This window comes from Phalaenopsis equestris, unplaced genomic scaffold (genome assembly GCF_001263595.1).
Source record: "Phalaenopsis equestris unplaced genomic scaffold, ASM126359v1 Scaffold000411, whole genome shotgun sequence".
NCBI classification, from domain to species: domain Eukaryota; kingdom Viridiplantae; phylum Streptophyta; class Magnoliopsida; order Asparagales; family Orchidaceae; genus Phalaenopsis; species Phalaenopsis equestris.
Genome location: NW_018164852.1, coordinates 87342 through 145907, shown reverse-complemented (window position 1 = coordinate 145907; position 58566 = coordinate 87342). Strand labels below are relative to the sequence as shown.

The 58566-nt window shown below is 32.2% G+C and overlaps 2 protein-coding genes across 2 annotated transcripts; both read right to left on the bottom strand.

Annotated features, from left to right (window-relative positions):
• Positions 1–753: 753 nt before the first annotated feature.
• Positions 754–28465, bottom strand: LOC110026992 (suppressor of mec-8 and unc-52 protein homolog 2). Its single transcript, XM_020728240.1, has 12 exons — positions 28250–28465; positions 26253–26308; positions 23477–23617; positions 23304–23353; positions 19648–19762; positions 12683–12731; positions 12517–12606; positions 5401–5466; positions 5197–5320; positions 2610–2923; positions 1628–2011; positions 754–1219 (listed from the first exon to the last, which is right to left on the bottom strand). The coding sequence occupies exons 2-12, from the start codon at positions 26294–26296 to the stop codon at positions 938–940; spliced, it is 1659 nt and encodes a 552-aa protein (XP_020583899.1). The 5' UTR covers positions 26297–26308; positions 28250–28465; the 3' UTR covers positions 754–937.
• A 4613-nt stretch (positions 28466–33078) lies between these two features.
• Positions 33079–46706, bottom strand: LOC110027011 (small nuclear ribonucleoprotein Sm D1-like). The gene is made up of 4 exons (XM_020728269.1): positions 46548–46706; positions 46380–46456; positions 33475–33666; positions 33079–33219 (listed from the first exon to the last, which is right to left on the bottom strand). The coding sequence occupies exons 1-4, from the start codon at positions 46559–46561 to the stop codon at positions 33155–33157; spliced, it is 348 nt and encodes a 115-aa protein (XP_020583928.1). The 5' UTR covers positions 46562–46706; the 3' UTR covers positions 33079–33154.
• Positions 46707–58566: the final 11860 nt, after the last annotated feature.

The window sequence follows — 58566 nt, the reverse complement described above, 5'->3', positions numbered from 1 at the left end:
CTCCCTGCAACTGCCCTACACGCCGCAATCAACAGCACTCCGGATTCCAGCCATCGATGACTTCTCCACTTCCTCCAGTTGTAGTTTGACTCCTCTACAGTAGCCTGATACTTCTCCGGCCTTCACGACAGTTGTTTGCCTTGCACCACCACCCCGGAGTTTCTCCTCGTCAAGATTGTGTCTTGTTGTTGTGTCATTTGTTTGCAAACATTTCTGCACTTTTTGCTTTGTAAGATTATTTTCCTTTATATTAAGTCTCCATAGTATCCTAGCTCTAAATTTAATAATAATATTTGTTGCGTCTTGGTTTGGGTTAACTCCGGGTATCAAGGCTTGGGGGTAATTCGGGTTGAGATCGCCAAATGAAAATACATGCTGCGGCATGACAGCTGAGTTGGTAAAACAGAGTTTTTAACTCCTTTTCTGCACAATGGAGTTCAAACACACACCACAAATAGTATTGTAGGTTCGGTTCGAATCACATCGAAGCCAGAATGCTGCCCCAAACAGACCCTATATCTATTCCTAATCCAAAATAGAATATAAATACGTAAAACTCATATGTAAACAAAGTATCTATTCAAACATGCTCGAATAACCCCGCTTCTCATAATACACCTGTAAATAACCCTAATCTAGCCTGATTCAATTTGAAATGAAAATATAATCCAATGATCCAAGTTGATTTAGTGATTACGTTCATAATTATAACCCATCCTCAAAATATAACCTTTTTTTTTTTAACAAGGAACAAAGATGAGAAATTGAGGCACTCATATTGCAGCTGGCAGGACAGCCTTTTGTTATGCTACATCTTACATAATGAGAATTTATGCAAACAACTTTTAGAGGCATAAACTGCACCGAAGATCACACAAGAATAATTACAAATGCCCTCTATTTTCACTTGGAACTTTTACTCAGCACAATATATAATTCAAATCCTGAGCTTCTTACCCGGCTGCACATCGTCATCATCATCATCAAAATGTTTGCCATCGTCCTGAACCTCATCTGCCTTCTTCCGCGCAAGAATTTTGTTGATTTTATGCAGCTCGTTATTGAGCTTCTGATCCTTATTCTGCTTCCTCGTCTTCCTTCCATCCTGCATCTTCACTCCAAATTGGAAGGCTGCCTTGGGCATGGCTTCCTTCTGTTCATTGTACTTAGCCCACTCCTCTTCTGTCTCAAAATCCCATCGATGAAGACGTCCCTTGGCCTACATGGAACAAAAGCAAATATCAGGCCAAAATTATGCGAGAGGTTGCATTCCGACCCTTTCTGCATATTGCAGTGTAATATAAGATAAACATATCATGCCAAACCTATGCATCCAATCATATATGTTGGTTGTTCCAAAGCACCTCCGGAATGAGAGGTGTCGAAATAATCCCTTGATTTTTAAAAGGGGTTCATTTTAGTCCCAGAGTCCATAACACTTTTAATATGGACTAAAATAATCCCCATGAATTACAATTATAGCATCAATTTAAAAGAGGCTAATTTGATACTTTTATAGACTGTTGGACCAAAATGACCTTATTAAATAGTCAGGAGACTAATTCGGCACTTTACTCCAACAAGTAATTTATATTAACTATAATTTAGAAAGAATGAGTAACCATACCCGGCCACCCATGTCCATTTTTGACAAGTCATCTTCATCATCACTATCCACAACCTCACGGTGGTATTCCTGATATCCAGGATAGCACTCGGAGTAACTTTCAGATATAAAATTTGGGTCTTTCTCTCTAGCGTCCTTTTCTCTCAGCTGTTGAAGCCTCTGGTCATCACGCTTGAAAACGGATCCCAGTCCTCGGTCCTTATCTTCTTGGGTCATAAAACGTGGATCCTGCAGTAACTGTGTTCCTGCAAGTGCGTCATATGCCTGAGCATTCTGCTGAAGATAATGTTCAGAATAAGCCAATTGCTCAGCATACTGATAATTATGCCAATCTTCTGGATAATTAGCAGCCACCATTGGAGCCTGCATGACATCATATCCATTCTGGAAAAGGGAAAATAATAAAAATAGAGGCCAACTGAAACAGAAATTAGTAAAAGCCCAAAACTGGCCTGAATGAGAGATTCAAGGCTACGAGCAGAAACAAGTTTGCATAGCTTAACACAATGACGAATATCACAAGGAATATACTGAACTGAATTTTAAGTAGAGTCATAGATGAAAGTACAACAGTTCACGATTATAAAAACAATTATCAAAAATGAAATTTTAAAAATTGAAATGTGAAGTTAAAGAAAAGAAATGTAGCAGATGACCGTCTACCAGCATAGGCACATGATGTTCGTAATAAGTTTTAAGGAAATCTACATAGACACCACACAATTCATACGTATATACATGTTTAACACATAAATTTTGATATTTACCTTTAGAACAATTTGGTGTCTTAAACCTATGCAATAAAAGGTGTATTTCAATTTTAAAAAGGTTAATAATAGTGACGTTTTTTAATGTAATATTAAAGATTTGAGTGTTGCACATGTAAATATGAAAATTTAGGAGTTAGATATATAAATCATAAGACTTATGTGATATGCATATAAATGCCCCTATGTTTTAACATAATATGCAGATAACACACCATTTGTTGCCAAGCTTGAGCAGATTCAGAAGGTGGGACAGGACCATAAACAGGCTCATTAAAATAAGGTTGCCTCTCCCGATTCCGTGGAGACTCCACCATGTCCTCCGAAACAGGACTATGGCTAATGTCTTTGCTAGGAACACTATAGTCGATGCCATCCCCAACAAATATATCATCTTCCTCTACTCTTGCAATAGTAGGGGGTTGCTTTTCTTTTGCATTAACATGGCGGGGAGGAGGGAGAGGAAGGGATTCCTTCCCAGGATGATGCTTTGAGACAGCACCATTAGATTGAATAGGTTTCTCATCTCCTGCAAGTCATGCCAAGAAAAAATTCTCCCGTTACTACAATTATTTAAATCATTTTAAAAAAGCAAACAAGATTGAAATAAATTAACTGGTTTTTACATACCTACCTCCTAAAATATATCAATTTACAACCTTAACACCCAAGCTTAAAATATTTACATATTAACCACCCCAAACATCCTCTTACCCTAAAACAAACACTCTCTGTTACACCTTACCCTCGCCTACATCTTCAACCCATCCGTCATTAATGTCATCATAAAAGCATCCGCCCGAGTCATCCACAATTGACGCCCCCAGCTCGTCTTCTTCGATTATTGAAATCTTCGCTTTTTATTCATTTACTTGGTAGAGAGGCGTATGACAAGGCTTGCTTTGAGAGCAATTCTTGAAGTCGGCTGCAGAAGCGGACCCATCTCAAGTAATCACCCCAAGCACTACAGTATATATACCAGTAAGCTGCACAACTAATGCTATTTCCTGTTTTTCTTTCTTCTCAACCTCTGCATCTAAAATTTTACAAGACTCAAAAAGAATATTTCCACAACCAATTCCGGGTATACCAAAAATGCCAAAAGAAAAATATGCAAATCTTCTCAGCTATAGGAAGCATAAACATTCACATTAAGTTTCGCCATTGAACACTCCTAAAGTGAATCTCCGGAAACGGAAAAAAGAAATTGTACCATTTAAAATCGATATAAAAGCAACATTTGAAAAATCAAAGCCAAAGACAACCCATAGACAACAACTTTGGATGACTCTGAGGCCGATGTTGCGGAAGATGGAGGCAAGGGGATAGGCGTAACGAAGAGTGATTATTTCGGGGCAATGGGATGTTTGGGGTGGTTAATATGTAAATATTTAAATTTGGGTGTTAAGGATGTAAATTGATATGTTTTAGGTGATAGGTATGTAAAAACCCCATAAATGAAATAAAAATGAAAAAAAAAATTAAGAATTGGAAAAGAAACAATAGAGCATCTTAATGATGGATAAAAAAAATCACATAAATGGAAGTACAGATTCCTCCTCTCTGAAACTGATTGTAAAGATTGCAAAGATCAAACAACGTGTAGTACACATGGAAGGGCCAGGCAGATGATTTCAAGGATGCACAAATTTAAACAAGATAGCAAAATATAAACTCAATAATGAAATAGTGTACTTTTGTTTTACTTTAATAAAATGGCAAAAGAAGCCAACACAAAAAACACGGAAGAATTTTCCCTCATGCATTTATCAGTTATAAAAATAGTCGTCAGATGAAAAACTGAATCCGTGTCTTTGATTGACAAGGAAATTCTTGAACAGGCCTCTTTAGACCTTGTTAAGTTTATCTTATGTGTTTCACCAAACTATAAATAGCATCTTCTACACATGTTATTGGCCAATAAGATTTCATCAGCGATTGAACAACAAACGTTGACCTTATTCATTAGATACATACATCACAAAGTTTCATCCATAAAATCTGAAATGTTAAGGGTTTAAACCAAACATAAGTGCAGATTTTCTTACATCAACTTTTCACCATACATTTCATAGAAGATTTTCAATAAATTATTTCTATATAATTACTAACCGGAGCTTTAACAACGAGTTTACTTAACGAGATTCCAAAATATTCATATAAATTTAATATTGTTTAGCCACTTAACTCGCATGATCATTACTAAGCATCTTGGGATTCAGACAATCAAATTAGGGATTAAAAGTTGTCCTTCATAACTTTTTTCCAAAACAATAACAGCAATAACAAGCCTTTATCCCATTAAGCGGGGTCGGCTACATGAATCCATTTTCTCCATTGTGTCCTATTGAGTGTCATATTTTCATTTATTTTGAATAAATTAAGATCACTTTTTATACAACATGCCAATGGCTTTTTAGATCTACCTCTACTTTTCTTAAAACATAAGTCGAATATAAACATCTACTATAAGAACTAAATCATCAGATAGTCGACCTCTAATGTGACCAAATCATCTAAAACGATTTTCTCTAATCTTGTCTGCCACTAGAGTTATACCAAACCTTTAACCGATAATATTTGTTTCGAAGTTTGATAAATTTTCTTTCATTTAAAATATTTTTAGTGTCACTCCTGGTAATGTCTTCCAAATTAACAAAAAAAATACACCCAATTATTTCTTTCACTGATGATGTCAAGCCCATTACACAATTCCAACGTCAAATAGAAGATTAAACTCGACTACACTGCGAAAGCCTTAAATTTCTCAAAGCATTTTGGGTTAGCAAAAGAAATACCGACCTTTCATTTCCTTATCTTTCTTCTTTTTCTTCAGAACCTTTCCTGACGAGCCAAGACGGAGATAAGACATGATTTTAGAAATTCGCTCAAGGACAGAACTATCCACGCTAACAGTAACCATTTCCTGATAATCATATCATTAGATTGATTTGAGTAAGTTTCCAACATGAATGTGATATCACAGAGAAATTCGAATATACAAACCTCAGGAACTGGACAGTCAGCTTTACTTCTGTGCAGAGTAGTAGGTATATCATGAAAGTTATCTTCCTATTATAATTACATAAGAATAAGAAAATTCACAAGTTAAAGAAATGAAATATTATCATCACCGGCATCATCATCAGTATTAGAAGCACAAAAAGTCGATTTACACAAGGATTAGCTCATAGCATTGCAGATCAACCAGATATTCAAGAAAAATGATGAAAGAAAAGTTTGACCTTTGCAGTGGGAACAATCTGAAAGCAAAGGCTGCATAGCCAGCAGCATAAAAATTAACTTACTAATTCATATATGATTATATACAATAAAAACCAATAAAAATTCTACAGGAAAATTTTTCAAGGTTGCTTATGGCAATCGTATAATTCAAGGTTATTGAAAACCGCAGATATCATGCAAAGATCAAAAAGATTGCCGGTAATGAACCACATGTATTATTTCAATTCTGCTATTTTTAATTGCTGGCTTGCAAATTCTTTTTTCTTTAACTTTGGTTTAGCTTATTTTATTTTCATTTATGACACGGCCAACTTTGTCAATAAGTTGCAAGGCCTCAAGCCCTACAAAATCAAGGGTAATTCCACTTCCTACTAATCTCCTTCTAAGAAGAGATAAGTCCTCTGTGAACCTCCACTTTCTACAAGGCATCTGGATGCATTTCCAACTGGAGAGTGTAAATCCTCAAGTCAATCATGGATGTAGGGCCAAGAGATTGACCATCAAAATAGCTTGAAAATTAGAAATCCTGCAATGCTAAGAAAAAAATGTATATATTTGTAAGTTTTAGTGCTCGATATAGAAAAAATTGGTTAAATTATTTTTAAAAGATGCAAATATCATGCAGGTCCCTCACACTTGGGATATGCTTTATATAGGTCCATGTTTTAAAAAAATCCTCCGCTTTGGTCCCCCAACATTTGAGTTATTTTGCACGTGGGTTATGACATTAATATAGGCATCAACTGAGGAAAAAAAAGACATTGATACAGGTCCATGTTTTTAATGTCTTTGTAAAAGTAGACATTTACGGACTAAAAACTAAATGGGGGGCCAAGAAAAATCTCTAAAAGGGCCAAGGACCAAGTTGAAAGTTTTCAAAAAATGTGAACTTAACGACACAAGAGAACTGCACAATATTTACCCTTTGAAGATATACTATTTACTTTCCATAACATATGATCAATTTAAATCCAAATATAAAGTGAGTTTTAAGTCCTACAAGGACTAAAATTAATAATATTGACCCAACAATTGGAATGGGAGCATTTCAAAACCACCCAAAATCCACAGAAATGCGTACCATATGCATGAATAATATATATTTTCTCATTAACAGGTTTTCGAGGTGCACTATAGTTTCCTTGTTCAATACTTGTCATACAAAAGATCTAATCAGCTAGCAAGCTTCTTCCCTCTATAGGGTGAGGCATGCTAATAAATATTCAAAATGGTGGAAGGCCGCCAAGAAGTAGACTATTATGTTCCACGTTACTTAGTTATTTCAGCAAAATAAGTTCTACAACAATAACTTGAGTATGGATCAAAACAACAAATGTGCCAAATGCCCATATACCTACAAAAACAAATGGTTTAGTTTGGCTTGAGCCGTCTTAAACAAGAATGAATTTTCTTAATCAACAATCATAACTTTATGTAGAAATTAACTTCAGAATTTGCTAAATACTAATTATATAATACTTTAGTGTCAGCAAAAGAATATTTAAGAAAAGATATAGCCCAACACTTGCAGAACGTTTTATGCATACTCAACCATTCTTGTAAAATGTTGCAATTGGTATTAGCGTTAGTAGTATTATCTCTATTTTTTGAATATCTTCCATATTGTAAAAAATGAAAGAGGGAGATAAAAACAAATAATGTTCAGAATAGGATAAAATGAGGTACATTGGGAGGATGAAGTTAAGAACAATGACTTAATGGGCCTACCCTAAACCCAGTGAACAGAAGATGAAAAGAGCACATGTATCACTATCACATGCACTAAAATCAAGCTAAGTGTAAAGTTTAAATCTTCTGATAAGAACCGCATAAATGAAAAGGGGACTATCAACAGTAACACAAATCTCAAGCAGCAAGAGTCTATGAGGGATTGGTAAATGCATTTTTGCCTCGACAAGCAGAAAGATTGTTTACATTGTACGAGTAAGTTAATTCTAGGTCACAAAGAAAGCAACAAATGCTCTAAAATTGCCCAATAATAATAATACAAATCTTTTAAAAGCTAAATGGAATCCCATCCACTCTTCTTCTAAATAACCATAATTGTCTGCTTTGCTTGCTGCCCCCCAGTGCAAGAAGAACACGTACTAAAGCATTGCAAGTTAAATGCTTTCTTCTTACCCCTTCCTCTTTTTTTACCCTCATTTTTTTCTCCTTTCCGTTCTGTTTCCCTATGATACCATAACACAATTGTTTCAGCATCAAAACTTCCATTTTTTGCAATTTTCCTTTGGGTGTCATTTTAAATTTCATACAAGAAAGCATGAGCTCCTTTCAAAGTGAAGGTTCCCCTACCTCGAATAGATGCAAAGATGAAAATCAAAACTGAAATACTGGAATTTTAATATAAACTAAAATCTCTCTCATTAACCCCTGTTTTTCTCCATTGCATCCTATTTAGTGTCATATTTTCATTTAGTTCTAATAACTTAACATAAATTTTTATACAATAAGCCCAAGTCTTCCTAGGTTTTCTTATTGTATAAAAAATTATGTTAATTTATTAGAACTAAATGAAAATATGACACTAAATAGGAGGCAATGGAGAAAAAGGATTCATGTAGCCGACCCCACGTAATGGGATTAAGGCTTGTTGTTGTTGTATGCAAAAAACCTAAAAAAATAACATAAAGCAAAGCATAAATAACTAGAACTACTAACAAAAATCAAATTATAAATTTATCATAAGATTGCATAATAATGTACAAAACTATTGCCAAGTGGTACCTATATTAAAAAGAATATATATAGATAAAAAGGAAGAAAGAAAATCTAAAAAATGATTTAAAGTAGATAAATAAAGTGAGTGAAGTAAATTGTCTTCAATTTGATGGCAAATCCCCACCCCCCCAACAAACAAAAATGTCAAATGGGCAATTCTTTGAAAAGGAACCTTCATGATCTAATTGAGAGGCAGAAGATAATGCCACATGAACAACTACTAATGGCCTAAGTCGACAATTTAGCAACACTTTGAATGAAACAAAATAAGATGATTGTTATGCCACATGAACAACTACCGATGGCCTAAGTCAACAATTTAGCAACAGTTTGAATGAAACAATTAAAAAGATTTCCAAGGGATCCAATGATGAAAATATGAAAGTTTATATTCACTGAAAACAAGGGCTTTTGGCATTCTATTTAGAATGCAATTTGGTTCTAGTCAACTATCATTGGATTCCCCAATCAATCTTCTTTGCTTCCTTGTTTTAAAAGGTGCTTTATTTCTATGTTTTGTTTAAAAGGTGCTTTATTCCCCAATTCATCTGCAAATAAAAAAATCTATTAGATATAAAAGCTCGTCTGCAAATAAAATACGAATAATCATATAATCTTTTTGAATTGGAAAACATATCTATTTATAATGCATTCATGAGCCTGAAACTAAAAATGAGCAATACTCAAAATCCAAATTTGTAATTGATAGCATGAAATCATATATGAATTTAAACTAGTAATAGAATCTTAATCTTTAACTTCTAATAAAAACTGAGCCTATTATTGAATTTATCACTGCATGTGAGTTTGCACCGACCATTTTTTCATATATTGAAAAAATAGTTGGAAAATCTTGTAATTTAAGTCCTTGTGAAACTTTTTAACAAGGTTATCAGTTATCACTATAAATGAAACTGAAATTGATTTTGTTTTTTTTTATAACTCACTAATTCATAAAAAGAAAACTTTTGGAAGGAACTAAAATTGAGTCAACATTTCAATGAGTTTTTCACAATTAATTCCTCAAAGAAATTTGAACTCCACTTATCCAGTCAAATCTAAAAAAACTCAATTCATTACGACTGATCTTCAAGCTATTTGAGTTAGTTTTCTTTAAAGATGTTATTCCTCCATATAAGCAAAATAAAATTTGGGCAGTTTCTTTGCTTCCAATTTTCTTTAGCAACTCTTCTTCTAGGAAATGGTTGAAGATCATATTAATCTCCCTTAGTGTATGTATTAACATTTTATTATTTTCACCGCTTTCTTTATTTCAACCATATGACTTTCATGCTTTAACTGATTTCAAAGGCTACTCACAACTGTTAGTCGTGGATGTTATAAGTTTATTGTTCGCATGTATAGAGGATGTATAGAATTCAAATAAAATAATAAGATAAGGGCATGTTCGGATCATGAAGCATTTCAAATTAGAGCTTTTAAAAAAATTAACTGTAAGATAGACAGGAGAGAAAATCATAAAATACACAGACATTATAAATAAAAAAAGAGTAAAGTGCCAAAACAGTCTCTTGACCATTTACAAGGGATAATTTTAGTCCCATAATCTATAAAAGTGTTAAATTAGTCTTTACACTTTTTAAATTGGGCTGAAATAGAGGACTATTTCAGCCCATATTAAAATTGACTGAGGACTAAACTAGCATTTTTATAAACTGAGATTAAAATGACCTCCTAACAAATTTTGGGAGGGGTTATTTCGACACTTTTCAACTTAAAAATTTTAAGAAGTTCTAGTATTAATTCAATCTTCAGTATATCTCATTTGATTTTTTTTTTCATAAAACTATTGCTAATGTTTCGAGTTTTCTCTCTTTCCATTTCTCTTTTATTAATTCACATTTAGTACTACACCAAATAGCTTTATTCATCTTGTTCTTGAAGTTATTATAAATAAGAAGATCGTGCTCATTAATGATGATCAATTTCAGATGATCTTAGTGTGAAACAATTCAAAGATCACTTTGTCAGAAGCACAGAAATCATGCTGAAATTGCTTAATGAATATCAACTGCTCATCGGAAATAAATGCTTTCGAGGAGGTCAAATTTGATGAAATTTTGAAGGCTTATGCAGGTTGAGAAATTAGACAGCCACTTTCTCATAAATTCACCAATTTAATTATTTCTAATTCTTTTTGTCAGCACATATATGATTCCAATGTCATTTCCAGCTGGTTATTTGGAAGATTTTTTTTTGCTCTTTCTTCCTTCTACTCCCAATTTTGGCACTAAGACATGGTGTCAATATCTGTTGGCGTGTGGCTACCAACACCACAAAATTAAGCAATTCCATTTTGGGATGCCACTGATTGTTCAATTTCCTATTATTAACAAATTTCTATAGTACTTGAGAAAAAGAATCTCCTAACTGAAGCTGATTATTGTTCAAAGTATTGGTGCCTTGTGATTCTCGTCTTTTTGTGAAGTTGCTAATAGTTGGTTGTTTTTCTTATATCTTATTGGGCTCCTCTTCATGACTTCATGCCATAGCTAGATGTAGAATTTATCTAATTCATTCTATTTAAGTTCCCAGCATTGTGGATTGCGATTTGATTTCTATGTTTCATCATGCACGAGATTGTGATAGTGTAACAAAGATAAAAAAACTAAATGTTTTGACGAAATTAATATTGGAACCGTTTTTTGTTCTTTGCAATTCTAAGCTAGATTTTAAGATTTAAGAAACATCCAATTTTCGGTACATTAAAATAAAATATTTTGGTTATTTATTTTAGAGGCAGACAAAGGTGGGGATTGGGTAGCTGCTACCACAAGTGGGAGACACTGACTATGTTCAATAAAAGTCTGGTGGCCATGTCAAGGCAAAAATGGCTAGATCAACTAGGTCTATTGTGGCTAAGATAGAAAATAGTATAAGGATAAATGAGTTATTCAGCATTACTATTTTTAGAACTTCATATTTCTAACAAATGATAAATATTTCGTAATAATTCATAATTTTATATTATATTTCATTTACTTTGAATGAAAAGTAATCAAATATAAAAATATTATATCACCTCAACAGTAGGCACGTTCAAACAACAATTGACGACAGATAGAGGACAGCTACTAGCAATGGTCAGATTATTACGACAGCAGGCTTTGCTTGCAGCAGTAATAGTTGTTTATAAAAACCCTCAAAATAACTAAAGATTTTCTAAGAGATTTTAAAATAAGTTGATTTATTTTTAAAAATAAAAATAAAGTATGTAAAAATGCACTAACCAATCATGTTTTTAAAAATAAAAGGAAACTACAAAAATGATAAACATCCTTAGTGAAATTTAGATTCCTCTCAAATGTGTATTGTTGGATGCCAATTCATAAAATACGGTGTATATATGGGCAATAATTTCCAAGAAAGTTGCTTTTTTACACCAGTGTGTTGCCTGGACCTTCTATTTAGTAACTTCTATCATTTCTTTTTCATCTACAGCTATCTGACTTTAACATTGCATACGGCTACATAGTTTTATTTTTATCTCAAATTACGTTGCAATTTTAGAGCTAGATGGTCTTTAAATTATCATTTAAAGCAAGTTTTCTGTTTTACATTAAAAAAGACAATTGCTATGTATGAGTTGGTGAGATCAAATTTTTAAAATTTGGTGGAATTGTGCATCACATCCAAGGTTTACATTAAGAAAACTTTGGACCCTAAGACAACTTGCATTATTAAACAAACAGAAACAGCTTTTTGATTCAAATGGTAGTTTACAGAGTACTAAGGCCTAACTTGATGGTATATTTCAATTTCTATACCCCATAAAGGGTAGAAATGAGAAAAAAAAATGTCATTATTCTCCAATATTCATTAGGCTGACAAGCGTTACATGTGAAAGCTTTACATGATTCTTTCTACTCTGTCATCATGTAATTAAATTGTGTTATGATTTTTACATTTTAATAAAAAATTTCATTGTAGTTTCCTCTAATTTGCTCATTTCTTATCTAGTTATAAAATTATGATCAATAATATATGCATATATATATATATATATAGAATCCACATGATTTGCAAGGGAGATGAAAAGTAAAACAAAATATTTAACTTAGCAACTTAATAATCAGATGAAAAGCAAAAAAACATGATAATGACTGCCTTTACCATATTGTAAATAAAAGTCATCCGGCCTGGAAGGAACATCTCATTTGCTTTGTTTATGGTTTGTGGCTTTACAATCCACTGGTATACTGACTGTATCACGACAGTTATTCAGGAACCCAAAACAGATTGTAAAGGAAATTAAAGTTAGCTTAAAAGGAATGTCCACCTTAGCAGTTGCTGTACGAAAAGTAACTGGCTGATCATCTTTAGATACTCTGTTAAATAGGATGAACTATCAGAAACATATTAAAAAGAATAATATCTCAAGTTAATGGTGCGTCTCGCAGCCAAAAGATTCATACCACACCCACGAGGAAAATAAATCCAGGGATATAGAGTTATTTCAATAGGGATCATAAGCTATTAAATTAGAATCTTCAAGCAATTCCATTAACCAATGTGGAAGAGAAAACTCATGGAAAAGTAATCTGAATGCTTAGATGTCCAACTGAGAATCTCACAAATATGGGGGATTTATGTGAAAAAAATAATCCGCCAGATAATCTTTCCATGGATACAAAATCAAATGACATTTTTACAAGGATGAGTTTAAATACAAATACCTGAAGTTTTCATGAAATGCATTTTTATCTAAGCAGGCCCATTGTGGGTTACCACAGAAACTGTGAGGTTTGTAAAGAAAAGTTCAACAAATACATAACTGCAGCGAAGCATGAAAGAGTTCTGCACATTAAGGAAAAATGATTCAAGCCTAGCCTTGTTTACACACGACGTGGCCCCTTCATCTCCAGTCCTTCCCGACCCTACTTCTGAAAATGTTCCAATGATTCAACATCAACTCAGCACATTCATCCTTTGAATAGATAAGGCTATTCTGTGATTTTAACCAATACTATAGTTCCTACATCCTATTCTCAAGCTGCTAAAGAGAGTTGTTGGATAAAAATTATGCAAGAGAAATTTCAGGCACTTCAAGACAATCACACTTGGGATATTGTTTCAAGTCCTGCAGGCGTTAAATCCATTCGTTGTAAATGGGTTTATTCTCTTAAGCTCCAATTTAATGACTCCCTTGACAAATATAAGGTAAGATTGATAGTTCTTAGCAATCGACAGAAATATGGAATTGATTATGAAGAGACCTTTGCACCTGTGGCTAAAATGGCAATTGTTCGACTTGTTCTATCTATTGCTGCATCTAAAAGTAGGTCCTTACGACAGATGGACGTTAAGAATGCATTTTTGCATGGAGAGCTAAAGGAAGATATCTATAAGACTCCTCCTCCAGGCTTGTTTCCTACACCATCACATGATGTTTGTAAGCTCAAACAATCTCTATACGGTTTGAAACATGCTCTACGGGCCTGATTTAAAAAGTTTCGCAATTCTCTTCTTATCAACTCTTTTATTCAAAGTCAGTATGATTCGTCATTATTTCTTCGCAAGGCTGACAAGAGAATTGTGTTGTTATTAGTCTATGTTAATGATATTGTCATCACAGGATCTGATACTCAATTGATGTCTCAGTCACAAAAGCGTCTTCAAGGTTCTCTTCTCCCGCTGGTATTTTTCTTCATCGGCATAACTATACTAAGGAACTCATTGCTTTGGTTGGGCTCCAAGACGGTAGTCTTGCTGATACTCCTTTGGAGGTGAATGTTAAATATCAACAGAATGATGATGACTTCCTATCTGATTCATCTCTGTATCAACAATTTATTGGGAGTCTCAATTATCTAACCATCACACGTCCTGATATTTCATTTGTCGTGCAACAAGTTAGTCAAGTCATGCAAGCACCAACACATCTTCATTTAGTTGTAGTTTGACGTATCATTAAGTATTTGAAAGATATTTTTCATCGTGGCTTATTTTTTCTGCGGAATCTCCTATTCGTTTAACAACCTATAGTGATGCTGATTGGGTTGGTTGTTATGATACACATTGAACTATTACTAGCTAGTGTATGTTTCTCGGCAACTCTTTAATTTCTTGGAAGAGTAAGAAACAAGTTCGAGTTTCTAAGTCATCTATTGAGTTTGAATATCATGAAATATGCTCTGCTTGTTCTGAGACCACTTCGCTTCAGGGTTTGTTGGTTGAGCTTGGTTTTCCTCAACTTAAGTTTATTTCTCTTTATGCAGATAATACTAGTGCTATCCAGATTACTGCTAATCATGTCTTTCATGATCGCACAAAACATATTGAAAGTGGACTGTCATTTTGTTCAAAAAGCTTATGATAATGGTGTTATTTCTCTTTCTCATATCTCATCTAATCTTCAAACGAATGATATATTTACTAAGGCTCTCTCTCAGCAGCATTATAAGTTTCTTGTTGACAAATTGATGCTTCTTCATCAATCAGCAACAATTTGAGAAGGGATATCAATCAAGAATAATTGAAATCGGGCAAAATTAAAAGTTTGCTTCTTTAAATTGCTGCATTAAATCTCTTATTTTAATTGTACATATTTTTTCCTTATAGTTGAATATTTAGATTAGAAATATATATTATTAAGCTACCCAAAAAAGATTGTACACATTATTATATATTATTAGGCTACCTAAAAAAGATTGTACAACTATTATTTATTGGAATGAAAGCAAAGGAAAAATGCATTCAACATATTTTCTCAAAAGTTGTCAGGCTACATGAATCCTTTTCTCCATTGCGTTATATTGTCATATTTTCATTTAATTATAATATATTAAGATCATTTTTTATACAATAAGCTCAAGTCTTTTTAGGTCTACTTAAAAAGTCTTAACGGGCTAAAGAGCAGTACTTCCTTTGTTCAAGCTAAAGCAGCAGGAGATGGATGGCCTTTTCCTTACTTAGCTAAAGCTGCAGAAGAGGAGTACTTCCTCTGGTTTTCATAATATAAGTCGAATCTTAAACATTTGCTCTCCTAACAGGATCATCAGATAGTCGACGATTAATTTGACCAAACCATCTAAGACGACTCTCTCCAATCTTGTTCGCCAATGGAGCTACACCAACCCTATCACAGATATAATCATTTTGCATTTTGTCTCTAAGTGTCAAGCCACTCATCTACCTAAGCATTCTCATCTCAGCAACACTTAACTTTGTTTTATGCTTCTCTTTTAAAGGCCAACATTCTGCGCCATAGAGCATTGCAGTTCTCACCACCATCTTATAAAATTTTCCTTTCATTCTACGCGGTACTTTTCTATCACACAGTAGGCCCGATGCACTCCTCCACTTCAACCAACCCAACTTAAATTCTACTAATAACATCTCCATCTATGTCACAATCACTTTGAACTATAGACCCAAGATATCTAAAACGATCACACTTTTTAATGATTTGATCACCCATGTTACAACTCTCCCATTATAGCTAATACTACTAAAATTACATTTCATATATTCAATTTTAGATCTACTCAAACAAAGGCTTTTAGACTCCAATTTAGACCTCAATTTAGACCTCCATAATTCAAGATTTAGACCTCCATAATTCAAGCTTTTCCTTGACACTTTTTCTAGGCTTATTCGAAAAGCAAACAAAGAAACAACAAAACAACACTCTTTTGAAAATTAATCAACCCACAAAAATTAAAAGTTTGAAAACAAGAGTTTCCATAACTAAAGAAAAAAGATATGAGCTTAAAGCCAAACTCTAATGTGATCAAACTGAAACAGGAAAATACTTGTTCAATTCTCCTTTTGTTCAAACACAGGTAACAACTTTAGTATACATATCTTTAATCACTTGGATATAAGTCATATCAACACCTTTCCTCTCTAGAACTCTCTGAAGAACTTCTCTTGTAACCTTATCGTAAGCTTTTTCTAAAACAAAAAATATTAATATTTAGATACTCCTTATTCTCTCTGTATTTCTCCATCAAACTCTCAATAAATGAATAGCTTCCATAGTTGACCCCCCGGCATAAATCCAAACTGATTATGAGAAATCCTTGTATCACGTCTTAACCAATGTTCAATTACCTTTTCCAATAATTTTAAAGTATGGCACATCAACTTAACTCCTCTAGAATTTGCAAACTCTTGTGCATCCCTTTTATTCTTAAAAATGGGACTTTAAGTACCTTTCTAGTTTTTAAAATAATATTAAAGAGTTTAGTAAGCCAAAAAACTCTCAAATCTCCTAAATATTTTCACAATTCAATTGGCACAATTCAATTGGGATATCATATATCATTAGGTCCTACTGATTTTCCATCCTTTTTTTTTGTTAAAGCTTCAACTTTTTTTTTACTAATATGAAGGTCAAAATAAAATGTTTTATTATTATTAACGATATTAATATTACAATATCGTATTTTCAGAAATTTCATTAAAAAGTTTATGAAAATAGTTATAGCGCCTATGTTAAATATCTTCATCTAAGAAAATTACTTTTTGATGTTCATCTTTAATAAACTTTACTTGAATTACGGGTCACCTTATATTTTTTTTAGTTCTCTAAGCATTTACATTTAAACTAATTTTTTTATCACAAAACTTCTTATATTTATCATTCTTGCATATTATTATTCCGCCACCAACTATTTTTATTTAAAAAAATTATTCCTTTTGACTCTCCAAGTACATCTTTTGTCGCTCATTTAATAATATTTGTTATTTTATCTCACATAAAATTCACTTCTTTATGAACATTTCAAATCTTAAAATCTTGAATTTTACTCATAAAAATAATTTTATGTCATTTAAGTCACCTCATCTAATTCTATGAAAATATTTTCTAGTATTCTTCATCTTGCAATTTTTCATCTTAAAATTTAGAACTAATAATCTAAGTTGAGCACTTAAATTTTTACTTGGAATGACCTTACAAATTTTACACTCTCGACGAGATCTATTTTTTATTATAAGAAAATAATCAATTTGTGTTTTATTTGGTCTATTCTTATAAGTAATAAGATGTTCATCTTTTTTCTTAAAAAATGTATTAACAGTAAAAAAATCATACGTTAAAGCAAAATCTAATATGGTTCTACATTCTTTATTATTACTCCAAAACTGTGGTCATCGTGAATATTTCTAACATTATTCACCACTCTACCAACATGTTCATTTAAATCCCCTCCAATAAAAATTCTTTCTTCAAGAGGTATCATTTCTATTAATTCTTCTAGGTCATTCAAAATTAATCTTTTGAACCTATATCTTAACCTACATGAGGAGCATAAGCACTCATAACATTAAAAATCTTAATATAAAATATAATATTTAGGGCAATAAATATATCTCTAATTTTATTAAGTTTTATAATATTATCTTACAAGCTCTTTTCTATAATTACACCTATACCATTTCTAGTATGACTCTTACTAGAATATCAAAGTTCAAAACCTAAGCTATCAATCTTCTCAGATTCTCCATTCCATTTAGTTTCTTGAATGCATAAAATATTAATCTTCCTATGAACTATAATATCAACTAATTTCATTAATTTACCTGTGAGAGTACTTATATTCCAAAATCTTCTACTAATATGTGTTTCATGAACTAACGTCTTTGCCCGCAAATCTTTGCCGACATTTAAGCAATCGTTAGCCATTAAGAAAAAATATAGTTAATCCATAAATTTAGGAAACTTAGTAGATTTTCATTATTATCTAATTTGGTTTCCATGTAATATGGAAGTTATTTCCACATTTCATGCATTTAATATATGAATAGTGGTTTGAATTTAGAAATAAAAGTTATTTTAACATTTGATTATTATTTTTTCAATAGAAATCTAACTTGTATAATTTGCTTTATTGGTGGTTTAAATTTAGAAATAAAAGTTATTTTGACGTTTGATTATTTTTTTTCAATAGAAATCTAACTTTTATAATTTGGTTTCCAGTAAACGATATTAAGAAAAATTACAAAAAGAATAAATCCTTATTATGAGATTCAAACAAAATGCATCCCTCAATATTTTTCCTAGGGGGTAGTGAAGAGAGTGAGTTGAACCCATAACCTCATGTTTGGGAGATGAGATATGAACTACTAGGCCGATACTCATTTCATGCTTGCTCTCTATACCACTCCTATAAATAGAAAACTAGTAGGGTGCTTTCTAATTCAACTAATTTTAGCTTGAATCAAATTTACAATTTAAATTATTTCTTCCAATTTCTCTAGTAGTCAACCTGTACTTCCCCCTTTATTTTTTTTGCCAAAAACTTACATTCTCCTATTCTTTCTAAAAAGAGGAGCCACAACCTCTCAGATTTTTCCGTCAGCCTATGATCTCCAAGATCAAGCACCAACATGAGTACGCCTCACCTATAATGGAAAATCTGCAACAGTGGAGCTGTTTTTCTTCTCCATCAGCAATAGAAGCACGCATTCAAGGAAGAAAATCAAAGTTTTCGTTGTTATGCACCTCCTATAAGCAAGAAAAATATGATACATTACTTGATTTGGGAAATATCAATGAAGAATTAGATATACTTGTAAGAAAAAGATCAAAAAGAAAGAAAAAGAGTTCTATGTAGAAGAAGTTTGGAGATTTTTCCGACCAAAACTCTAGTTTTATATGTGCAATGCTCTTCCAATTTTAGTTTATATTATAGTATAGAACTCTCTAAGATATTTTTCTCCCATATAATAATTTAAACACTAGTTCATTGCCTTGGCCTAAATCCTAGAACATCCACTCTTTTCCTCCTAAATCCTAGAACATCCACTTGGAAGAAATACCCAATGAGATTATGGGAAATCTGTAAGATTTTCAATGCCTTGGGTGGTTTGGTTGGAAAATCTAGCCACCAACCATGAATAGGTGTGACAGTGACGCACCTTTGCACACTACAGCACCTAATGAAAAAATCCAAATCCACTAACAACTTCTTGGACACCAATCCTACCTTAAAAAGGATATGGTTCACAGCTTGTGTGGACGGAAAAATAAACACAAAAAAGAGCAGAATAACAAAATTGTAAAGCTAACGAATACTAAATTTACTTTTCACCAAAATCTTAAATAAATATATACAAATAAACATGACAAAATTGCAAAATAGGGGGTAACAAACACATATTAAAAATCCAATGCAAGCAAATGTTCAGGTGTGTGTATATATATATATATATATATATATATTGTTCAGACCATCAAGAAAACAAGCTCGAATTGCTTAAGAAAATTAAGAATGAAGATCAGTTGAAAACTCTAACCTTGAATTGCCATCATTTCCATCTTCATCATCTGCTTTCTTGTCCATTTCACTCCTAACTTTGTTAAGTAAAGCATAATCCAAGCCTTTGACCAAATGAGTGTGTTCAATGTCTCCTGTAAACGTGCAAAATAAAATATATTAAGTGAATATCATACCAACCATTTTTTACCACTAAGAAATCACAATATATATCAAACATAAACAAAAACCAACTTCAAGTCGAAGATTTTTTTTTTCAACTGCAAGTCAAAAATAATGACATCAGTTTAGGAGCAAAATTAGAATCTAATTTAAATTTTTTTAAGGCTTCCATTCTCCAAAATTTTCTGGATAGTTAAGATCATTTAAAATTGATTGTAAGGATTCTTAAAATTTTTACTAGTTCCTAGATGATTTTGATCAATTTGCAACACCAAATCCACTACTGGAAGGGGTGGTCAATCCATAACGAGAAAATTAAGGGATTTTGTAATCCCTTGTTAGCATTGAGGAATTATCTTATTTTGCCTGCATAATCGAAGATTTAAGAATTTTTTGCTTCCCCACCTGTCTCCATTTTCTGATATCAGATCCAGCAAAGAAACCAAGTGCTCAGCTGTCTTTTGATCTCTATTTTGCTAAAATCAGTTAACTGCCTCACTATTAAAAGATAAAATCATAGAATAGCAAAGGTAGGCAGAAATTTAAGAAGGAAAAGTCAGAAGCACTGATTAGAGGAGACTAAAGAGAGAGTTTCTAAAGAGGCTAGAACTTTATTATAGTAACATTTTTTTAAGTTTGTATAATATATCAAGCATCAATTCTGAGCGAGTTGTTAATCTGCATTGCATAAAATCCTAATCATTCAAATTGGGCCATTTATCACTATATTGAGCGACTTGGTAGAGTAACCAGGGACTTTGGAAGCATTCTGAGATTTCAATTATTCTATTCGGTAGTTAGGTTGGGAAGAACTAATCCCAAAATCCTAAAATATAAGCAAGTGACACACTCACAAACACCCAAGAACTTTCTCCGAACTACTTAAAAGGTTTTGGACATGAACCATTTCCAAGGAGATCATGAATAATCCAAGGAAATCTAAACTGATTCTGAACGGCCTAGAACTACTTAAAAGGTTTTGGACATGAACCATAAATCCAAGGAAATCTAAACTGATTCTGAACGGCCTATTTCCAAACCAACCAGTCCATGAATTAAAATGATTGACAATATTCCAACTTGCAGTCTTACCTTGGCAAGGTAAATGTTCCAATACAAATGCCACTGAAATGTGTATCAAGCAAACCACCATCAATAACTCGTCATCGATTAAGGTAAGGATGGTGTGTTGTTTCTATAGCAACACTTTTTCTCTTTATTTAAATTACTTTGCCAACCACTTGCTAGATTACTTCTTTAATGTCATTCTAGTTGATGCCAAACACACTTAAAGCTAGCCCACTTTTGCAAATAATTGTTCCACATATGGATCATTTTTATCTATCTATCACACAAGAGAGAGAGAGAGAGAGAGAGAGAGAGAGAGAGAATGAAACCGAGATTCCCAACAAATAAACCTGAACCAAAGAGATTGCCCAAGCCTTGAGTTTAGATCACTAGAGATATCAATAAAAACAGCCTTTTTTCCTACATAACTTAAAATAAATGGAGCGCATTTTCTGTTCGGACTCCTGACGTAGCTCTACGTGCCGCGGAGGTTATTCCTGAGTTATTTTCTGGGTTATTTTCAATAATCCCGAAATTCAATAATCCCGAAATAACCCCGAAATAACCCAGAAATAACCCAAAAATAAAGACCACGGGTTATTTCTGGATTATTGAAAATAACCCAGAAATAACCTCCGCGGCACGTAAAGCTACGTCAGGAGTCCGCACAGAAAAATTAGGCAAATAAATGAGCATACCATCATGGAAATGTTGAATTTGCAATAATAACGGGAAGCACTCATGATTCAAAAGTGCAATTAACTTGTAATAACTCATGTTGTCAATAAATACACGTCTGTGCACTTGATATTTGGCACTATGCCCTAGGGAAATCACGCTCATGCCCATTATATTAATGTCACCTTAAAAACCTAATAAAAGGGGATAAGGTAAGAAAAATATGGTGAATTAGAGAGACAACATAGTTAGTTGAATTCTTCTCCATAAAATATAGTAACCCACTTCATCATACTAACAATGCCTCGAAACCTAAAGGAGCTTTAGTGGATTGAGGGAAAAAAATAAGCTATGGATCAGTATATCAACAAGGTTAATAGCTAAAAAAAATTAAGAAGTTGGTAAATGGAATAGAAAACCATTCAGACAAAGCATCAATTGTTCTAATCACATCGTCATCATCAGTCTTATCCAATCTGGTTAAGGTCATCAATATGAATCCTAATTTTGCATCCAATCATGTTGAAAGATGTGCATGTTGTTAAACATAATCTTTGCAAATCATTTTAAACAACTTCTACGTCATGAAAAGTATATCTCTTATCCTTCTTAACCCCATAAAACTAATTTCATCTACTCATCTAATGGGTGTACCTTTTATCCTTCATTACCCATAGCCAAACCATCCAAGTCTATTTTCAATCACCCCATTTTAAATAGATGTCATTCCAATTGTCATCTAATATATAATCATTTCATAATTTATCATTCATAAATTTGCACACATTCATTTAAAATTTCTTATTTTTCTCATGCTCAACTTATGAATATTTTCCAAACGAACATTTAGATCCATGCATCATCGACCTAATTACGGTTCAATAAAATTTTCCTTCGTTTCTCCATAATCCCCTTATCGCATATACTATAGGACACTTTTCTATTTTAACCACTTAGCCTTAACACAAAAAAAAATATATATCCACATTTATATCTCAATTCTTTTTGTATAATGCATCAAAAATACCTAAAACTAACACACCTCCACATTACTTAATTTCTAGTAATTTCATAGATAATTGTTAATATTACATCCATTAATACTGTATTTCATATATTCAATCTTTGTTCTACTAACGCTATCATTTATATTCTAAGAACTCTCTCCATCATTTTGATTATGCATTCATTACAATGGGTGTCTCATTGATCATAAGTATGTCATCAATAAACAATATGTATCAAGTCACCTCAATATTCTGAATAAGCTCCAAAACCAATACAAAACAATGTAAACTTCATATGAAAGTTCATATATAGCACAACAAAAGAATTCATGACTACCTTGACAATAAAATATAAACGTTTCAAGTCCTTAACACAATGTAGATAATATCACACTATAAAAATTTCTAAAGATAAAAACCAAAATATATTTGCGGTGCCTCGGCCCATGAGTACCGTCCATTTACATTTCAGGCAAGGATAGCATGGTATTCGCCGCTTAGTTGCCTTGCTAGCACAAGGCACAAGGCACAAGGCATTTATTTACAGAACCACCAGCTTTAATGTTAATCTCCATTATCATGCACCAGTGAAGGTAGTGCAAATTAGTTTTATCCAACCTAACACAGAAAATCAGTTCCCAATAAAATCCAAAATATGGTATGTTCCTTCAACAAATTACCAAATCATACAACATATCAGGAATTAATCAGACAAATGTGTGTACTTCAAAGAACTAAGCAAGAGATCATGTGTACAAACCTCCAAGATACTTGCTATTCTCAATAGATATCTTATGTGCATCAGCAACTCTGCAAAGATAAATCAGCAGAAGCTAACAGATAAGCCTCATTTTCAAGAGGTGAATGAATCTGAACAATTAAAATGAGGTTTGTCATCAAACTTTCTGTTTAAACTTGAGATATGATACTGACCTTAAATCAACTGTCCCAGGAGGAGCTACGGCATGAAATGAACCCAACTCCGTGGGCTCATAATCAGGATTTTGATCTTCTCTGCGTTCCTTAGCACGATCTCGATATTTTGGTGCCTCAGGTAGTTCTTGCTTTTCCTCTCTGTTAAACAACGAAGAAATTTTGTACATATTAAATAAATAACAAATAGCAGACCAAGAATGAAATTAAATGGGCTGGAAACTAATAAATACAAGCAGATAAACGCAAACTTGAACTGAGCACACGTGCTAATCAATATACGTTTTATAATAGGAAATGCGTTATTGGTAAGCATTGAGCCATTGACATAATGTGATCCAGATTTTCACTCGTTCAGTTTATAGAATGAATACTGTTACCCCAATGGAGTAAAATAACGATAGGCCAGCTTTTACCTAACCTTGATGATGAGGAGGATGATTAATGGTAACTAGTGCTGACAAAATCATGAAAAAAAATGTTTAAGCGAGAAAGATAATTTTTCATGAAAAAAATGATGGATTTACATGAATAGGGCCATGACACATCTAAATATATAGTAATAATTCATCAATTAACTTATATTTTATCTTGTTGAGATAGTGATAATTCATCAATTAACTTATATTTTATCTTGTTGACAAATAAACTCAACAAGAAACAAATTGGCGTACTAGATAAAGGCAAAGATGAAAGTTGGCACCTTGTTCCGGTAACAAAATGACTATTCATCTGTTTAATTATATGAAGCATAAACATGGATGAGTCCAGTGCATCCAAAAAAAACATGAAGGCAGTGCCAGAAGATCATTTTGTATGTTAAACGCATGTGATGCATTAAAATACATATAATAGCAATATTTCTGGGTAAAACCATACGGCAAACTTAGACTATGAAAATATGCAATCATAAGTAACATTATTTTCATAATACTTCCTTAATTAAATGACCAGAAATTCAATTGCATATGACAAATAACAAAAAAGATAGGGAGCATGTTATAATACTATCATATTATATTGTAGGCACACATCTGACGGAGGACAAAAATTTAGCACAAGAAATTAAAGATTTCTACTAGATATTATGTCACATGTATAAGGAGTTGTTCAAGGGGTATTCTGAATTTGTTGGAGACCAGTCCTAGCCGTGTTCCATTTGTCTTCATTTGATGAAAAAACATGAAAATTTTGTAACAATTTATCAAACAAGTCAAACCATGTTCAAGGTGTGCCATAAAATAACACATTTCAAGCACAAATGCAAGTAGCTTCGAAAAGAACCCAAGCTTCATAAATTACAAGTAACACCAAATCAAATTAAAAGATCTACAAAAAAATAAGATAAAACGGTGTAAAATCATTAGGGTAGATCCTTATCTACTCCATTTGAAGCATGCTTTAAAAATCTTTATTAAACTACAGTAAGCCATATTAAGCATTGCCTTTGGTGTGAAACTCTAGTTTATGCTAGTTTTTTTTTCTCACGGCTTCTAGCCGAGTTACCTTCTCCAACCAATTTTCCTTCATAGTACTTCCACGTTAGTTTTTTTTTCTCTCAGCCCTAATGATGCATTATTCACTCTTCTTTGTAAATGCCCCTAAATATCTACCGGCCCAACACCTCACTAAAATCACTTTTAATTGGATCTATCTATATTGAATTCCCAATATTGCTTGGGACAACATACTTTGCCAGAAAGACAAGTGTTTTCAAAGAAATTGAAGATGTGCATAGCATAGCTCAAGTTTAACTCACAAATTATTTCTAGTGCATGCCCTTTCCTAAATGCATATAAGGTACCTCTTTATCTAAACATCCAAGTTTAACTTTACAAATTATCCTCACTTATATCTCAATCTATAATAGAATGGAACCAAGATAGCAAAAGCTATTGCACTTTTATTTCAATTGATCCTCCAACGTCACTGCTAATGATTATTACTGCCGCTTCCTCTAAAATAGTATGTTGTACTCAACCTTTCTTTTACTAATGCTAAAACCCTTATATTTTAAAATATGCTTCCTCTTTTATAACTTTTATACTGCAAAAAAGACCAAAATTATTTGAATTATGGTGTAAATAAAATTTTATTTTCAATGCAAATTTAAATAATGGAGAAACATAAACGTAAGGAACTCAAAATTAGAGAAGCAAAAAAAATGAGGATTTAATGTGCAATAATTTGGGATATGTAAGTGAAAATGGACAAAAAAAAATATAAGCAAAACATGAGGATTATTGAGTAAGTTATAACTAGAATTGAATAAAGTTGTTAATATGAAAAAGTATATGACACCTCAGTGGTTTTTTGTGATAAGAGCATATCATGCATTGGCTGCTTATAACATAAATGAACATAGCCTTATGGAGAATGTCATGGTAACATACAATAAAGCAAAAGAAAAAAAAAAGGCTGATGTGACCCAGGTATATGGATAGAAGATGAAAAATTTCAAAATGAGAGGATAAGATTAAAGTGAAAGGTTTTCTAAAAAGATACATGGACTTAGAATGGTAAAAATTATTCAAAGATAGAAACTAGCTACGCTAGATGTGAAACCACATGTAGATTTAAAGAGAAATGAATATAAAGGTGGACCAAAGAACCTGAATTACAATATTTCAGATGACAATAACAGCATTTTTGCAATCAGAGAAACAATAGCATAAGTTGTGATACCTATAAAACTCTAAAACCAACAAAATGTCATTTTAAAACAGTGACAAGTATAAGGAATAGAGTGAAAACAGAGGCTGAGTGTACAACTTACTTCTTTCGTGAAACTTTTTCCTTGTAATGCTTTTTTGAAGACATTGTTGAATATCACTGCCATATCATAAAAATTAATTCAGCTCAGGTGCAGAGAAATATCATCTTGTTGCTTTCTAATAAAGAACAGCACGTCAGTAGATGCATGCTTTCAATTCATAAAAATTAGAGAGCATCTGAAATATACTCAAATTCAGAAAATTTATACTGTTCATGTATCCGTGTATTTTATTTTGAAAATAGCTCACAACTCTAGAAAATTTTGAAATTATTACCAACGTTCCAGACATTGCAAGGCAAACATCCGACATGAACATTTTAATGCGTCAAACAAAGCAGTGAAATTAAAATGAAAAATTTGTATCTTTAATTTTTATACTCTTTAAGTTTTGTGTTTTGAGAGGTTTTGATATCTATTTGAATTGAATCTTCCTGTTTTTGGTATTGTGGATTTATTGTGTTTGGCTTCGTTGTTGTTGTTCTGTTCTGGGTATGCTATCTGTTGAATCTAGCAGTTCCTTTTGGTTTCTGAGTGTTTTGTTTTGGTTCTTGTAGTTTTTTGTTTTTCCTTGTTCTTTTTTCTTTTGTTCTGATGTAGTTTTCCTTCTCTTCGTTTTTACTTTTTGTTGGATATTTTACAGAGATTATCGATACTACTCTTTTTCTTTGCTTATGGGGCTGTTTTTTGGTTTGAGCTATTATATATCATATCCTCTCTTAGAGTATTAGTATTAACCATTCTTTAAATTTTTTTCCTGGTTTACTCTTCTACATTGTTTGATTCATTAAGCTCAGCTGTTTGTTCTCTACCTTTTAATGAATTTTATTTTATGTATTTGAGTCCCTTTTTCCTAATTGTATGATATGCTTTCTTGAGGTTGGTCTGCAGTTTATTTGATCTTATCTAGCATCATTTGTGAGATTTGGTGTTTTTTCTATATATTAGATTGTTTATTCCTTTAAAACAAGAATTTATTTTCTTTAAATTTGGATGGTTCCTTTGAGATTGGAAGTTGGTTTGGCTGAGCTCATTCTTTTTTTTTATTTCTTTCGGCGTTTCCATGGGTTTATATTTTGTACCCTGGAGATTGTTGTTTGTTGTTGGATGTGTAGTTATTGTTTGGAGAGTTTTTCTTGTTTGTTCTCAGGCGCGGTCGCCGTTAGATGGGAGCTCTTTTCATTGTTGATTCTATTGAGAGGTTGCTATGTTCTTGTTCCGTGGAAGCTATCTACTTTGCATGATCATTTAAGAGTGTGGTCGCTGCTTATTGGGGAGCTCCTTTCATTGGTTGTTCTTTGGAGATATTGCTCATAGAGTTGTTGTACGTGGTGTCCTTTTTCATTGATGGATCCATGGAGATGGTCTGTTTGATGGCGGCTCAGCCTTTTGGTTAAATGGAGTTGTAGCTCTCTGAAGAGTTCATTCCTTGGATGCTTCTTGATGATATTGTTGGAGGGAGAGTTCTTTTCTCTGTGGTGCTCTGTAAAAGTTGGTGTTTGTTATTCTCTTTTTTCTTCTATTCTCCGTGTTGTTTCTTTTAGGGTTTATAAGGTTTTGTGTTGTGTTGTATTTGTGGTTTTATCCCTGTTTTCATTCTTTTTTCAATAAAGCTGGTTGTGGCCCTCATATTTCCCCAAAAAACAAATAAAAGAGACGTAGATTGTTAAATTCTTGTATTTTGGTGACCTGTTATCTTCAATTTCCTACGAAGATCACAAGTTAACACAATTGGAATTTCTCAAAATATAACAAATTCCTTTATTTTTTTTAATAACCTCCCCTCACCAAATCACTTAAGAGCCTCTGGTAACGGATTTAAAGCAGGTTTTAAGCTGCATTTAAGCTAAATATTGCCAGACGGTCATTTAGAACAAAATAAGGCCATAAATCCGGATTTCACGGATTTCGGCCATAAATCCCGGATTTACTAAATCCCCTGAATCGGTAGATTTAGTAAATCCAGTACGCTTCGCGCAAAAAAGACGATGTGAAGTTACCTTCCTCGATGGTTTCGGGTAGGAGAGGAGCGGAGGGAGGAGAAAAATGGAAGTTTCGGATCTCTGGAAGCCGCGAACCCGTTGTTGCTTTTGCTCCAATTGCGACTATCGAATGGGCTCGGGGACGAAGGCGATGGTTTTCGACGACCTTCGACGAAACGGAGAGAAGAGGAGGGACATGCGAGGGTTTCGCGGAGAGAGTAGTTCTGTAAGCGAGGGTTTACATTTGTGGATTAATTTTATTTAACCCAATGAGGGGGTGTCATGTAGGCACCACTATTGCTTACGTGGCACCCCCTCATTGGAGTACTGATGCATCAGTACTTTTGAGGTAATATTTTTTCTTCGCGGAGAGAGTAGTTCTGTAAGCGAGGGTTTACATTTGTGGATTAATTTTATTTAACTTAATTTTATTAGTTAAGTTATTAATAATTAATACCTAATTAAAAATTATCAGATTAATTATTGTTAAATAAATTCATATTTATTATTTGATTATCAATTAATAAAAAATAAAGATTAATTTTTCATTTACTCAATAAATTTATAAGAAATTATTAATTAATATAATTACTAACAAATTAATTATTATTTTTTAAATGTCAAACTTTTATTTAATAATTAATTTAATAAAAATTTTATTAAAAATTAATCAGTTTAACATATATATAATTATTAATTATCATAATTTAAAATAAAATATTAATTGAATTTAAGAAGCTAGCATATTTTGGCTCCTTTGAAATATTTTAAAAAAACTGAATTTACATAATTTACTAAATCGTGCTCTGATTTGTTGTTAAAATAGCAAGCATAATAGATTTTTAAATTATAGCAGAAACCATCAAACAGTTTCATAGTTTCATAGGATTTCAGGATTTATTAAAATCGGATTTACTAAATCCTACAATCTCTCATCCATTGTCATAGAAGTTTTGGGTGTTTACATAGAAGGGAAGGGTGAATGTGATTAATGAGGTTAGAAGACCTAAATGAATGGCAAGAGAAGGGTAGTGAGAGGTATGTCAGTGATCGACAGACATCTTGCAGTTAAACATCGATACATTATCAACAGCAATTTGCCTCTAGGGTTTCACTATCACTCTCTGACGATTTATGAGAGTTGACCATCAGTTGATAGATGGATACAGCATTAGGAAAAAAAATTTTGTCGAAGCTTCAAAAGAATATCATGGAATCAAAATTGACCAAAAACTTTTCTTGGGTAAGGCTCTTGGTCGCTCACAAATTATATTATCTATAGCATAAATGTTTTATGTGAGATACGAAAAATTTATTTAAATGATATTTTTTTAATGTGCACTTACCTGCAACATAGTGGTTGAGGGTTTAATTTTCCACTGTGAGCTCACAGGTTGGAATTGTACATATTATTTTTTAGGTTCAACTTTTTTGAATGCTAGTTACTAGTACTTTACTTAAAATATAAGCACAAACATAAAGAAAATAGGTTCAAAAAAGTATCAAAATTGGTATTTTTATGATCATGAGTTTTGGTTTATAATAAATCAGTGAGTGTCTAATTAAATCATAGTTCAACAAGACATTACTAATGCATGATAAAGTGCATTGATTTGAGTTTATAAGCTTGTAGTACCAAGATCAACTTCATAGGCATTTGAAGTTGTTATTTGGCGGTGACAACCTGGTCACCATCACTGCCGATAAGGCCCCATCTTAACTAGCTCTCTTTGACGTAAATTACACTTCAATGGACTCTATTATGTCTGTGTGTAATCGTTAGCATTTAATTTATCCTAAGAGTCTTAATTTTTTAAAACTATTGTGATTCAAAATTTTCATCACACTAAACTGAGCCTTGCAAAGTTTGCCTCATAAAGACATTGTGAAAATTCATATTTCTTGTTGGCATTGTACCTTGAATTTTCCTCACTTCACAACCTTTCATCTTAAAATTCTTTATTCTAAAGGAGCAGTTGATTCATATAAGAAATAATGAGAAGTTTAGCTTATTTTAATCAAATTTGTTCATTAGGTGATGTATCTTCAAGGAATTGTTCACATTGATCCAACCATTAAATCTTCGATACATTACACTTCTGGGATAATCTACCATAATTCAATATCATACAGGGATAGAACATGAGCCTTTTCTTGTTCATCACTCACTTTGAGAAGGAGATGTTAGAAGTGTGAGACCTAGAGCCCACAATAGCTCTTGTTACTCTAGCTTAATAGCTGAAGGAAGAACTCTTTTGGTAAGCTTTGGTTTTGGAGTGATATACCTGGTTTAGCCAAAAAAAGTCGGAATACGTCAACACGATTGATATAATTTAGTGTTCATCTACTATTCACTCTTCTCTCTCTCACTCTCTATCTCTCTCTCTCGCCCTCCGTTCATCTACTATTCACTCTTCTCTTTCTCCCTCTCTCTCTCTCTCTCACTCTCTATCTCTCTCTCTCGCCCTCTCTAGCTCTCTTCCTTCTTGCTCTATTCATTAGGGTGTGATTCATGGGCAAACCACAATTCAACACTAAGCTTCATCACAAACATGCTATTACATTTATTTTACTAAATTGAGCTAGCAAGTTGACTCGTTCTTATCAAATTAAGATATGTTCATGAAAGTGTGTAATCACAATCATCATTTGTGATAACAACTAAATACATTCTAAATAAAAATCAAAGTATTTTTTACAAAAAAAAATTTCCATCCTAATATTTTTTTTTCATGTAATAATTCATCTCTTTTATTGTATATGTTTTGAGAAACTCTTAAGCTACAATAAACAAGATCTTCATATGCTATCGGTTTTTTAAAATCTCTTCAACATATATTTTGTGTAACTTCTATTCTTATGTGCGGATAATAAGAAAAAAAGACAGGGAAGTTATGGTACATGTCTTTGATTTGATCATTTGATAATAAAAAAAAAAAAAAGACAGGGAAGTTATGGTACATGTCTTTGATTTGATCATTGGCCGCCGAGAGTACTTATTTACTCAGAAAAAGTGGAGAACTTCAAAGAGCCTAATTAGAGCACTCATTAGATAAAAAGGAATTTATATGCATGTCACACAAATTTCAATCACCAGGCACAAATCTTGATGCATTTTGTTCAAGAAACGTTCTAAATTCAAATTCAAGATCATTTGAAGCCTGATTGCAACAAGTTTATAATTAAGCTGAGGATCTCGCCAAGACGATCTCAATAATGCTGAAAGTGATTCGATGTCAAATATGTCTAAATCAAACACTTAAAAGTGTGGTTGAAGGCTTTGGTGGATCAATTGGAAGGTTAAATAATATCAAAATTTGTCATGTTTATAGTCAGATCGAGCGGCTCGACAAGAGAAATCCAACAGGTCCCAAATTATTTAATTTCAAGGTCGCTAAGGCACTTAAATGTTGAAAAAATTACCTATGATTGAGGGAGTAAATGAGACCAAAAAGAGTATTTTGAGATTCATGCTAAATTTACCAAAATACCACTCTTAAAAACAATGAATAGGCCCTCATTCTTAACTTGAATGAATAGGAAGAGAATAGAAAAGTTAGCTGGCTATTAAAACTTAACTCTTAAAGTCCCGACAGTTGTTGTCAATCACCTGAGATCACAATTGACAACTAGAGTCTTTTGTTAACCACCAGAGGTTGTTGTCAACCACCAACGACAATTGTTATAGCCAACTACGATTGTTATAAGCTCTAAGACTTTGATAGCATTGTTACAATTGTTATATGTTGAATCTTCGTACAATGTTATATTAAATTATCACTCTCCTGTCACAAATTTGCTAGCATTCAATAACATCTAACGCCAAAACTTTTATAGTTACACTTAGTACACATTGGCGTCCTAAAATTATCCTTAAAATGGTGTATTCATTTTTAAAAATTAAATAAAATTAATATTTTGATGTGATATTAAGGATTTGACTGTTGCTTGTAAATACAAAAAATTAAGGCTTTAGATATGTAAAGACATAAGAAGTGTGCTATGTCCTTAAATGCACAAAAAGAAAATGTGAAGTTTATATACATGCCGCACAATTCTTATGTATTTACACATCTAACACCCATTATTTGATATGTACACTTCCAGCACTGGTATCTTAAAACCATGCATGAAATTGTGCGTTTCACTTTAAAAAAAAAAAGATGTGAAAGTAATGCTTATAATATGATATTAAAGATTTGAGTGGTATGCATGTAAATATGAATGTTTAGGTGTTAGATACATAAATACGTAATGATTGTATGTTATACATGTAAATGCCCCCAAAAAGAAATTATTAATGGACGCCTGTGCTTCTAATATTAGTTTGATAAGTTCATCTTTTTGTTTTTCTATTTTCCTTTCTTTTTTGGTTGTCTTAATAGGGTTTATTCTATCTACTCAATTTTGTGATGCCTTGCTCAAAATATTTTACTTATGAAAAGCTGATCATGACCTTCAAAATTTCCTTAAAAACAAAAAGTCATTGAAGAAATACTTAAACAGTTCCAATCACTGCGATCTACCAATCACTGCGATCCCTATTTCTTGAAAAGCAAAACAGTTCCAATCACTGCGATCCCTATTTCTTGAAAAGCAAAAGAATAGCAGCATTAAATACGAACTAAAACACAATGAAGCTGTCTAAATCTCGAATTTCTCCAACATACCATGATCAAACACGAGCGCAAAGTTGCATCCTACTAACCAAGCACAGTTCTATCATGTTTTAATAATACATTTCCAACTGAGCGTTACCGTAACAGTCTGACTAAAGGACAACATTATGTATTCAAGAGATGTACGCAGAAGCCTGGTTTCTCCTTGGTTATAAATTCGGATCAAGTTCCCATTACTTGCTAAGCCTCTTTAGGGAGAGAAAAAAAAAAAAGGTGGTTCAAGTGTCTAATGCTGTTTATGGAGTTAACGGCCGCGGCCACGACCACCACGGCCACGACCCCGACCCCGACCTCGACCCATTGGCCTCCCTGTAACATAGAAGACGAGATTTAGCACAGACTATACAAATAGTGCTTCAAATGGAATAATTAAAAAATAAAAAATAATAATAAAGAAGATTTACATACATGCCAACTTACCAATGCATGAGAAAGTGTATTTCTTTTTAAAAAAGTCAAAATGGTGGTATTTTTATGTGATATGAAAGTATAGGTGTTAGATATGTAAATATATAGGAATTAGCTCGTATGCAAGTAAATGCCCCAAAAATAAAAAACAAGTACCAGCAGTAGGCTTCTTCGGCTTAACCCGAGGCGTCTCCTCCACCAATAACGTCTCCAGATTCAAGCTGTCGGGAAGAATAACGTACCGAATATTGTTGCCCCGCACACTCAGGTGATCAAGAGTAACAGGATTTTTACCTCTGAGTGTAAGCTTCACAGTCTTCAGATGAGTATTCATACTGATATCCACACCTGCAACAAAGACTATGTTTTAATTGCCGCTTAACTAAAGCCAGCTAGCAAGTTGACAGTTCATAATCCTGGCTGAAAAAAAACCAAGAACATTAATTGTGCGAAATATGCTTGCTAACAAATAGAATGAAGCATGCTAGCTAATCAATCCATTTTCTTTTAAAGCTAATAAAAATTTGAGCAATTACAATAAATAGCCGCTCCGTTACAAGTGATTCAATTATAAATGCTGCCTAGGTGCCACCTATGCACTTCTCAAACCAGGAACTGTCAGTCAATTTTTTTTTTATGAAGCAGAAATGACAGCTATTCTTATATCATAAATTAACAAGAACAATTTAATACTCTATTGATGTGTACAATGATCCAACAAATCTCTCTTCCTCACCAACATTATTCTTACAATCTTCTTTGCCTACATCTATCTCATGGTTTTCAGCAACAAGTGAACACGACCCAATGATTAATTTGATTTCATATGTGACCCTTTTAACTAGAGATTAACCAAGCATATCACTTTTTTCTTGGATATCAAAGGTATGCCTAAATTCATAAAAATAACACCCAAGTTTAATATTATGTAGAAAAGAATCTTAAGTGCTGCAAAACATAAAGAATAGATGCTGATTAAGCAAGAATGAAACAAATTTTATAAGGGATACGCAATACATTAAAGTTGTACATGAACATGTTAGCAAATACCAAACAAAAACAAAAAAGAAATCTATAAAGAGAGATCTGCATATGCATATCCATAAATACACAGATACAATATCCCGACAAAAAAAAAACATACATGCTTGAGGACTCTTCCATCTAAGCAAAAGAAAAAGAAAATAATTATATAACATAAGAGTAAAATAAATAATCAAAGGCCCGTAGCATAATCTTACAAACAATAAACTCATCATCATTGTCTTTATTGGCCATATCCCAACTAGCTGGAGTTGCTTTACTGTCCTCATTCTGAACCGATTATTTCTGAGTGATGCATGATATATTGAAACAATTAGGCACAAATCTTTTTGTATAACTTCAGTCCTTATTCCTTTAGTTCAGTATGTTTCATTCCTAATCCTTCTATATTAATTTTATCTTCTTGTCTTATGATGCCATTTCTTACAATCCATGTAAATAGATAATACACTAAAGTGCATCTTCAAAATTCAAATAGGTGTTCTTTCCATTATCACTCTTTAACATAATCATTTCTTGGATATTCTATTAAACCAGCGTCTATGGCGTCATCTGCCTCGTGCTCCAGTGAGTCAATGCCGAGCCAAATAAATAATTGTACGACTTCTATTAAGCACAAGACTAAAAGGGCAATTTACTCATTTATTAGTTATTATTGTAGGGTATAAATAGGGCTCAATATGTTTAGGGTTAGGTTAAGTGATTTTTGTCTTGAATCTTAAGGCTAGAGTTTGGAAGAGAACTGTCTACCTACAAATTGTAGATTTATCTTTTATGTATTAGGAATTGTATCGTTTTGACATGGTACCGATGAAATAAAATTTATTATTTATGCCCTAATTTATGCAGAAACTCGTCTCATTCCAACCACAGGCCTTCTTAGTTTTGCACTAAATTTATCTTAACATTATTATTTAAGAAAATTTACATACATACCACACAATTCTTATGTATTTATATATTTAACACCTAAACTCTCATATTTACATGCATAATACCTTGGTGTGATAAACATAAGCATAAAAAGATGTATTCTACTTTTAAAAACTAGGTGATAGTAGTATTTTTCATGTGATATTAAGGATTTGAGTGATATGCATGTAAATATGGAACTTTAGGTGTTATATATGTAAATACATAAGAATTTTGTGGAAATATGTAAATGCCCATATTATTTATGCTACACTGAGGTTATCAATAACTTATTTGCCTCCAAACACCGAAATACATATAACATAGATAATCTAATTGTAATATTATAAATTTAATCTATAAGTATAATAAAATGGAAGTAAGAATCGAAATAATATACTTTACATATATTTTATTAAGCTTAAGATTGAGCAATAAACAAAGAAAAACTGTGAAAGGGCTGCGGCAAAAGAGGGTGGTCAGTAAAGCTCCTAATTCTCACTGGGAACAATGTCATCTTACCTAACCTCAGAGTAAAATGGTTTTCAATCAGCTTGCGAATGTAAGAAGTCACCAATCTTAGTCATTGACTACATCTAAAAGAGAATGCAAGGATTATTTGAAGGAATAGCATAAACCACGACAATTACTTGAGAACCTTAAATTCGTTGGAAGATAATAAAAGGGTTCACAAATAAAAAATAAAAAGCATAACTACCCTAAGCAAAGGAAGAAAAAACAACGTTATTATATAAAATTTTAACGCATAATCTAATGTGTTGAGAAATTGATAACAACAAATGACTCATTGGAAGTGCTTCTCCAACAAGTAAAAGTTGAATCCAAGTTTATAATAAGCAAGGAGAAAAAAAAAAGACAATCTCTTCCAAATATCAGAGTTAGAATCACAACCAAACAAGATATGGAAATCTTCCTCCAGCATGTCCCATACATAAGAGCAATAACAATTCCTTCAAAAAAAGAGGGTTCACTATGATCTGTTCTTATGAATAGAAACTAGGTGAGAACTTATAAAACGATAAAAAAAGGTAGGCGAGAACTTCAATTTTGGGAGAAGCAAAATATATACAAACCTAAGAGCTACAAAAAATAAAATCTCCATCCATAAGAAAAGAGTTACAACAACAACAACAAAGCCTTAATCCCACTATGTGGGGTCGACTACATGAATCCTTTTTCTCCATTGCGTCCTATTTAGTGTCATATTTTCATTCATTTCTAATAAATTAAGATCATTTTTTTATACAATAAGACCAAGTCTTCCTAGGTCTACCTTTGTTTTTCTTAACATAAGTCGAATCTAAAACATATATCTCCTAATCGAATCATCAGATGGTCGACGTTTAATGTGACCAAACCATCTAAGACGACTTTCTCTAATTTTGTCCGTCACTGGAGCTACACCAACCCTATCACGGATATAATTACAGATATAATCATTTCACATTGTCTCTAGATGTAAAGCCACACATCCACCTAATCATTCTCATCTCAACAACACTTAACTTAGTATTATACTTCTCTTTTAAAGACCAACATTCAACGCCATAGAGCATTGCAGGTCTCACCACCCTCTTATAAAATTTTCCTTTCAGTCTAAGCAGTACTTTTATATCACACAAAAGGCCCGAAGCATTCCTCCACTTCAACCAACTTGAATTCTACCTAACAAGGGCTTTAAGCGAGCCGAGCTTGAGCGTTCGGCTCGTTCAAAATAGCACGTGTTCGAAATCGGCTCGTGAACAATGTTCGTGTTCGACTCGATTTAAATATTCGTTTTAGTGTTCGGCTCGTGTTCAGCTAGAAATTGGCTCGTTAAACTTAAAAATGAACCGAACACGAGCGAACAAAGAGCTGTTCGTGTTTGACTCGTTTATAATTCGAGCTTTAAAAATTTGTTCGCGTTCGGCAAACACGAGCTACTTATTAAGTAAACAAAGAGCTGTTCGCGAACAACGAGCTTTTTTGACAGCCATTAAATAAACAAAGAGTTGTTCGCGAACAACAAGCTTTTTTAACAGCCATATTAACATTACCATCTATATCACCATCACTTTGAACAACAGACCAAAGATATCTAAACGTTCATACCTTTTAATAATTTGATCACCCAAAGTTACACTTCTGCCCCTAGAACTACTACTACTAAAATTACATTCCATGTATTCAGTTTTAGTTCTACTCAAATGAAGGCCTTTAGACTCCAATGTAGACCTCCATAAATCAACTTTTTCTTAGGATTTTTCTCTAGCCTTATCCACAAGAAGGATATCATCAACAAAAAGCATACACCAAGGTAAATCCTCCTGTAAATGTCCAGTAAGACCATTCATAACTAAAGCAAAAAATATGGGCTTAAAACCTTCACTTATGTAATGCAACAGAAATAGGAAAATAATTGGTCAATCCTCCTTCAATTTGAAAAAAAGTAAAAGCTCTAGCATACATATCTTTAATGACTTGAATATAAGTCATATCAACACCTTTCGTCTCAAGAACTCTCCAAAGGATATCTCGTGGAACCTTATCGTAAACTTTTTCTAAATCAATAAAAATCAAATGTAGATCCTCCTTATTATCTCTGAACTTCTCCACCAAAACTCTCGATAAATGTATAGCTTCTATAGTAAACCTGCCCGGCATAAATCCAAATTGATTATGAAAAATCTTTGTAATATGTCTTAAATTTTGTTCACTTACCCTATCCCATAATTTTAAAGTATGACACATCAGATAAATGTATAGCTTCTATAATAAACCTGCCCGACATAAATCCAAATTAATTATGAGAAATCTTTGTAATATGTCTTAACTTTTGTTCACTTACCCTATCCCATAATTGTAAAGTATGACACATCAACTTAATACCTCTATAATAGACACATTCTTGTGCATCCCCTTTATTCTTAAAAATGGGGACCAAAATACACTCCTCAGACATCTTTTCAATTTTTAAAATAATATTAAAGAGTTTAATAAGCCAAGTAACTCTCAAATCTCCTAAATATTTCCACACTTTAAATGGGATATCATCAGGTCCTACAAACTTTCCACCCTTGATTTTTTTGAAAGCCTCCTCAACTTATTTTTTATTAATGGGGTGGTAAAAATGAATCGTTTTATTTTTATTAATAATATTAAGATCACTAAGGTCGATCGCATTTTCAGGAACTTCATTAAAAAAATTTATCAAAAAACTCACCCACCTATGTTAAATATCCTATCTCTAAGAAACATCATTTTCTACGAAAAATACTTTTTGATTTGCATCTTTAGTACACTTCACTTGAGTTAAATCTTTCCTTTTCTTATCTCTTTGTTTGACTAGTTTAAACATATATTTTTTAGTCTCCTTACTCTTTGTTTGACTAGTTTAAACTAGATTTACTTGAGTTAAATCTTTCCGTAGTATTTAATTTATTATAAATATCACTAAAAATAAGATTTTTAGCGTCACAGATTGTTCTTTTAAACTCCCTGCGAACCGTTTAATATTTTTCTCAATTCTCTAAGCTTTTACATTTAAAGCAATTTTTATAACATAACTTTTTATATTTTATCTTTTCTTGCACATCATTATTCCACCACCAAACCACCAACTCATTTTATTTATATATTTTTTTCCTTTTGATTCTTCAAATACATCTCTTGCTACTTGATTAATAGTATTTGTTACTTTATCTCACATAACATTTGTTTCTTCATCTTTTTATTTATATATATTTTTTTTCCTTTTGATTCTTCAAGTACATCTCTTGCTACTTGATTAATAGTATTTGTTACTTTATCTCACATAGCATTTGTTTCTTCATAAACATCCCAAACTTTGAAATCTTGAATTTTACTTATAAAAATAATTTTATGTGTCTTTTAGGTTCTCTCATCTAATTTTACGATGATAAGCCATATTATTCTTTATTTTATAACTCTTTATTTTAAAATTTAGAACTAATAAACGATGTTGGGTACTTAAATCATCACTTGAAATGACCTTACAATCTTTACAATCTCGACGATCTCTTCTTCTCATCAGAAAATAATAAATTTATGTTTAATTATATTCATTCTTATAAGTAATAAGATGCTCATCTTTTTTCTTGAATAAAGTAATAGTAATAATAAAATTATACGCTAAAGTAAAATCTAAAATGACTCTACCTTGTTCATTAGTCACTCCAAAACCGTAGCTACCATGAATATTTCTAAAATCTTCAACCACTCTACGGACGTTTCCATTGGACATTTCCATTTAAATCTCCTTCAATAAAAATTCTTTCTTCAAGATGCATCATTTGTATAAATACTTTTAGATTATTCCTGATATTTTCTTTTGAACCTGTATTTAAGCCTATTTGAGGAGCATAAGCATTTTAATATTAAACATCTTATTATCGATAATAATACTTAGGGCTATAATTCTATCTCCAATTCTATTAATTTAACCATAAAAGATGGAAGTAAAGAAGGTAGGCCACTATCAAGATTTGGTTAAAATTGATTAATATGTGATCTTTTAAATAAGAGATAGAGTTCATCGTGATCTTTTAAATAAGAGAATGTGATGCTCCAAAAACATGCTCATCTCGTATTTTGAATAAAAATATCCAATGGAATCATTATCATACTTAAGGAAAGAGAAATAAGAATTAAGTGACAAGATGACAGTTAAGAGGACAATTTAACTTTTCAAAAGCTAATGCTTCTACCATCGTGCATATCATTACATATGTTTAGCTGATAGGGATCAAATGCTTTTAAAACCGCCTAAAAAAGTTGGCGCAACTGGAGACATTGCTAAACAAACAGTACAAGGAAGTTAAGTTGCTTAAATGATTGCCATGAATTATAGAACCAGCAAAAAAATATCTAATAGAACAGGAAGATTTATAAGTAAATCTTTTACTTATGGATCTATTTACCAAACAGAGAGAGATTTACGCTATCTAGATCTTTGATGCTAATGCCTCCCTGATCTTCGGGTCTGCAAAGATTATTTGACTTGATGAGATAAATACCACTATAGTCCTCAGCTCCACCTCAAAAGTTTCTTCTAATATGATCACAGCTTTTGACGACCCAATTAGAAATTAAAAATAAAGAGATGCAATGTAAAAATAAGAATTAACACTGTTGATAAGCACAGTCCTATCAACTACAGATAGAATATTCCCTTACCAAGAGGAAATTTCATACTAATTAAATGAGAGAATTCCAAATAGCATTTTTTTTAAGATCAAATGATTAAGGGACGTGTTTCAAGAGAGCAACCTAGTATACTAATTGAGGGACGTGTTTCAAGAGAGCAACCTAGTATACTAATTAATTGAAGGGGCATGTTTCTAGTGAGCAACCTTGTATACTAGAATAAATAGGACGAAAACCAGGTTGTCTACCAAAGTAAATTAGAGAAGATTTGAAGAACTTGGTTTTAAAGCCACATATATCTTTGAAGATGATCATTATCAGAATATTGGCTTAAAAAAACAAGCATCAAAGAACAACAAAATATCACCAGCAAACTAAATACTAATAATAGAAGGATCGCCTAAAGAAAATAATCAATGATCCAGTTTTTCAAAGAAAAGCATTTCACATTTTTGTGAAAAGCATCAGCTATGATGACGAATATAATCATAGAAATAGAGCCACCTTGTCAAAAATCTTTTAACTTTTAAATTTCCTACTAAGATTCCTATTGATTTGGGCACTGGAATGAGAGCACAATCCACGGGAAAATATTTTGAGGGGAGAAACTACCCAAGAAAGCAATTTAAATAAATCAATTGTGGCTGTGAAAAAGTCTTCTCAAGATCTATCTTGAAGATGAAAGCATCCAATCAATGCTAAATGGTAGATACATTACTTCATAAGCAATATTAATGCAATCAGTGCTAATCCTGGCAATAAAGCTCCCTATGAAAAGTAACAGTTCAGGAAGAAAACATTTTATTCTATTGGCAGGCACGTTTATTGTCAAAATATCGCACCTTAATTAGAAGCACGCAACACTCACTATGGAAGTGCTCTCATGCACTTAGAAATAGGGTGCAATCATACAAGTAAAACCTGTAAAGAATGCTATTCCTAAAGTATATGGAGTTTAGTAAGCTAAGTTCTAAGCTCTCAACTCAAATTGATAATAAAATAAAAAATAAAAAAACAATAATTCAAGAGAGATACAAACTAAATCAAGAAATGATAAAGCTATGGATCTACCTTTGATGTACCAAAGAGGGAAAAATCACTCCTAATGGACAACTAGAGGGGTTACAGTAAGAAAGCTAGATTAGAACTTAGCTTACCTCGACAAAAAAATTTAGAATTGGCACAACAGCTGGAATGCTAGACTAGAAATAGTTGGGGCTACAAGTAAACAAATAGCAGAAACTCAAAAAAGAACACCAAATGCTTAGAGTTGGAGGGAGAAAAAGCTAAAAGGATTTTGGATGGCTCTAGTAACTTGACGTTGAAAAGGAGAAGCTCTATATATGCTGGAATGAGCTGGTAGCAGGTTGGAAGCTTGGTGCAGATCAGAAACATCAATGAAATATAGGGAAGCACAACATCGGCAATATAAAGGCTTAGTATTTTCGTAAGCAATATCCAGGGGAAGAATCTATAGAATGGAGCCACTTTAAAGTTGAGGCCGGCAAGGTTAGTTGAGTGAGCAAACCTAATTTATTTCCAATTTCCTTGATTCTATTGACAAAAATGGGTTTGATTTAGATGCGGGCTTAACTGGATAGAATAAGAATGACATGGTTACTAAAAAGTGTAAAGAGAGGACAAAGCACTTTCCAAAAAGAGGGAGAACCAGAGGCAAATTTTAAAAATATGTAGAGAGGATAGTAAATCTTTTAGAGAGTGGGCAGAAGATAAAGCTATCACAACGAACTAACAATTTTGATAAAAGTTTGAATTTCAAATTGAAATTTTCAAAAATTCTTCTCAAAACTTCCAAATTCAAAATTTTTTCAAGTAAAAGCTCAAACTTAAAAGAAAAAAAAAAATCTGTATAGCACATAATCAAGAAGTAAAAAGCAAATAAGTCATAAAAATTCAAATGAAAAATAATTGCCGTAAAGGGAGCATGGAAAAAATATGTTTTAGATGTTTTGATGGTACAAGCAATAACTGATGAAGAAAAATCTACATAAAAACAGTCTATATAATACTTTTGAGGATGCAGGAAGTGAGGGGGGAGTGGTGACAATTCTATGACTCCAACAAAAGCTCCATGTTATTCTCTTATCATATGATGCTTTTTGTAGCACTACTCTATTTACTTACCCAACTAACTCCAAAAGATCTAAAAAATATATCCATTATATCCCCATCTTAAATTTAACCAGCCAACTAACTCCAAAAGATCTAAAAAATATATATCCATTATATCCCCATCTTAAATTTAACCAGATAGATTTGCATGCCCACATATCGATGCTTTCAATGATTGATATTTGTAAACATTTAGGCCACCAAAATTGATAGCATTCTCAATATATATATATATATATATATATATGTGTGTGTGTGTGTGTGTGTGTGTGTGTGTATGTATGTATGTATATGTATGTATGTATGTATGTATGCTTTAGTATTATTTTTGAAATTGATTAATTTGGCAAAAAAAAGGAAATACTTCGCTACATGCAAGATGAAAAACCTAGCTTTCAAGCTTTTCTTCCTAATGAGAGATATAAGATGGTCAAAAGCATGCTTTGCGGAAAAATTACGAATGATGGAATAACAAAGCATAGAAAATATCTAGTTAGGTGGCATATGAAGAACAAACGTCTTTCTTTTTCAACGCAAAAAATGAAGAAATCACATAAGACATAAATAAGGACCAAAAAAAATTAATCAAATAATGCATTTGACTAATGGTTTAGAAGATGATTATGATGAGAAAGAAAATGATGTTGTTGGGGCTACAAAAGGAAATCAAACTTCCACATTTACACAAAATTGGAAGGTGTAAAGGCAAAAGAGTATTTAGAGACATCTCACTTAAAAAATGAAGCGGTGAAAGAGAAACAATAAGCAAATACAAAAGAAAATGAAGCACAAAGAAAATGAGAGAGTAGAGAACAATCTAACTTTCACAATATAGATGCACGATATTGTAATCTCTATTTAATTTAGTAAGAATGATAGCTCTCTAGCAGAGGTGGAGGTTTTCAAACATTTTGATAATGGATTAAAATCTCTAATGTGATCAATTGGTTTGGGTTGCTTTGTGATGTAAAGGAATGGAACACATGAAGAAGTTATTGCAACCTCAAAGAGATGATTATGCAAGTATGATTGCTATTATAGCTGATATTTGGCAATGTTGAATTAAAAAAAGTTGGATAGACTTTCTAAAAAATTGAGTAAGACGAATCATTACATTTTAAAATCAATTCATATTATGTCATAAAAGTGATTTAGGGTCCATATGGGACAGTGTTGAAAATTGTTTTAGTTCGTAAGAGTACATGTTAGTATTTATTAATATTTCATCTGAATTGTATAGATTAAATTTAATAACTTCCTATGGCTGTATTTTGATATTCACCAGTTTTCACTATCTTCATACTTCATAGACAATTCTTGCTGAAGAAATGTAAATTTTGATATTGACCTCTTGTGATGCACCTTTCATGAATTTGTTTATAGAAAACCTCTTTAAAAATTGGAAGTTAAAGGGTGTATTTAAGTGGTTGCGATGCTTATCTTCATGCACACAATGCCGAAGATGATTGATTTGCAAAACATATGGACTAATAAAAACACACCACAAAAGCCGTCAAATTGATTTTGCTCGTCACTTTCGAAGAGATTTCATGTGCAACAATCAAATTTGAAGTGATGACCATGGCAAAGAGTTTCTCTAGAGCCCTTATGCATACAAAGCACAAACAAGGTAATGAAAGTCCTCTTTAAAGGAAAAAAACTACTATGGGTAACATATTTGAAGTAATTGATAAGCTAAGCAAGCAGTAACTAGATCTTTTGACTGTCAAGGAATAAAAGTACCAACATGGGGCTTGAACTCATTAATATTGATGGGAATATTGATTTCATCCCCTTAGCTTCCAACTGCTCATTTCTTAAATGCGCGCTACATCAATAATATCCAATATAGATAAATAAAAAATATGTATGATAGTATGAACGCAGAGAAGAATGACTCATCATTACAAATGAGGAGAAAGAAAAAAACAATGAGTTCAGTGAGACTGTAGGAGCGGTGATTCTTTAGCATTTCCACAGCTGTGATGCAAAGATTCACTTAAATACAAGAATCAAGATAAATTAAGTTTTTATAATCAGTTTTAATCATTAGTTCAATAATACATAATAGTTATATAAAACTTAAATACTAGTAACTATATATGCAATTGATTGGTGGCTAGTTTATGGTTTATCTATTCATAATTAGCACGATGGTTAAAGTGTTTAGCATCGCCTATAGTGCATCCAGGCATGTATGCAATTGGAGTTTGATTGAATATGTAAGTCATAAACTTGAATATTTCATAAAATGAGCAAATATATTCATGTTACTTATGTAGATTTTAATTGCTGATAGAATAATCCTATTTCTTTGCAACTCCATGACAAATAAGAAACAAGTTGGAGGATGGTAAGAAATAAGAATTTGGGGTTTATGAAATGCATTAGCACTTTGATTAGATGCTACTAACATGGAAACACCATTGATCCAATTTCTATCAATTTGAACTCATAGAGGTTGACATTTTTTTCATCTCACCCACTAAATTTAAATGTATCGATTTGAACTTAATTTTTCACAAGTCAAAGAAATTACTTTTCAAAACTAAGTTATGATTCCAAATAAAACTTAAATTTGTATGTTAGAATAAGATTTTACCCAAGCCATAATAATTCCATTATGTCTTTCAATTACACATCATGTTTTAAATCAATAACAGAAATATAATTGCTTCAAAGAGTGGAAAATTTTTAGTTAGCTGCTGGTTTATGATTCGGCATTTGCATGGAAAGAAATAAAGGCATCGAAAATAACGGCAAAAGCCAATGAAAATTTTATATTTAAGTATATTGAAAAACACGCAATTATCAGAGTTTTTTGTATTTTTGTTTCCATGAGGTGTAAATAATACGAAATGTACATGCCAGCTAACAAACAGTTCAAGGAGTACTAATAGATTTATGATATATTTTCAAAGTTCTCTCAACCTCTAGATTCATCTTTATTTTAAACACACTTCTCGTTAATTAGATGCTTTTGAATTATATGCACCTGGTCACCCTAATTCTTATTAGTAAGATAAGAAGAAAGTAAATCAGATATTCCTCAACAATAATGAAAAGGGTTAAATTTTGCATTCATGCCTAGAATTTGAAGATAAATTTTGCATATGAAAGAACAATAGTTTCAACTGATAGCAAATACTCCTTATTAAAAATAAAGGTACAGAATTCATGCCTAGAATTTGAAGATAAATTGTGCATATGAAAGAACAATAGTTTCAACTGACAAACTGAAATAGCAAATACTCCTTATTAAAAATAAAGGTACAGAAGTTGTCATAGATATGCAAAAATTAGTTTCTTAAACTAACTTCCGCCACCACCGTTGGCCTTGAAAAACGAGTAGACAACTTCATGTAACAAATGCTCACTGTACGCACAACCAAATTTTCACTAATATTATCAATTACATGCTTCTACAAGCTGCTTGTTTACAGCCCAAACTTCCAAATTACACAGCAAGATAATGGTTCATTTTTCACCGTAAAACTCATATCATCAATATTCAAAAACTAGTATTCCATTGCAAAATCCAATTCAATTTATTTTCATGGGTGCTCTATGAATGATCAGTTCAGATTCCAGGATGTCAACATTTCCTAAATTATTAATAAAGAACAATTCATGATTTTCAAAAGTACAATGTAAAAGCTTCCAACCCCTGGTAATGACTCAAAATACAAAAAAATTAGGACACATAAAACAACACAATGAAACCTAGCTTCCTCACGATGATAACAATGCAGTAGATCATAAAATTGCAGAAGAGATGTGATTAGAGAGAGGAAGGGCGGAGATACCCGTTATCGTTCCATGAACCACAGTCCCGTTCTTGAGTTCAATCGAAACGGTCTCATTGTTGAGCTTCATTAAAAACCTAAGACAAAAGAACAGAACCCCGTCGCTGAGCAGTTGAATACAAGAAAAACAGGAGGGGGTGGAGAGACGGGAAGACGAAAGAAAAATACCTGACGAGCTTCATCCTCGCGAGTGATAGGCGGCGCTAGGGTTCCGATCTGGCTCTGCGAACCCAAGCCAAAACCCTTCCCGAGAACAATTCGCCCGAGCTCCAAACCTAGTGTTTCCGACCACGCCAACAGCACTGATGTCCGAGCGTAGAGAATGCGCCCTCGTTATAAAGGTTTGTTGTACAGATAATTATTAAAACCTTCCCATAATTAGGGGGTGTAAAGGAATCGAATAAATATTGTGTTTGTGTTTGATTCGTTTAAAATTTAACTTATTTGAGATAAGATCGTGTTCAAAATTATTCGAGGAGTTACTGTTCGTGTTCATTTCTTAACGATCGAGCCGAACACAAGCTGTTCGCAGACGACGAGCCACTTTGACATCCATAATATTAATATATATATAAATAATATATTATATTTATTATATAACTTATATTATATAAATATATAATATTTATATTAGTAGATTATTAATATATTATTATTATTATTAATTTATTATATATTATAATTTATAAAATTTATTTTTTAAAAATATCATAAAAATTTTATATATAATTAGTTTAAATTATTCTATATTTCGAACAATAACGATGCGAACACGAACAAACCCATCATTCCTCGTATTTGGTTCGTTTAATTAACCCAACGAAAAAAATTTGTTCACGTTCGTCTTGTTTACTTATCGAACGAATCGAACACAACTCATTGACAAACCAAACACAAGCTGTTCACGAACAATGAGCTTTTTTGACAGCACCACCCATAATTATTTATATCACTTATTTTAATTTCAAAATTCATAACAATATTAAATTAGTCCTTAAATATTTATTAATGGAGGTAAAATAATCCACATTTTAAAGTGTTTAGGGCTGCTTCACCTCATCTTTTGAAATTATGGGGATTAATTTGACAAATTTATAATTTCCAAGACTAAAATGATATGTTCAAATAATTGTTGAATGATTTCAACATTTTTTTTTCATGTGGATATGACGAGAATAATAAAATCACTCAGATATCTAATTTTAATAAATAATTTAATTTATTGTTAAAAATAAATTATTTTAAATTAATTTTATGACACATTCACGAAATAATGTATATTATTTTTTACTAATAAATATACTTTATTTTTTATTGGTTGTAATATTTCACAAATTATGATAAAATGTTGAATTCTGATTTGTCTAGGGAGGACACCTACATTGCTATGATTCCGTATCCGAGCAAATTACATAAAAATTAATGCACAAAATTTAAAATAAAAAATAGTGGTCTTCTTGTGCACCGAGCCATTAGTGGCCTCATGTCGTGTCTACATAAGTCAAATCAAAGCGGGAAAGAGCCAAAATTAGGATCCAGAGTTCAATTCGGGCCAAATCCGAGCTAATAACACCGAGATCCGGCTAAAACACCCTAATAACACAAAAAAAACTCTCAAAAACTCCACATTGGACAGTTTTTTTTTCTTTTTTACTTTTATTTCTCAGAGAAAGAACAGTATGGATTATGGAAAGTTCTTTTTGCTTTTGCTTTTGGAGAGTGATTGCTCTAATAAATGAGTTCTAGAAGTCGAACTAGAAAAACAAGAAAAGAAGAAGGAGAGACTATTTTGGAGATATGTTCGGAATTCAATGAATCACCTCTATGTGGAGCTGACAGAAAAAAAAACTCGTTTTCTTGTGATCCGACTCGGTAACACAGAAGAACATTCCTCCCGTGTTATTCCGCGTTATTCATGTATTATTGTGGTAGTATTAATGTGTTATTGTGTTATTATAACACCATGAATATTCTCAAAATATAATAATACATGAATATCACCTTAATGACACCTGAATAACGCGAAATAACACGGGAGGAATATTTCATTGTGCTAAAACAAATTTTTTTTAATTTTTCTGTCACATCCAGGTGGCGTGATTTCATCGGACTCCGGACGTAATATTTGGTCCTATTTTTGTCATTTTAGTTTTCCAAAAGGTGGAACGACACAGTTGTGGAGCGTTCGGCTGGAGGCCACTCCGAGCTCGCGTTTTAAACGACGAAGTCCTAATGAAATGTGATAACTGCTAGAAAGTTACGATCTGATTTTTAAAAAATAAAACAAATTTATAATAGTTATCATTGATTTTTTAATAATATTTTCTTCTATCATAATTTTATAATTACTTCTTCAAATAGATAAATTATCCCAAATACAACTTAAAATTGCATGCAATGATGTCATGCATGAATTATATATGTTGCGGGCCATTAAAAAAATTTGCTTTGAATAAATGTTAATAAGCCTTATTACGAAAACAATGCTGATTTGATGGAGCACATAGACGGCATGTATAATGGAATATCATTATAACTCTATGAGAATCCAAAGATAATAATATACACCTATGTCGATGCAGAACAACGTTCCTTGAACTAAAATTTTCTAATTATTGAATGAATGATAAGCGATAGGTCCATACTTTTTGAGGCATGTGAAAGTGATCAAGAGTTGCTTCATTCCTACTCCAAGGGGCTGTCTCAAAGCTTATGATGATAAAGAGTAGAAAGACCTTCCTCTTATATTAATATTGAACTTGAATTAATATATATATATATATATATATATATACATATATATTTCAGCTTCACCTTGATTTTACCTATACCTTTAAAATTGCATTTTAAAAGAAGTTTACATGGTATGACCTTCTGGTTTTGAGTATAGAAATGAATATCATCTGGATTATAAACTTTGAAAAGTGGTTTTTGTCAGGTTCTATGGGAATCGATCAAGAAATTTGAGATATATATTCGAAATTTGAGTTTCAGTGATAATTATTTTAGAATAAGTGGTTATATTGTGCTTTGAATATGTCTCCTAGTTGGAGATAAGATTCTCAATCAACTCCTTGAAAGCTTTACACAAGTTGAATAATTCTCTCTTGTTTTTCTTAAATCTATTTACAAATATTATATTTTGATTTTTGTTTATGTAGAGATGACATTGTAATCCTAAGCACTGATTAAGAAAAAAAATTAACTTTTCTACTTTAGTTTTTCAACAAAATGTTGCCACTAAATAAATTGAGAGAACACTATTATTTCCTAGTTAAATATAGAAGTGTAGGATACTCAAAATGATATGCTATTACTACACAAGAAATATGAAACACATTTGCTAACAAAAACTAAAATGGATAAAGGTAAGTCATTGCCAACACTGATGATCAACATAATAAATTGAGTACACATGATATGATTTAGTTTAAGGATCTTAATTTTAAGTTGCATTGTTGGAACATTTTAATATGCCACAAATACTAGATAAATATAGAATTTAGCCAACCATGTGAGTTAGTTGATGCATTGCCCTCAAGAGGATTATTTTAAAATTGGAAATCACATTCATTTTCTAAAACAATAATCACGCTTGAACATAATTGGATACTCATTTGCTAATTGGGGAAATTATTTTGATGATCAACAATTAACTTCATGCATTTTTTATTTATGTTAGTGATAATGTAGTTTCTTGGAGTTCAAAATTAATCCACTATCTTATGATGAACTATAGGATAGAATATTGAAACTAGGCTCATAGTACAATTAAAATATTTTGGGTTATTACTTTATAAAGGAACTTCAAATTCACCATGCTCAAGCTTTATTTGGATATCCAATTCAAGCATTGTTTCAATATCATTTAACAGAAGTTTACACAAACAAACTAAACATTTGGAGATTGATCTTTATTATGTGCATGAAAAAGTTATAAATGATACCATTACAATGCATTCTCATCGAACATTTTTAAGCATAATTCCTAGCCTACCTTTCAATTGAGTAGGGTGTTAACAAAAATCACTATCATAATTTTAACTCTGTTTTGCAACACACCATTCTACCATTACAATGGGAGAGTGTTTACATGAGATGACTAGGAAGCTTGAGAGTTCATAACAAAGGAAGATTGCTAGCATAATAAAGAGAGAGTGCTTGTACATGGGACATACTTGATTTGGGGTTATATATAATAACCTAAACAATATACTTAAGTTATTAATGAAAGTATTATTGGTAATTCATCAAACATCTATTTGAACTTACACATCTCTATAAGACGAAACTAATGATACCAAGAAAAAATTTATGTGAGTACTAATATGGCTTGATCAAGTGCACAAAATATACTATGAAATTTTACAATATTATTCGAGAGACTGAATGGCCTATGATTCTTGCATACTTTTGATTAAAATAAGAAGTTAAATAATAAAAATAAATGATCCTAAGATCATATTCAATTATAATATATTTAATTTGTTAATATATACAATAGCTTTGACCCATTGCCGATGCCAAAAATGCAAGTTTGTCAAATTCATGGCAAGTATCAAACAGCTGAATGTAATGGTTGCATCGGATTTTCTGCGCAAACCTGTATGAAATAAAAAAAATACAGCATAATTATTAGATTTATACATACATGCACACAACAAATACAAGCAACATAATATGACATTTTTCTAACATTATAACTTAAATAGAAATCACCAACAAGTCTAAACAATGACACCAAATTAAACTAATAAAAATGAATCCATGCCTTCAAAGTTCACAACTATAGAAACTGAAAGTTCACTTAAACAGAAATGAAAATAAAAAATAATAACTCCCTATGGACATATATATAATAAAAATTCTATTCCTCCTCCTCCTCCTCCACCACCACATCCTCGTGAAAAACACTCACATGTCGCTTGCTTGATGATCAAAACTCCTTGTCAGACGTGCTAGACCATCTTCAACCCTTTGCTGGCCTTTAAGAATCTGTTAGAGCTCTTTATTCATCAACATGACCCGCCTGACAAGCACTTTAGGCTGAGCCAATAACGAGTCCACCCATAGCTGCATGAGGGTGCTCGACCTCAAATGTCACATCCTTTTCGCCTAGGTCGTACAACCTCTCATTCTTCTTCCCCGCCGCCAGCATCCACAACTCAAAATGGGACTGAGTTGTTATGCCTAATCAGATTGGTCCACATCTAGATAATGCTTAATCATATTGGTCCTCTAGTATGGAAGATTCAAAAAACACTCAGCTTCATCCAGCTATGTATAATACTAAAATCTGGAAAATGACTCGAGGCTAGTTTCGATCTCTCAGTGCTCTTTGGTACTTGACTAATCATCTGAAATAAATTACTTCCACTTATTCTTCAGGGTGGACTTGATATTCGCCTCTATTTATGAAAAATGCATCTTTATTCATTTGGAATGGGTGATCACTTGCTAAGAACCATCACTGACAATCGAGCTAAAATTTTTTTCTTTCATGCTTCAAAGTGAATGCTTTGGACATATCCATGCAGTAGGGACATGCCAATTTCTCGGCTTTGCTCAAACTAGATACCTTCTCATAAGCTGGGAAATCACTAATTGTCCATATAAGAACATCTCTAAGGTGAAAGTTCTATTTCGTTGCAATATCATAAGTTAACATGCATCTTTTCCACAATGCTTGTAGCTCATATATAAGAAGCTGTAACTATAAGTTAATGTTGCCCTTTGGGTTATGTGGACCTAATCTAATCAACGTTATAATTAATAATGATATAGTCATACACATATCATGGGGAAAATTATATGACGTGATAATAACTGACTAACATGAATAGGGTGTTACAACGTGACTGCAAGGTGTGAACTCATTTGCACATAAGTCAAGCCTGACATTATGTTATTCTGCTATAAAGTCAGAATAACTACGATCGAAGTGCTTCCATGCTTCACCTATTGAAGGATGAATCATTGTATTAGCACAAACAAATCTGGTATTGTGTCAGGTCATGTGAGGAGTTGTGCACAGAGAAGCAAACAACCACTGAAGCCGTAGAATGAGAGGAAAGTAAAAGAGACGTTTGGAAGGAAAGTTTTCTGATTTTTACTATTTCTCTCTCTTATTTTGAACCTATCAACAGTAGAAAATCTACATTTCTTCTCTAGTACATATTTCTTATAATATAACATGCAATCATTAATACAACAATCTATCTTTTTAGATAGTAACTCTAACTTTAACATTAACTTTTTTGTTCTGCACAAATCTTCTAAAACTAAATTATCTACAGGGTTCATCTCCTTTAATAATGTTACTACATGATTGCACACTCCCCGAGCATGTTGAAATCAGATTTAATACTCAGCATTCTCAAGGCAACCGATAACTTCCTATGTGAAGTGCATCCTTCCCATAAAGGTTGTTACGCAACATTTAATAATTCAAAAATTATTGTGTCTCACTGTTCGATTCACGATCATCATCAGTCAAACCCCCAACAAAATAAGTCCTACTAGTATCAACAATCATTTTCTCATACACGCTAGAACCATGAACTGTTGGAGAGACATAACTTAATGAAACTCTAGCATGACCGTATTGGACATCTGGTTCAAACTCATCATGTGAAGTGAAATACCAATAATCGGGTCTCTACGATATAGATCCAACTTCACTTCGTCAAGCATCAGATAAGCTCAATTTTTGTGCTCCACATAGGGGCATCAGAACCTGCCTTTTCAAAGGTAAACAGGGAGTTGCGATGCCACCTACATGATTTCCTCAACACCAACCAAACACTCATTAGTAAGTACTTTTCTTCCTAGATATAATCTGTTATACAACCATGATCTCATGGTTCAAATATTTATATGCAGTATAGATGTAGTTCTATAGATCAATACAATTAGATATGTCTTCAGACAATATGAATGTTATGTATTACACAAACAAATTTAGTGGGGCCAGCTATGTCTTTCAGACAATATGAATCTTATGTATTACACAAACAAATTTAGTGGGGCCAGCTACATGAATTTTTTTTCTTTATTACATCCTACTTAGTGTCATATTTTTCATATGATTCTAACAAATTTAGATCATTTTTTATACAATGTGCCTTGGTTTTTTTTGTCTACCTATACCTTTTCAAACAAAAGTTATATCTATAATATTGACAAGTCTAATAGGGTTATTAGATGATCGACGTTTAAGGTGATAAAACTTCTTTTGCATTTTTCCCATTATGGGTGGTCGACTGCATGAAACTTCTTCCTCTATTCTTTCCTATTGAGTGTCATATTTTCATGAAATTAATAGATTAAAATCATTTTTATATAACCTTAAAACAGCTACAGGTGAGCTTAAATCTCAAAAATCCATCGATTTGCAGGATTTACTAAATCTTGGATTTATAGTCGAAATAAGTGGAATTTGGATTTAGCATCCCGAGATTTATTTTGTTCAAATTGACCATTTGACAAAATTGCTGAAATAGTGCCTAAATCTCATCTTAAATCCATTGCAGACAGCCCCTACATGTCTAACACTTAAGTTTTATATCTCACAGAAAAGCAACACAACTCCTATATGCAGTACATAGCTAACAAAAACTTTTTTGGGACACATAGCACTTAATTCTTATGTATTTACATATCTCACACTTAAACTTCTAAATTTAAACATATAGCACTCAAATCTTTAATATCACATCAAAAATAGAAATAACATCATCTCACACAAAGCCTAAGTATTACATGGCTAACACCTAAAATGTATTGTTCACATAAAAATTATTCAAGCCATATGCATTGCATGTTTAATACCTAAACTCTACATTCCACTTAAGAAACCATCAAATTCCTATGCATTGCATATCTAACACTGAAATTTTGATTTTTACACATGCTAGAAGAAAGATATGAAAATAACATGAAAGCATGCATCAAATGAGAAAAAAAATCAAAGGTTAGAGGCGTGGAGGAGGAGTTCTCACCTTGGATGCAAAATGAGCAGTGAAAACTAGCCGGAGATGTTGGAAATTGAGCTCTGACATGGAGGAGTGTCGGAGGAGAGGAAGTTGTGACTAGGAAGATAAAAGACGCCTCTTTTTTCCAACGCTAATAAGTAACTAGTAGCGTCGGAATTATTCGATGCTACAATGTCGAATTAGAGTTGCTAGCTCGACGCAACCCGACTGCATCGATTTTTTTCATCTATGGGACCGCACGCATCGCTAAATGGACTCAAATCTTATGCTAATTTTTTGACAAAATTTTGTTTGATGCTAAAACTGATGCTAATATAGCATTTTCTTGTAGTGAATGTTATTATTTTTTATTCAAAATAGTAGAATATCTACTTTAAAATTTTAAAAAGGTGCCTTAATACTCTGTTCTAATGAGAATTTAATATGCATAATTATGAGATTCAATGAGTTATAAGGCTTTTGTTTTTATTAATCATGGTATATGGTTATAATTGACTATCTCCCTAATAGTTCATCATAAAACAAAACGATTGTCTTATGTTCCCCATCTTTGATTCACACTATCACCCATCAACTTATTTAATTATGTCATATTTCTTTTATTATATAAAAGTAACAATCATTATAATTTTTAACCAAAATTAATTTTGAAACCATTTCAAGTGTAGCATACTTGACTTTTGTTTTTCAATTCTTTATATCAAAAGTCATATATCTCTTAAGCTACAACCACTAATTTGTGGGTGTGCATTGAATTCTTATGCAATGCTAAGATAAATAACTCACTCTTCATTATTTTGAATATTCTTAACATTTAATAATTTGCTAATATTTGTCAAAAAAGTTCCATTATTATGAGTTTTTAGAACCCAATGCTAATGACTAACTAGCATAACACCTACAACATGAGAGCCTCATAATCAAAATCTAATCATTAGAGAAAAAAATTCTTTAATAAAAAATATTCAAATTCTATTTCTCTCTTACCCATTATGTCAAATCTCATAAGCAAATACGATTCTTATATGTCACAAAAAAATTGTATTCTTAGAATAGAGGAATCTCAATATTAAACCTTGAGCTCCTATATGAGATGTGCTGACTGATTTCATCACAAAATGATTATATTGATTTGGTTTCTCTCATGATCAACTATATGGCACGCTTAACGAAACTAAGAGTGTCTAAATAGTGCTTACTCTTTAAAATGAAAACTAATGATTAGTGAAGAAAGAGGTCTTAATAGAGAGAAAATTTTTGACTGCTCATCATCATTTTAACTATATTGAAATAACTAGTTATAAAATACTATAATGGGTTTTCTAATTCTTATAGGCCTATGAAAAAAACATAGAATCACCGTGCATATTCAATTGAGCTTTAACACATTACTTTGCTAATTTTCCAAGCCATCATAAAAGTTCAAGCTTGCATCTAGTTCTAAACTCTTCACATGGGTATAACCATTATATAATCAAGCTTAGTAGGTCATTTTCTCTAATGGAAAGTTTCTTGACAATGGAATGAAGAAGTTCAAACTTATTTTTCTTTCTATGTTGTGCAGATCCTTTAATGGAGCTTGATGAGAGAAAAGAAAGTTATGTTCTTAAGGAGGACGAATTTGGAAATGCATAACAAAAAACAAAAATATTTTGACATATAATTTAATTTATTTTCTAGGCTGAAAATTTCGAATACTTGTAAGTGACATCACAATGAATTATTTATTAAAAAATGTTGATATCTTGCAATACAATCTTCCAACATCATCAAGCCATGCCTATTGGTGCTACATCCAATGTCTCCTCCACTACTACAACTCATACTATCTAACCTAAACAAAATCCAATCTACTACCACCCAAACTTTGCATATTTCCTATTATGTTATTCATATTTTAACTTTTCACCACCATCAACCTAGTTTGACCTATCTACTTAATTTAATCCTGTCATATGCAAAACTTTGTATTACACTCATGACCACCTCCACTACTTCGTTAGGATAGTCCATCTGCCAACATTGGACTCATCCAGTCATCCTAAAACTCTTAAAAGTATTAACATATACAAGATGCATAAGGCAGTGGATCTGTTACACACGAGCATCAAATATATCTCAAGCAAAAAAGTGAAATATGTCTATTTATTGTTTTTTTACCTTAAAATTTTTTAATGCATAACTTATTTTAATACATTACTTTTTACATGTTTAATTCCCATAAATATGCCAAGATAATTGATACTTTAAGCAAAAAAAAATTATGCTTCTTTTGTGTTATGGATTATTTCCTTGAAAGTTTTTAATATAAGATTCAAGAATTTGAGATATTTAATTTTTAATATTTATAATTTAAAATCAACATCAATTCAAAATATTAATAAATATTATTTATTTTTAGAGAGAATTTTGTTAGCTATTAAAACACTGTAGGTGGATAAGAAGAAATTTTTAGCATTGAGGTTTAATTTGCACGTATGATTTATCGATATCACTAACTGAGGGAAGAGATCATTATGCACTGAAAGAAAGAATATGAGTAAATATATATAAAATTTGTTGAAGCTTAAATTATGCCATAAGAGATATTGAAATAAATAAATTTGTACTTCTAATTGTAGGGGCATGGGCAAGACACACCCCTTGATGAACTCTTCCAAGGTGACAAAATGAGTAATAAAAATAGGTACAACCTAATAGGCTAAATTTATCAACAATATTAATTCTCTAATACTAAATATCATAATAGAGTGAGTGATAAAGTTAATTATCTAAGCGATCAAATAGATCATATAACTCTATGTTTGAATAATTAAATAAGTAAATTGTGTTGAAGCATTTAAAAATATTTCATTCATTTGATTACATGGCTTCTAATGAACATCATAATCTATTTGCATAACATCAAAAGCTTTTAGTAAATATGCTCCTAATTATGTTTTAACCTATTGCATACATATTGGAGAGCATTTTTCCATCAATATGGGCTCATTCTTATTAGTATACCTAAACATGTTAACATAATATATCATTCCTTGTCTAAGCTACATAATATAATATTTTTTTATGTTCTTTATTTCAGATTACTAAGCATATGGTGATAAATATCATTCATCTTTAACATGCAATCTAATCATATACATCAATTTGAGATTTGTAAGTGTACATCCTAATTTAAAATTTGTATTTCTTAACATACTTCTAATATGTTACATTATGCTTTATATAGTTTAATTCAATGCCTAATCATTAAATTAATAAAAACAAGTTGAAGGACTTTCTAAATGTTGTGAGATATGTACTTCCTGACATAGAAATGAGACTAAAAAGATCACAAGCAAACACAGATCGTTTATGTGGTTTGATCCAACTGGATCTACTTCCACGGAAGGGAATCAATCAATTAGTTCACTAAGGCAAAAGAAATGGAGAGTACACAACTTATACATAGAGATGAGCCTTCATCTTCCTTCTATGACCTCCCTCTCAAGCGACACCTTGATACAAGGCTTCAAGATGGTCTCATCCTCTCTAGCTATCTAGCTATTCTCTCCTCCTTCGTGGTAGCTTAAGATCTCTTCCCTTGCTCTCCTAAGCCTCACACCCTCTCTATTTATAAAAACAAGAGAGTGGTAGGTGGGAGGTAGGTGAGCGGTAGGTGAGCGGTAGGTGAACGATAGGTAAGATGTGGCAGGTGAGCGGTACCACATTACAAAAATGATATTTTAACTTATTTCAATAATTGGGGGTCATCTCCACCTTGACCCTTAATTGAGAAGCTTCAAAAGTAAAGATTCCCTCCAATGGCCCCTGAGGAGCTCTCAGCCATTGCTTGAGTTTGTTAAGTCCAAACAGTACATGGACTTAGCAATCAAGGTTCTTCCGACAAGAGAGTACAACCCCTTTTTTCTGACTCCTTGTATGACGACACAAGGGCCTTTGGTTACTCTCATGCAGCAATTCTCTGCCTTGAACGAGCATCCGCTTGACTCCAGCGTACCTAAAGAAATCAAATTTCTTTTGAGCTATGGTACGTACCTGACATTTTCCAGTACTCGTTCAACTCCATCAAACATCCTTATCCTGATTGATCCACTTCCAACAACCCTGTGAGCTTTATTGTCTCCCAGTAGAACATACCCATCATTTTCCTGTTGCAGTGTCTCGAACCAGTCTTTGTGAGGACACATGTG

Excerpts from the sequence above, each read along its gene's own strand:
- LOC110026992 (XM_020728240.1), bottom strand. The coding sequence starts at position 26,296 with ATGTCTTCAAAAAAGCATTACAAGGAAAAAGTTTCACGAAAGAA. Across the intron at positions 12,732-19,647 it reads GGAAATGATGGCAATTCAAG|AGTATCTAAAGATGATCAGC; the intron begins GTTAGAGTTTTC and ends CCTATTTAACAG. Across the intron at positions 1,220-1,627 it reads AAATGGACATGGGTGGCCGG|GCCAAGGGACGTCTTCATCG; the intron begins GTATGGTTACTC and ends TGTTCCATGTAG.
- LOC110027011 (XM_020728269.1), bottom strand. Across the intron at positions 33,667-46,379 it reads GGTTCATGGAACGATAACGG|GTGTGGATATCAGTATGAAT; the intron begins GTATCTCCGCCC and ends TCTTTGTTGCAG. Across the intron at positions 33,220-33,474 it reads GCCGAAGAAGCCTACTGCTG|GGAGGCCAATGGGTCGAGGT; the intron begins GTACTTGTTTTT and ends TCTATGTTACAG.